Here is a 72,089-nt window from a genome sequence, read left to right as displayed (position 1 = left end):
ATGATCTCAGGTGTATGTACAGGTGAGTGACAGGAGGACTGGAGGATACATAGGGGGCTCTGCATGATCTCAGGTGTATGTACAGGTGAGTGACAGGAGGACTGGGGGATACACAGGTGGCTCTGCATGATCTCAGGAGGTGTATGTACAGGTGAGTGACAGGAGGACTGGAGGATACATAGGGGGCTCTGCATGATCTCAGGTGTATATACAGGTAAGTGACGGGAGGACTGGGGGATACACAGGGGCTCTGCATGATCTCAGGTGTATGTACAGGTGAGTGACAGGAGGACTGGGGGATACACAGGGGGCTCCGCATGATCTCAGGTGTATATACAGGTGAGTGATAGGAGGACTGGGGGATACACAGGGGGCTCCGCATGATCTCAGGTGTATGTACAGGTGAGTGACAGGAGGACTGGAGGATACACAGGGGGCTCTGCATGATCTCAGGTGTATGTACAGGTGAGTGACAGGAGGACTGGGGGATACACAGGGGGCTCTGCATGATCTCAGGTGTATGTACAGGTGAGTGACAGGAGGACTGGGAGATACACAGGGGGCTCTGCATGATCTCAGGTGTATGTACAGGTGAGTGACAGGAGGACTGGGGGATACACAGGGGGCTCTGCATGATCTCAGGTGTATGTACAGGTGAGTGTCAGGAGGACTGGGGGATACACAGGGGGCTCTGCATGATCTCAGGTGTATGTACAGGTGAGTGACAGGAGGACTGGGGGATACACAGGGGCTCTGCATGATCTCAGTTGTATGTACAGGTGAGTGACAGGAGGACTGGGGGATACACAGGGGGCTCTGCATGATCTCAGGTGTATGTACAGGTGAGTGACAGGAGGACTGGGGGATACACAGGGGCTCTGCATGATCTCAGGTGTATGTACAGGTGAGTGACAGGAGGACTGGGGGATACACAGGAGGCTCTACATGATCTCAGGTGTATATACAGGTGAGTGACAGGAGGACTGGGGAATACACAGGGGGCTCTGCATGATCTCAGCTGTATATACAGGTGAGTGACAGGAAGACTGGGGGATACACAGGGGGCTCTGCATGATCTCAGTTGTATGTACAGGTGAGTGACAGGAGGACGGGGGGATACACAGGGGGCTCTGCATGATCTCAGTTGTATGTACAGGTGAGTGACAGGAGGACTGGGGGATACACAGGGGCTCTGCATGATCTCAGGTGTATGTACAGGTGAGTGGCAGGAGAACCGGAGGATACACAGGGGGCTTTGCATGATCTCAGGTGTATATACAGGTGAGTGACAGGAGGACTGGGGGATACACAGGGGGCTCTGCATGATCTCAGGTGTATATACAGGTGAGTGACAGGTGGACTGGGGGATACACAGGGGGCTCTGCATGATCTCAGGTGTATGTACAGGTGAGTGACAGGAGGACTGGAGGATACACAGGGGGCTCTGCATGATCTCAGGTGTATGTACAGGTGAGTGACAGGAGGACTGGGGGATACACAGGGGCTCTGCATGATCTCAGTTGTATGTACAGGTGAGTGACAGGAGGACTGGGGGATACACAGGAGGCTCTACATGATCTCAGGTGTATGTACAGGTGAGTGACAGGAGGACTGGGGGATACACAGGGGGCTCTGCATGATCTCAGGTGTATGTACAGGTGAGTGACAGGAGGACTGGGGGATACACAGGTGGCTCTGCATGATCTCAGGAGGTGTATGTACAGGTGAGTGACAGGAGGACTGGAGGATACATAGGAGGCTCTACATGATCTCAGGTGTATGTACAGGTGAGTGACAGGAGGACTGGGGGATACACAGGGGGCTCTGCATGATCTCAGGTGTATGTACAGGTGAGTGACAGGAGGACTGGGGGATACACAGGTGGCTCTGCATGATCTCAGGAGGTGTATGTACAGGTGAGTGACAGGAGGACTGGAGGATACATAGGGGGCTCTGCATGATCTCAGGTGTATATACAGGTAAGTGACGGGAGGACTGGGGGATACACAGGGGCTCTGCATGATCTCAGGTGTATGTACAGGTGAGTGACAGGAGGACTGGGGGATACACAGGGGGCTCCGCATGATCTCAGGTGTATATACAGGTGAGTGATAGGAGGACTGGGGGATACACAGGGGGCTCCGCATGATCTCAGGTGTATGTACAGGTGAGTGACAGGAGGACTGGAGGATACACAGGGGGCTCTGCATGATCTCAGGTGTATGTACAGGTGAGTGACAGGAGGACTGGGGGATACACAGGGGGCTCTGCATGATCTCAGGTGTATGTACAGGTGAGTGACAGGAGGACTGGGGGATACACAGGGGGCTTTGCATGATCTCAGGTGTATGTACAGGTGAGTGACAGGAGGACTGGGGGATACACAGGGGGCTCTGCATGATCTCAGGTGTATGTACAGGTGAGTGACAGGAGGACTGGGGGATACACAGGGGGCTCTGCATGATCTCAGGTGTATGTACAGGTGAGTGTCAGGAGGACGGGGGGGATACACAGGGGGCTCTGCATGATCTCAGGTGTATGTACAGGTGAGTGACAGGAGGACTGGGGGATACACAGGGGCTCTGCATGATCTCAGTTGTATGTACAGGTGAGTGACAGGAGGACTGGGGGATACACAGGGGGCTCTGCATGATCTCAGGTGTATGTACAGGTGAGTGACAGGAGGACTGGGGGATACACAGGGGGCTCTGCATGATCTCAGGTGTATGTACAGGTGAGTGACAGGAGGACTGGGGGATACACAGGGGGCTCTGCATGATCTCAGGTGTATGTACAGGTGAGTGACAGGAGGACTGGGGGATACACAGGGGGCTCTGCATGATCTCAGGTGTATATACAAGTGAGTGACAGGAGAACTGGGGGATACACAGGGGGCTCTGCATGATCTCAGGTGTATATACAGGTGAGTGACAGGTGGACTGGGGGATACACAGGGGGCTCTGCATGATCTCAGGTGTATGTACAGGTGAGTGACAGGTGGACTGGGGGAGACACAGGGGGCTCTGCATGATCTCAGGTGTATGTACAGGTGAGTGACAGGAGGACTGGGGGATACACAGGGGGCTCTGCATGATCTCAGGTGTATATACAGGTGAGTGACAGGTGGACTGGGGGATACACAGGTGGCTCTGCATGATCTCAGGAGGTGTATGTACAGGTGAGTGACAGGAGGACTGGAGGATACATAGGGGGCTCTGCATGATCTCAGGTGTATATACAGGTAAGTGACGGGAGGACTGGGGGATACACAGGGGGCTCTGCATGATCTCAGGTGTATGTACAGGTGAGTGACAGGAGGACTGGGGGATACACAGGGGCTCTGCATGATCTCAGTTGTATGTACAGGTGAGTGACAGGAGGACTGGGGGATACACAGGGGGCTCTGCATGATCTCAGGTGTATGTACAGGTGAGTGACAGGAGGACTGGGGGATACACAGGGGCTCTGCATGATCTCAGGTGTATGTACAGGTGAGTGACAGGAGGACTGGAGGAGCTCTGCATGATCTCAGGTGTATGTACAGGTGAGTGACAGGAGGACTGGGGGATACACAGGGGCTCTGCATGATCTCAGGTGTATGTACAGGTGAGTGACAGGAGGACTGGGGGATACACAGGAGGCTCTACATGATCTCAGGTGTATATACAGGTGAGTGACAGGAGGACTGGGGAATACACAGGGGGCTCTGCATGATCTCAGCTGTATATACAGGTGAGTGACAGGAAGACTGGGGGATACACAGGGGGCTCTGCATGATCTCAGTTGTATGTACAGGTGAGTGACAGGAGGACGGGGGGATACACAGGGGGCTCTGCATGATCTCAGTTGTATGTACAGGTGAGTGACAGGAGGACTGGGGGATACACAGGGGCTCTGCATGATCTCAGGTGTATGTACAGGTGAGTGGCAGGAGAACCGGAGGATACACAGGGGGCTTTGCATGATCTCAGGTGTATATACAGGTGAGTGACAGGAGGACTGGGGGATACACAGGTGGCTCTGCATGATCTCAGGTGTATATACAGGTGAGTGACAGGTGGACTGGGGGATACACAGGGGGCTCTGCATGATCTCAGGTGTATGTACAGGTGAGTGACAGGAGGACTGGGGGATACACAGGAGGCTCTACATGATCTCAGGTGTATGTACAGGTGAGTGACAGGAGGACTGGGGGATACACAGGGGGCTCTGCATGATCTCAGGTGTATGTACAGGTGAGTGACAGGAGGACTGGGGGATACACAGGTGGCTCTGCATGATCTCAGGAGGTGTATGTACAGGTGAGTGACAGGAGGACTGGAGGATACATAGGAGGCTCTACATGATCTCAGGTGTATGTACAGGTGAGTGACAGGAGGACTGGGGGATACACAGGGGGCTCTGCATGATCTCAGGTGTATGTACAGGTGAGTGACAGGAGGACTGGGGGATACACAGGTGGCTCTGCATGATCTCAGGAGGTGTATGTACAGGTGAGTGACAGGAGGACTGGAGGATACATAGGGGGCTCTGCATGATCTCAGGTGTATATACAGGTAAGTGACGGGAGGACTGGGGGATACACAGGGGCTCTGCATGATCTCAGGTGTATGTACAGGTGAGTGACAGGAGGACTGGGGGATACACAGGGGGCTCCGCATGATCTCAGGTGTATATACAGGTGAGTGATAGGAGGACTGGGGGATACACAGGGGGCTCCGCATGATCTCAGGTGTATGTACAGGTGAGTGACAGGAGGACTGGAGGATACACAGGGGGCTCTGCATGATCTCAGGTGTATGTACAGGTGAGTGACAGGAGGACTGGGGGATACACAGGGGGCTCTGCATGATCTCAGGTGTATGTACAGGTGAGTGACAGGAGGACTGGGGGATACACAGGGGGCTTTGCATGATCTCAGGTGTATGTACAGGTGAGTGACAGGAGGACTGGGGGATACACAGGGGGCTCTGCATGATCTCAGGTGTATGTACAGGTGAGTGACAGGAGGACTGGGGGATACACAGGGGGCTTTGCATGATCTCAGGTGTATGTACAGGTGAGTGACAGGAGGACTGGGGGATACACAGGGGGCTCTGCATGATCTCAGGTGTATGTACAGGTGAGTGACAGGAGGACTGGGGGATACACAGGGGGCTCTGCATGATCTCAGGTGTATGTACAGGTGAGTGTCAGGAGGACGGGGGGGATACACAGGGGGCTCTGCATGATCTCAGGTGTATGTACAGGTGAGTGACAGGAGGACTGGGGGATACACAGGGGCTCTGCATGATCTCAGTTGTATGTACAGGTGAGTGACAGGAGGACTGGGGGATACACAGGAGGCTCTGCATGATCTCAGGTGTATGTACAGGTGAGTGACAGGAGGACTGGGGGATACACAGGGGGCTCTGCATGATCTCAGGTGTATGTACAGGTGAGTGACAGGAGGACTGGGGGATACACAGGGGGCTCTGCATGATCTCAGGTGTATGTACAGGTAAGTGACAGGAGGACTGGGGGATACACAGGGGGCTCTGCATGATCTCAGGTGTATGTACAGGTGAGTGACAGGAGGACTGGGGGATACACAGGGGGCTCTGCATGATCTCAGGTGTATATACAAGTGAGTGACAGGAGAACTGGGGGATACACAGGGGGCTCTGCATGATCTCAGGTGTATATACAGGTGAGTGACAGGTGGACTGGGGGATACACAGGGGGCTCTGCATGATCTCAGGTGTATGTACAGGTGAGTGACAGGTGGACTGGGGGAGACACAGGGGGCTCTGCATGATCTCAGGTGTATGTACAGGTGAGTGACAGGAGGACTGGGGGATACACAGGGGGCTCTGCATGATCTCAGGTGTATATACAGGTGAGTGACAGGTGGACTGGGGGATACACAGGGGGCTCTGCATGATCTCAGGTGTATGTACAGGTGAGTGACAGGAGGACTGGGGGATACACAGGGGGCTCTGCATGATCTCAGGTGTATATACAGGTGAGTGACAGGTGGACTGGGGGATACACAGGGGGCTCTGCATGATCTCAGGTGTATGTACAGGTGAGTGACAGGAGGACTGGAGGATACATAGGGGGCTCTGCATGATCTCAGGTGTATGTACAGGTGAGTGACAGGAGGACTGGGGGATACACAGGTGGCTCTGCATGATCTCAGGAGGTGTATGTACAGGTGAGTGACAGGAGGACTGGAGGATACATAGGGGGCTCTGCATGATCTCAGGTGTATATACAGGTAAGTGACGGGAGGACTGGGGGATACACAGGGGCTCTGCATGATCTCAGGTGTATGTACAGGTGAGTGACAGGAGGACTGGGGGATACACAGGGGGCTCCGCATGATCTCAGGTGTATATACAGGTGAGTGATAGGAGGACTGGGGGATACACAGGGGGCTCCGCATGATCTCAGGTGTATGTACAGGTGAGTGACAGGAGGACTGGAGGATACACAGGGGGCTCTGCATGATCTCAGGTGTATGTACAGGTGAGTGACAGGAGGACTGGGGGATACACAGGGGGCTCTGCATGATCTCAGGTGTATGTACAGGTGAGTGACAGGAGGACTGGGAGATACACAGGGGGCTCTGCATGATCTCAGGTGTATGTACAGGTGAGTGACAGGAGGACTGGGGGATACACAGGGGGCTCTGCATGATCTCAGGTGTATGTACAGGTGAGTGTCAGGACGACTGGGGGATACACAGGGGGCTCTGCATGATCTCAGGTGTATGTACAGGTGAGTGACAGGAGGACTGGGGGATACACAGGGGCTCTGCATGATCTCAGTTGTATGTACAGGTGAGTGACAGGAGGACTGGGGGATACACAGGGGGCTCTGCATGATCTCAGGTGTATGTACAGGTGAGTGACAGGAGGACTGGGGGATACACAGGGGCTCTGCATGATCTCAGGTGTATGTACAGGTGAGTGACAGGAGGACTGGAGGAGCTCTGCATGATCTCAGGTGTATGTACAGGTGAGTGACAGGAGGACTGGGGGATACACAGGGGCTCTGCATGATCTCAGGTGTATGTACAGGTGAGTGACAGGAGGACTGGGGGATACACAGGAGGCTCTACATGATCTCAGGTGTATATACAGGTGAGTGACAGGAGGACTGGGGAATACACAGGGGGCTCTGCATGATCTCAGCTGTATATACAGGTGAGTGACAGGAAGACTGGGGGATACACAGGGGGCTCTGCATGATCTCAGTTGTATGTACAGGTGAGTGACAGGAGGACGGGGGGATACACAGGGGGCTCTGCATGATCTCAGTTGTATGTACAGGTGAGTGACAGGAGGACGGGGGGATACACAGGGGGCTCTGCATGATCTCAGGTGTATGTACAGGTGAGTGACAGGAGGACTGGGGGATACACAGGGGGCTCTGCATGATCTCAGGTGTATATACAGGTGAGTGACAGGAGGACTGGGGGATACACAGGGGGCTCTGCATGATCTCAGGTGTATATACAGGTGAGTGACAGGAGGACTGGGGGATACACAGGGGGCTCTACATGATCTCAGGTGTATATACAGGTGAGTGACAGGAGGACTGGGGGATACACAGGGGGCTCTGCATGATCTCAGGTGTATGTACAGGTGAGTGACAGGAGGACTGGGGGATACACAGGGGGCTCTGCATGATCTCAGTTGTATGTACAGGTGAGTGACAGGAGGACTGGGGGATACACAGGGGGCTCTACATGATGTCAGGTGTATGTACAGGTGAGTGACAGGAGGACTGGGGGATACACAGGGGGCTCTGCATGATCTCAGGTGTATGTACAGGTGAGTGACAGGAGGACTGGGGGATACACAGGGGGCTCTGCATGATCTCAGGTGTATGTACAGGTGAGTGACAGGAGGACTGGGGGATACACAGGGGGCTCTGCATGATCTCAGGTGTATGTACAGGTGAGTGACAGGAGGACTGGGGGATACACAGGGGGCTCTGCATGATCTCAGGTGTATGTACAGGTGAGTGACAGGAGGACTGGGGGATAGACAGGGGGCTCCGCATGATCTCAGGTGTATATACAGGTGAGTGACAGGAGGACTGGGGGATACACAGGGGGCTCTGCATGATCTCAGGTGTATGTACAGGTGAGTGACAGGAGGACTGGAGGATACACAGGAGGCTCTGCATGATCTCAGGTGTATGTACAGGTGAGTGACAGGAGGACTGGGGGATACACAGGGGGCTCTGCATAATCTCAGGTGTATGTACAGGTGAGTGACAGGAGGACTGGGGGATACACAGGGGGCTCTGCATGATCTCAGGTGTATATACAGGTGAGTGACAGGAGGACTGGGGGATACACAGGGGGCTCTACATGATCTCAGGTGTATATACAGGTGAGTGACAGGAGGACTGGGGGATACACAGGGGGCTCTGCATGATCTCAGGTGTATGTACAGGTGAGTGACAGGAGGACTGGGGGATACACAGGAGGCTCTGCATGATCTCAGGTGTATATACAGGTGAGTGACAGGAGGACTGGGGAATACACAGGGGGCTCTGCATGATCTCAGGTGTATGTACAGGTGAGTGACAGGAGGACTGGGGGATACACAGGGGGCTCTGCATGATCTCAGGTGTATGTACAGGTGAGTGACAGGAGGACTGGGGGATACACAGGAGGCTCTGCATGATCTCAGGTGTATATACAGGTGAGTGACAGGAGGACTGGGGAATACACAGGGGGCTCTGCATGATCTCAGGTGTATGTACAGGTGAGTGACAGGAGGACTGGGGGATACACAGGGGGCTCTGCATGATCTCAGGTGTATGTACAGGTGAGTGACAGGAGGACTGGGGGATACACAGGAGGCTCTGCATGATCTCAGGTGTATGTACAGGTGAGTGACAGGAGGACTGGGGGATACACAGGGGGCTCTGCATGATATCAGGTGTATGTACAGGTGAGTGACAGGAGGACTGGGGGATACACAGGAGGGTCTACATGATCTCAGGTGTATATACAGGTGAGTGACAGGAGGACTGGGGAATACACAGGAGGCTCTGCATGATCTCAGGTGTATGTACAGGTGAGTGACAGGAGGACTGGGGGATACACAGGAGGGTCTACATGATCTCAGGTGTATATACAGGTGAGTGACAGGAGGAATGGGGGATACACAGGGGGCTCTACATGATCTCAGGTGTATGTACAGGTGAGTGACAGGAGGACTGGGGGATACACAGGGGGCTCTGCATGATCTCAGGTGTATGTACAGGTGAGTGACAGGAGGACTGGGGGATACACAGGGGGCTCTGCATGATCTCAGGTGTATGTACAGGTGAGTGACAGGAGGACTGGGGGATACACAGGGGGCTCTGCATAATCTCAGGTGTATGTACAGGTGAGTGACAGGAGGACTGGGGGATACACAGGGGGCTCTGCATGATCTCAGGTGTATGTACAGGTGAGTGACAGGAGGACTGGGGGATACACAGGGGGCTCTGCATGATCTCAGGTGTATGTACAGGTGAGTGACAGGAGGACTGGGGGATACACAGGGGGCTCTGCATAATCTCAGGTGTATGTACAGGTGAGTGACAGGAGGACTGGGGGATACACAGGGGGCTCTGCATGATCTCAGGTGTATGTACAGGTGAGTGACAGGAGGACTGGGGGATACACAGGGGGCTCTGCATGATCTCAGGTGTATATACAGGTGAGTGACAGGAGGACGGGGGGATACACAGGGGTCAGTGGGTGCTCTCCTGTGGAGACACGGTGGTCAGTGGGTGCTCTCCTGTGGAGACACGGGGGTCAGTGGGTGCTCTCCTATGGAGACACGGGGGTCAGTGGGTGCTCTCCTGTGGAGACACGGGGGTCAGTGGGTGCTCTCCTGTGGAGACATGGGGGTCAGTGGGTGCTCTCCTGTGGAGACACGGGGGTCAGTGGGTGCTCTCCTGTGGAGACACGGGGCTCAGTGGGTGCTCTCCTGTGGAGACACGGGGGTCAGTGGGTGCTCTCCTGTGGAGACACGGGGGTCAGTGGGTGCTCTCCTGTGGAGACACGGGGGTCAGTGGGTGCTCTCCTGTGGAGACACGGGGGTCAGTGGGTGCTCTCCTGTGGAGACACGGGGGTCAGTGGGTGCTTTCCTGTGGAGACACGGGGGTCAGTGGGTGCTCTCCTGTGGAGACACGGGGGTCAGTGGGTGCTCTCCTGTGGAGACACGGGGGTCAGTGGGTGCTCTCCTGTGGAGACACGGGGGTCAGTGGGTGCTCTCCTGTGGAGACACGGGGGTCAGTGGGTGCTCTCCTGTGGAGACACGGGGGTCAGTGGGTGCTCTCCTGTGGAGACACGGGGGTCAGTGGGTGCTCTCCTGTGGAGACACGGGGGTCAGTGGGTGCTCTCCTGTGGAGACACGGGGGTCAGTGGGTGCTCTCCTGTGGAGACACGGGGGTCAGTGGGTGCTCTCCTGTGGAGACACGGGGGTCAGTGGGTGCTCTCCTGTGGAGACACGGGGGTCAGTGGGTGCTCTCCTGTGGAGACACAGGGGTCAGTAGGTGCTCTCATCCGCTGGCCCGGCCACCTTTAGAAAGACAGCGTGGCCCAGGGCTCATCCCAACTGAACGTCGGCCTCCTTAACCGTGGGCGTAACACTACTCAGACAACACAGGGTGAGGGAACCACAATAATTAGACTTTATTGGATCCCCAAACAATTAACGGCACATAACACATAACCAGCAAAACACACAAATGTAACAGGCAACAGAGTCTCCCCCTTCCGCTGCTCACCAGGGATTAGAAGGTCCGTGTCTCAGAGGTTCCAGGGCCACTTACTCCAATCCAGCAGCACCCCGCTTTTGGCGGGCACCCACCGAGACTGGAATAACGCCAGATTTAGGAATCTGGATGAGGACCGCAAAGTCTGTGGTCAGGTGACCGTATTGTCCCAAGCTGGATTCCTTCCTTATGTAGTCCTTGATGTCTCAGCCGAATCCTTGCATTCGATGCTGAAGTCCATGTAGTGTTAGAATCCAGGTTATGGCTTGCCAATGGGATCCGCAGGTCCTAGATTGTATCATGTAGCCAGACTCTTGTAGAACAATGAGGGCTTAGCCCCCGTCTATAAACAAACTATCTTCATGTCTGGCTGAATTTTAAGAAATGTAACCCCTGCTAGGCACTGACCAGGTGGTCACACTGTGTCCCGTCTCTCTAGGCGTTACTGGCCCTGACTTGGCTGTGCTGCCTCCCTGAGGGCCTGACATCGCTCCCTCGGGGAGCTGCACACCGTGCGTCTGCTCTGTCCTGTGTTCAAGCTGTTCTCCCTGACTAAGGCTATGTGCGCACGTTGCGTTCTGTCAGTGCAGACATTTCTGCAGCGATTTGAACAGCACACGTGCGCTTCAAATCGCTGCAGAAACAAAAGCTGATTTCATGCGCTCTGCATGTAGCCCCTCCCAGCCCCTGCCATAGGCAGAGCAGGGACTTCATGCAGAGCGCACGAAAGAAGTGACATGTCACTTCTTAGAACGCGCGCTTCGGGCAGCAGCCGAAGCACTGCGCTCTAATACGCCACGTGCGCACGTCTCCTGCACAATCTCCATAGATTGTGCAGGGGATGCAGGACGCATGCAATTACACAAAGTGCGCACATAGCCTAAAAGTTGAACTTGGTTTTCTACTCCTCACTGCCCATGCCCCCACCTTTGCAAGTTGCTATGGCAACCACTCTTGTTCTAATTAGTGGAGGCCACCTGGGGTCTGCCAAGAACTGTGTGTAGAAACATGGTTAACCCTTTCCTAGTGACTGCTTCTCCCTGCTGTATGGTGGTGTGTGTAAATGATGATGTATATAATGATATACCCTGTAGCGACCATTCTCAGGGGTGCTACTGCAGCACCATGTCGGACCTGGGTGTTTGTTCTGTTAATAGGTCGGTGAGTGAGGGTCCGTGTCTTGTTTTATTGCTGTGTGTTTGTATCTTTCTGCTTTTTTCAGGTTTCCATTTGTAGAGTATCATGGATTCAGTTTCCTACAGCAGACCTGCAGGTTTTTTCTTTTTTTATGGTAATAGTGACGGGCGAGGGCGAACCCCGACTGCCGCTCAGCCCCGTGGGGTCACTCCCCGCCCCGGCATTCTCCACAATGCAGAGGATAAGTGCTGGTCACATTTCCTCAAGCACAGTTCAGACATGGCGTCCAGTATATCAACAAACACTTCTTTACTTGTAGCATCACGTAATAGCGGCAGAGCCGCTATATTACAGCACACTTCTGTAACGTTACATGGCAGCACAGTGCACATTACTTTTCACTTTGGATATGCTTCCCCGGCGCCGCTGTTCCCTCTGTTACTCCAGCGTTTCTCATCCTCCCACCTAACTTCATGAGACCACACAATTAGGGCTACTGTTAGGAATTTCAGGGCCCCATACTGGCAAAATGTGTGGAGACTCCGCCCAAGCCCCGCTGATCAAACCTTCCAAAGTATTTCCCTCAGAAGATTAATATTATATCCTCTACACCGTCCCTCTCCATAATCCACCGTCTACACTGCCTCTCTCCATAATATCTCTCCCACACTGCCCCTATGTATAATATCCCACACATACTGCCACTCTGTATAATATCCCCCCACACAGACTACCCTTCTGTATATCTCTCCATACACACTGCCCCTTTGTATAATATCCCTCAGATATGCTGCCCCTCTGCATACTACCACCCACACACTCCCCCTCTGTATAATATACCCCCCATACACACACTGTCCCTCTGTATAATATCCCCCCACACACACTGCTCCTGTATATAATATCCCCCCACACGCACACTGTCCCTCTGTATAATATCCCCCAACATACAATGCCCCTCTGTATAATATTCACGCTAACTGCCCCTGTGTATAATATCCCCACACACACTGCCCCTCTATATAATATCCCCCCCACACACTGCCCCTCTATATAATATCCCCCCCCCCCACACACTGCTCCTGTATATAATATCCACACACACTGCTTCTGTATATACAGTTAGGTCCAGAAATATTTGGACAGTGACACAATTTTGGCGAGTTGGGCTCTGCATGCCACCACATTGGATTTGAAATGAAATCTCTACAACAGAATTCAAGTGCAGATTGTAACGTTTAATTTGAAGGTTTGAACAAAAATATCTGATAGAAATTGTAGGAATTGTCACATTTCTTTACAAACACTCCACATTTTAGGAGGTCAAAAGTAATTGGACAAATAAACCAAACCCAAACAAAATATTTTTATTTTCAATATTTTGTTGCGAATCCTTTGGAGGCAATCACTGCCTTAAGTCTGGAACCCATGGACATCACCAAACGCTGGGTTTCAGAAATACAATTATATATATAATATGGGCTGAAAGTGCACACTCCCAGCTGCAATATGAGAGTTTTCACATCCAAATCGGAGAAAGGGTTTAGGAATCATAGCTCTGTAATGCATAGCCTCCTCTTTTTCAAGGGACCAAAAGTAATTGGACAAGGGACTCTAAGGGCTGGAATTAACTCTGAAGGCGTCTCCCTCGTTAACCTGTAATCAATGAAGTAGTTAAAAGGTCTGGGGTTGATTACAGGTGTGTGGTTTTGCATTTGGAAGCTGTTGCTGTGACCAGACAACATGCGGTCTAAGGAACTCTCAATTGAGGTGAAGCAGAACATCCTGAGGCTGAAAAAAAAGAAATAATCCATCAGAGAGATAGCAGACATGCTTGGAGTAGCAAAATCAACAGTCGGGTACATTCTGAGAAAAAAGGAATTGACTGGTGAGCTTGGGAACTCAAAAAGGCCTGGGCGTCCACGGATGACAACAGTGGTGGATGATCGCCGCATACTTTCTTTGGTGAAGAAGAACCCGTTCACAACATCAACTGAAGTCCAGAACACTCTCAGTGAAGTAGGTGTATCTGTCTCTAAGTCACCAGTAAAGAGAAGACTCCATGAAAGTAAATACAAAGGGTTCACATCTAGATGCAAACCATTCATCAATTCCAAAAATAGACAGGCCAGAGTTAAATTTGCTGAAAAACACCTCATGAAGCCAGCTCAGTTCTGGAAAAGTATTCTATGGACAGATGAGACAAAGATCAACCTGTACCAGAATGATGGGAAGAAAAAAGACTGGAGAAGAAAGGGAACGGCCCATGATCCAAGGCACACCACATCCTCTGTAAAACATGGTGGAGGCAACGTGATGGCATGGGCATGCATGGCTTTCAATGGCACTGGGTCACTTGTGTTTATTGATGACATAACAGCAGACAAGAGTAGCCGGATGAATTCTGAAGTGTACCGGGATATACTTTCAGCCCAGATTCAGCCAAATGCCGCAAAGTTGATCGGACGGCGCTTCATAGTACAGATGGACAATGACCCCAAGCATACAGCCAAAGCTACCCAGGAGTTCATGAGTGCAAAAAAGTGGAACATTCTGCAATGGCCAAGTCAATCACCAGATCTTAACCCAATTGAGCATGCATTTCACTTGCTCAAATCCAGACTTAAGACGGAAAGACCCACAAACAAGCAAGACATGAAGGCTGCAGCTGTAAAGGCCTGGCAAAGCATTAAGAGAGAGGAAACCCAGCGTTTGGTGATGTCCATGGGTTCCAGACTTAAGGCAGTGATTGCCTCCAAAGGATTCGCAACAAAATATTGAAAATAAAAATATTTTGTTTGGGTTTGGTTTATTTGTCCAATTACTTTTGACCTCCTAAAATGTGGAGTGTTTGTAAAGAAATGTGACAATTCCTACAATTTCTATCAGATATTTTTGTTCAAACCTTCAAATTAAACGTTACAATCTGCACTTGAATTCTGTTGTAGAGGTTTCATTTCAAATCCAATGTGGTGGCATTCAGAGCCCAACTCGCCAAAACTGTGCCACTGTCCAAAGATTTCTGGACCTAACTGTAGAAACATTATTCATACAAAACATATAAAGCTGACAAAAACAAAGGTGAAAAACACAATTATCAAGAGAAAAGAAGGGATGAAATAAGGGGATGGACATAATAATCCTGTACTTCTCCCCAGTGAAGTATCAGGGCACTGATAAGAGAATGCCCAATAAGTATATAACAAGGCAGTGTCTGCAGATAAATAATATAATCCCAAAACACACAATACCTGGCTGTAGAGCCTCAGCTTAAAGGTAACATGACAGTAAGTTAATAAAGGGTAGGTTTTTAACCTTTGTTTTTATCAACCTTATATGTTTTGTATCAATAAAAAAAAAGTTTATATATATGTCCACCTCTTGGTATGTAACCCCATCCTGGCCTCCTCCTGGTATATATGTTTTCCTCCTGGTGTATATGTCCTCTTTCTGATATATATGTCACCATCCTGGACACTTCCTGATATGTATGTCCCCCTCCTGGGCCCATTCTGGTATATATGTCCCCATCCTTGTTTATTTGTTTCCTTTATAGCATATATGTCCTCCTCCTGGTATGTATGTCCCCTTTCTGGACCCCTCCTGGAATATATGTCCCCACCCTGGTTTATTTGTCCCCATCCTGGTATATATGTCCCATCCTGGGCCCCTACTGGTATATATATCCCCCTCCTGGGCACATTCTTATATATATGTCCCCATGCAGGTTTCTGTCCCCTTCATGGTATATATGTTCCTCTCCTGGTATATATGTCCCCTTCCAGGGCCCCTTCTGGAATATTTGTCTGCCGCAAAAATAAAAATAAACAAAAATATTTTACTTACCCTACCTAGCTCCCTTTGCGGGGCATCCTCTCTGAGAAGCGATGCATTTCAGCTGGATATATGCTCTCCAACACATATCCATCTGAAGCAAGGCAGGGACTGTGGTCAACTGGTCCCCCACCCAATGCAATCGTCCGGCTCCTTTCTTCAGCTCATCGACTGCTTACCTTACCTCGCCGGCTGCCGCATCCTCGTCATCTCAGTGGCTCTTTGTTGCCTGCAGCAGTGTGATGAGGTCGCAGACTGATGACCTTATCACACAGTTGAATGCTGGGCCATGGGATTATGCGCCAGCGCCCTGCTCTGCCACACTGACCTTGCCTCCAGCACATGGCTAATTTGTCAGCAATGCCTCTGAAGGCTTTGCATGCAAATTAGCCAGTGTTATGGCAGAAGCGACAAGGTCTGGTCCCTCTACTGCAGCTGTGAGTGGGGCCCAGGGAAGGGGGGGACCCAGTCAGGCCCGGGGCTTAATAAAGCTAAGTAATTACCCCATGCCCTGGCTTGGCCCCCCTCCTCACCAGACCCCATGCCTTGATGGCGGCCCTGTACACAGTAAAGTCACATAGTCCTCACAGTACTGTCCCGTCCACCCTCAGGGATTTCGATACTGGAAACCATTAGGCCAGCTGCGGGATGGAGCTCCTTCACTATGTGGATTGGGCCCTTTTCGCCCGGCTCTCTGGAAATGGAGATGTCTATAGGGATGCCAGGGAGTGGCAGTTGCTAAGCCGGGCATGGGCTCCATAAAGTGCTGACCTGGTGACATGTGGCCAACGGGCAGCTTTGCCGGATTCTTTCCTGCATCTCCAGGGCCCGGGGTTGACCCACAGGGCCCGGCCGAATTCAATTGGGACCAATAAACTCGCCACACCTCCCACAGATGCAGCTTTTCTACTTTGGCTCTCCTCCGCACTGGCTCTAGGTATGGCTACTGCCTGTTTATAATCCACTGAACTCCACCCCAGAGATGGTGTCTAACTAACCTTTAACCCTGTCCCTACCTACCAGGAACCAGTTATTCAAAACCCGGACATTAGGTGGCCACAGTACACAATGAAACTATAATATGCTGTAACACAAGTATTAATTCACACCGCGCCACAAGCACTCAGAGCAACCGTGGATTCTAGGTGAGGAAGGCCGAGCCATACACCCTTACACGTACACACAGATGGTTAAAGCGCAACGTGCCACTCATGCGGTGTTTGTGCACATGGGTGAAGAGGCCTTACATTAAGTACAGAGTTTCTTGCCTACACAAAATAATTTATGCGCTAGTTTATGCACTTGCTGGTTACACACACTTAGGCCTCATTCACCGATGACACGCGGACCGTACACCGATGGCACGCGGACCGTACACTGATGGCACGCGGACCGTACACCGATGGCACTCGGACCGTACACCGATGGCACGCGGACCGTACACCGATGATACACAGACCGTAGACCGATGACACACGGACTGTACACCGATAACAAACGGACCATACACTGATGACAAGCGAGCCATACACTGATGATACAGGGATCTGGCTTCTCATCCCCCGTCCAGTGATCAGATGATTGGTGTGGACCTGTTTTTTTCCACCCACCCAATAATCAGTTGTTTGGTGAGGATCTGGCTTCTCCCCCCAATGATCACATGATTGGTGAGGATCTGGCTTCTCCCCCAATGATCAGATAATTGGTGAGGATCTGGCTTCTCTCCCCAATGACCAGATGATTGGTGAGGATCTGGCTTCTTCACCTATCCTGCCCAATGATCAGATTATTGGTGAGGATCTGGTCCCCCCTTCCCTGGTGATGATTATATGATTGCTGAGAATTCAGCTTCCCTTAATGTTCAGTGATAAGGGGTCTGGTGCTGAGGTACCACCACATTTGAGTTCACATTTGTAGTGGTTTATACTAGGTTTTGCCATCTGTCTCAATTATTTCCACACTACCAGGGAATCTTCCATCTTTTGGTTGTGTCCTTGTCTCCTGTGTTCCGTCTTTTGGTTGTGTCCTTGTCTCCTGTGTCTCGGAATTTCGTCTTTTGGTTGTATCCTTGTCTTCTGAGTCTCGTCTTTTGGTTGTGTCCTTGTCTCCTGTGTCTCGGAATTTCGTCTTTTGGTTGTATCCTTGTCTTCTGAGTCTCGTCTTTTGGTTGTGTCCTTGTCTCCTGTGTCTCTGAGCCTCGTCTTTTGGTTGTGTCCTTGTCTCCTGTGTTTCGGAGTCTCGTCTTTTGGTTGTGCCCTTGTCTCCTGTGTCTCTGAGCCTCGTCTTTTGGTTGTGTCCTTGTCTCCTGTGTCTCTGAGTCTCGTCTTTTGGTTGTGTCCTTGTCTCCTGTGTCTCTGAGCTTCGTCTTTTGGTTGTGTCCTTGTCTCCTGTGTCTCGGATTCTCATCTTTTGGTTGTGTCCTTGTCACCTGTGTCTCTGAGTCTCGTCTTTTGGTTGTGTCCTTGTCTCCTGTGTCTCTGAGTCTCGTCTTTTGGTTGTGTCCTTGTCTCCTGTGTCTCTGAGTCTCGTCTTTTGGTTGTGCCCTTGTTTCCTGTGTCTCTGAGTCTCGTCTTTTGGTTGTGCCCTTGTTTCCTGTGTCTCTGAGTCTCGTCTTTTGGTTGTGTCCTTGTTGCCTGTGTCTCTGAGTCTCGTCTTTTGGTTGTGTCCTTGTTTCCGGTGTCTTGGAGTCTCGTCTTTTGGTTGTGTCCTTGTCTCCTGTGTCTCTGAGTCTCGTCTTTTGGTTGTGTCCTTGTTTCCGGTGTCTTGGAGTCTCGTCTTTTGGTTGTGTCCTTGTCTCCTGTGTCTCTGAGTCTCGTCTTTTGGTTGAATCCTTGTCTTCTGTGTCTCTGAGTCTCGACTTTTGGTTGTGTCCTTGTTGCCTGTGTCTCTGAGTCTTGTCTTTTGGTTGTGTCCTTGTCTCCTGTGTCTCTGAGTCTCGTCTTTTGGTTGAATCCTTGTCTTCTGTGTCTCTGAGTCTCGACTTTTGGTTGTGTCCTTGTTGACTGTGTCTCTGAGTCTTGTCTTTTGGATGTGTCCTTGTCTCCTGTGTCTCTGAGCCTCGTCTTTTGGTTGTGTCCTTGTCTCCTGTGTCTCGGATTCTCATCTTTTGGTTGTGTCCTTGTCACCTGTGTCTCTGAGTCTCGTCTTTTGGTTGTGTCCTTGTCTCCTGTGTCTCGGAGTCTCGTCTTTTGGCTGTGTCCTTGTCTCCTGTGTCTGAGTCTCGTCTTTTGGTTGTGTCCTTGTCTCCTGTGTCTCTGAGTCTCGTGTTTTGGTTGTGCCCTTGTATCCTGTGTCTCGGAGTCTCGTCTTTTGGTTGTGTCCTTGTCTCCTGTGTCTCGGATTCTCATCTTATGGTTGTGTCCTTGTCACCTGTGTCTCTGAGTCTCGTCTTTTGGTTGTGCCCTTGTATCCTGTGTCTCTGAGTCTCGTCTTTTGGTTGTGCCCTTGTCTCCTGTGTCTCTCAGCCTCGTCTTTTGGTTGTGTCCTTGTCTCCTGTGTCTCTGAGTCTCGTCTTTTGGTTGTGTCCTTGTCTCCTGTGTCTCTGAGCCTCGTCTTATTCTCATGTATATTCTATGACGTCTCTGATGTCTGTTTATACCATGAGTGCTGCTGATAAGTCAATGTCTAATGACTGAAAACTGAAGCACAAAGCTCACACTCCAGGTAATCTAATGCACTCCGCTTGAGGTTGCAGCATGGAGCTGTGCAGAACATCTAATAGTCCCACCATTAACTTCTAAAGTGAATGATTTATACAGACGTTCCTTAGGTGGAATCAAACAGCTACATCTTGTTGCTGTTTAGGGAGGTCGAGTCCAAGCCCATTCTATATGTTGAATTCGGAGGGACTTGTGCACATAATGGTGTAAAAATTATCAGGATACACCATAATGTCCAGATATTTCCTTACAACCCAAAGATAGAGGAGCCCTTCCAGTCAGAAATCATGGAGAAGACCGATCAAACACCATCCAAAACTTTCATACAAGACAGTCGAGACATTTGCTTATGATGATTTTCACATTCCCCAGAAATAAAAAGGAAACCTCAGGTTGATAACTCCACTCCAGATATGATCTCCTTCATGTTCTGGCCTCCAGGTCATTAGTGGGGCACGTTTGTGGGTTTTAGGTGTTATAATTCATAGGGGCTTGACGGGGTTTTCTGGGTGGTCAGAGATTGCAGTTCTCACTGGATTTTCTTCTTTCTGCAGGCTCAGGCTGTTATTCCATTAAGGGAGCTAGAGAGCGCTGAATGGACATGGGCGACTTTAACACTCTACTGGAAAACCTTGCCCAAACTTGCCAAGAACTGGAACAGATTAAAGAGCAACAAGCAAAAGACCATGAGCGCGTGTCCAAGTCATTTGAGAAGACACTACTTTCCATCCTTAAACAGGAGCAGTCCATCTTGAATCAGGTGGAGGAAGACCACCAAAGGCTGAGGGATGAACTCTCCTCAATCCAGAGAGACAACGAGCTCGCCCTACATAATGGGGTCTGTGAGATTAACAGCATGGTCCACCTGATCTGCAATGTGTCATCCCAACTAAAGCAAGCGCTGGTCACCTCCAGAAACAACGAGCTGGTAATGAGGCAAATCCAAGGAACAGTCTCCAACATCTTCTCCAAGAAGAACCTCATCAACGTTAGATTAAAGAAGGTGCACTTCTCCCCTCGGCCTCTGCAGACAACACCTCTAGGGGAGATTCGATATGAAGAGCAAACTCTCGGCTTATCCATCCCTTGTGTGAACATGAGGGCAGAATCCAACTGGAGCAAGAAGGCAACTGAAAAACTGGTCCTGTTAAGTGATGAAACTCCACCTTGGGAGGACAAGTTGGCTGAACATGAGGGATGTGTGGAGGGAAAGATGGACGATGACAGTGACAAGGAGTCTATGTCTACCACCACATACCAATCATCTGTGGATATGAGAAAGAAGCATGAAGACCAGAGGCTGGACCTTTCTCTGAGAGATCTGGCTGTCATGGAAGCTGACTGTGCAGCTCTGAGTCCTCAGGTGGCCACAAAAATCTGGATCACAGGTAATAAAAATACACCACAGAAGATTAACAACAAGTTGCAAGGATCAAGAGCCATGGTGGCAAATGAAGACTTGTCTAAAAAACCCTCCACCCAGCACCTAACCAGCAAAAGAACTACAGCAAGCCCTAGGAAAGAAGCACTTCAGCAGCTCAAGTCGTCCTCCAAATGTATTCAAGCATCTGTTATGAAAAAAGAGAAAATGACGAGGCTGGAGTCAGAAATCCTGGGCAACGTCCAAGAAATCAATGATCAAAACGAGAGCAAATCAATGTGGGAGGAGGAAGCACAAGATGGCATCGTCAACCCAGAGCAAAATACGTTATTTAGAGCAACTGCGGCCTACGTTTGTGAAGACGAGTCTGGGAGCTCAGAAGACATCGTGGAAGATATGGAGACAGATGATGTCAGGGATCCCAAGGCTTGTAGACAACTGGCCATCAAAGACAGCCGGGTCCCATCAGCCAAGAAACAGAGCGATGGAGAACAGGTAACTAGATGGAACTCAATGGACTTTAGTAGTCAATACAGTGAATCCAGGGAAAACTCACAGGAGAGAGACACAACTCAAGTGACACATCCCAGTCCGGCCTCAGGCATTGACTACATGCGGATGTCTGATGACACCTCAGATTCGCTCCCTGGAGACTTCCTCAATGTTCCTCCGAGGTCATGTTCTCCTAGTGATAGTGTGAAGTCCTCATACACCTTCATAATTGAGACTCCCAAGAAGAAGCAGCGTGAGGTCAAGTCTGGCATAATTCCCCATTCATTGAATCCCATTAGCCGAGAATCTAGAAAAAGACCACCAGTGATCACACCAGAAAGATCTGAAATAAAGTCGAAGCAGCGAACTACAGCTGTTCCAGATGGGACGCAGAGACCTGGGACTAAAACCAGAAATCACAGGCAGCAAGGCACCTGGAGGCCCGTACCGCGCTCATCGTCTTTACCGTACATTGAGAGGTTTTCTCGACCACATACCGCTCCTGCCAGATCGACCAGACCAATGTCTGCCAAGGAAAGACGAGATTCAGTGTCTAGTTCATCAAGCACATGGTCCAACCCCAGGAGTGTGGCCACCTCCACACCATCAGGTACTCTCCGTGAGATTCGGGTTCGGGTCAAGTCTGCTCAGTATTCTAGAAAGCCTCTGAAGACTTCTCTTCAGCGTCCCAGAAGTCTGAGCCGAAGTGAGTCGAGCCTCGCTGACAACGCCCTGGACACTGGTGGAGATGGCATCAGCAAGCTTGTAAGACAGTTTGGTAAGTTTGGATCTGGACGGGCAGAGTTAAACCTGCCCCATGGCATTTCTGCCACCAGCTCCGGGTCCATCTATATCGTGGATTATGGAAACAGACGTCTGCAGGTGATGGACACCAGGGGGAAACTTCTTCAACAATTTGCATTGAGAACAAAGAATTACTTTGATGTGGCCGTGAGTAACCGTGGCCTGGTGGCTGTGACCAACACCAGCGACCGCTCTGTGGAAGTGTATAGCAAACACGGGCGCCTCCTGCAGGTCCTGTCCAGAAACTGGGGCGCCCCGAGAGGCATCACTGCCACCTACAGAGATGAGTTCTTAGTGGCGGACATGAAACTTGGCACCATCTGTGCCCTGAGCCTGGACACCAGCTCTGGACGTCAGAAGGAGATCACAGTGGTACCAGGGTTTAACAAGCCTTACCTCCTGGCCACCAATAGTCAGGGGCTCGTGGCCGTGTCTGAGAGGGGCTTGGATGGCGGCTGTTGTGTAAAGGTCCTTAGAGAGGACTGGCAGCTCCTCAAGGTTCTGGGCCTGAAGTCCAGCCCAGGCCCCACCCTGTGCAATCCCTGGGGGGTCTGTATGGACAGTGAGGGAGGGGTACTGGTGGCAGACTGGGCACAGACGCATCGGATGATCTACTATCCCAGCAGGAGAGCGGCCCGGGTGCTAGTGTCGGAGGGTCTCAGCAGCCCCCGAGGACTGGCCGTGTGGCAGGACAGCCTGGTGCTGGTGGCTGATAGCATGCACAACTGTGTGAAGGCATTTCAGTATCAGGACCCCGAGGACTGACCGCACATCCCGGGGGTCCGCTTCTGCGGGGAGGGGCCCCGAAGGACATAATAAAATAACCCAACCATTGGTGGATGGAGATGCCGTGTCTGGTGGTTATTTACTGAAAACACAGAGCACTGGCTGAAGCCAGAAGGTGCTGGTGTGAATTACTCTATTGCTCTCTGTTATCAACCATTTCTACAGTGTTCCGACATTATATAAATAACAGTAAGTGTGACCCCCTCCCCCCCCAATCTCCACTTTATATCGGCCGCTCCTCATGTAACGCTCCAGGGCTGGAATAACCTGAGCACATTGTGTAGTGACTCGATCCCTCTATAGTAACAGGATCCGCTGACGCACAGGATCATGTCCGTGATCACATTACAGCATGGGCTGGAATTACCTGCGCAGACAATGGAGGCCCTGCTGTAATCTGCAGCCTGACCACAAGGTGGAGACAGAGTCCAGCCCGGTGTGTGAGTGGAAATAATATACGGGCTGCTCCCATAACAGAGCGTCCTCCACAGATCCCCCATAACAGAGCGTCCTCCACAGATCCCCCATAACAGAGCGTCCTCCACAGATCCCCCATAACAGAGCGTCCTCCACAGATCCCCCATAACAGAGCGACCTCCACAGATCCCCCATAACTGAGCGTCCTCCACAGATCCCCCACAACAGAGCGTCCTCCACAGATCCCCCATAACTGAGCGTCCTCCACAGATCCCCCATAACAGAGCGTCCTCCACAGATCCCCCATAACAGAGCGTCCTCCACAGATCCCCCATAACAGAGCGTCCTCCACAGATCCCCCATAACAGAGCGACCTCCACAGATCCCCCATAACAGAGCGTCCTCCACAGATCCCCCATAACAGAGCCTCCTCCACAGATCCCCCATAACTGAGCGTCCTCCACAGATCCCCCATAACAGAGCGTCCTCCACAGATCCCCCATAACACAGCGTCCTCCACAGATCCCCCACAACAGAGCGTCCTCCACAGATCCCCCATAACTGAGCGTCCTCCACAGATCCCCCATAACAGAGCGTCCTCCACAGATCCCCCATAACAGAGCCTCCTCCACAGATCCCCCATAACTGAGCGTCCTCCACAGATCCCCCATAACAGAGCGTCCTCCACAGATCCCCCATAACACAGCGTCCTCCACAGATCCCCCACAACAGAGCGTCCTCCACAGATCCCCCATAACTGAGCGTCCTCCACAGATCCCCCATAACAGAGCGTCCTCCACAGATCCCCCCCAACAGATCATCCTCCACAGATCCCCACAACAGAGCGTCCTCCACAGATCCCCCCCATAACAGAGCGTCCTCCACAGATCCCCCACAACAGAGCGTCCTCCACAGATCCCCCATAACAGAGCGTCCTCCACAGATCCCCCATAACAGAGCGTCCTCCACAGATCCCCCATAACAGAGCGTCCTCCACAGATCCCCCATAACAGAGCGACCTCCACAGATCCCCCATAACAGAGCGTCCTCCACAGATCCCCCATAACAGAGCCTCCTCCACAGATCCCCCATAACTGAGCGTCCTCCACAGATCCCCCATAACAGAGCGTCCTCCACAGATCCCCCATAACACAGCGTCCTCCACAGATCCCCCACAACAGAGCGTCCTCCACAGATCCCCCATAACTGAGCGTCCTCCACAGATCCCCCATAACAGAGCGTCCTCCACAGATCCCCCCCAACAGATCATCCTCCACAGATCCCCACAACAGAGCGTCCTCCACAGATCCCCCCCATAACAGAGCGTCCTCCACAGATCCCCCACAACAGAGCGTCCTCCACAGATCCCCCATAACTGAGCGTCCTCCACAGATCCCCCCCAACAGAGCATCCTCCACAGATCCCCCCCATAACAGAGCGTCCTCCACAGATCCCCCACAACAGAGCGTCCTCCACAGATCCCCCATAACACAGCGTCCTCCACAGATCCCCCATAACAGAGCAACCTCCACAGATCCCCCATAACAGAGCGACCTCCACAGATCCCCCATAACTGAGCGTCCTCCACAGATCCCCCATAACAGAGCGTCCTCCACAGATCCCCCATAACAGAGCGACCTCCACAGATCCCCCATAACTGAGCGTCCTCCACAGATCCCCCATAACAGAGCGTCCTCCACAGATCCCCCATAACAGAGCGTCCTCCACAGATCCCCCATAACAGAGCGTCCTCCACAGATCCCCCATAACAGAGCGACCTCCACAGATCCCCCATAACTGAGCGTCCTCCACAGATCCCCCATAACAGAGCAACCTCCACAGATCCCCCATAACAGAGCGACCTCCACAGATCCCCCATAACTGAGCGTCCTCCACAGATCCCCCATAACAGCGTCCTCCACAGATCCTCCATAACAGAGCGTCCTCCACAGATCCCCCACAACAGAGCGTCCTCCACAGATCCCCCATAACACAGCGTCCTCCACAGATCCCCCATAACAGAGCGTCCTCCACAGATCCCCCATAACAGAGCGACCTCCACAGATCCCCCACAACAGAGCGACCTCCACAGATCCCCCATAACTGAGCGTCCTCCACAGATCCCCCATAACAGAGCGTCCTCCACAGATCCCCCATAACAGAGCGACCTCCACAGATCCCCCATAACAGAGCGTCCTCCACAGATCCCCCATAACACAGCGTCCTCCACAGATCCCCCATAACAGAGCGTCCTCCACAGATCCCCCATAACAGAGCGACCTCCACAGATCCCCCACAACAGAGCGACCTCCACAGATCCCCCATAACTGAGCGTCCTCCACAGATCCCCCATAACACAGCATCCTCCACAGATCCCCCATAACAGAGCGTCCTCCACAGATCCCCCCCAACAGATCATCCTCCACAGATCCCCACAACAGAGCGTCCTCCACAGATCCCCCCCAACAGAGCATCCTCCACAGATCCCCCATAACAGAGCGTCCTCCACAAATCCCCCACAACAGAGCGTCCTCCACAGATCCCCCACAACAGAGCGTCCTCCACAGATCCCCCACAACAGAGCGTCCTCCACAGATCCCCCACAACAGAGCGTCCTCCACAGATCCCCCACAACAGAGCGTCCTCCACAGATCCCCCATAACAGAGCGTCCTCCACAAATCCCCCATAACAGAGCGTCCTCCACAGATCCCCCATAACACAGCGTCCTCCACAAATCCCCCATAACACAGCGTCCTCCACAGATCCCCCATAACAGAGCGTCCTCCACAGATCCCCCATAACAGAGCGCCTCCACAGATCCCCCATAACACAGCGTCCTCCACAGATCCCCCATAACACAGCGTCCTCCACAGATCCCCCACAACAGAGCGACCTCCACAGATCCCCCATAACAGAGCATCCTCCACAGATCCCCCATAACAGAGCGACCTCCACAGATCCCCCATAACAGAGCGACCTCCACAGATCCCCCATAACTGAGCGTCCTCCACAGATCCCCCATAACAGAGCGTCCTCCACAGATCCCCCATAACAGAGCGACCTCCACAGATCCCCCACAACAGAGCGACCTCCACAGATCCCCCATAACAGAGCATCCTCCACAGATCCCCCATAACTGAGCGTCCTCCACAGATCCCCCATAACAGAGCGTCCTCCACAGATCCCCCATAACAGAACGTCCTCCACAGATCCCCCCATAACAGAGCATCATCCACAGATCCCCCATAACACAGCGTCATCCACAGATCCCCCACAACAGAGCGACCTCCACAGATCCCCCATAATAGAGCATCCTCCACAGATCCCCCATAACAGAGCAACCTCCACAGATCCCCCACAACAGAGCGACCTCCACAGATCCCCCATAACTGAGCGTCCTCCACAGATCCCCCATAACAGAGCATCCTCCACAGATCCCCCACAACAGAGCATCCTCCGCAGATCCCCCACAACAGAGCGTCCTCCACAGATCCCCCATAACAGAGCGTCCTCCACAGATCCCTCATAACAGAGCGTCATCCGCAGATCCCCCATAACAGAGCGTCCTCCACAGATCCCCCATAACTGAGCGTCCTCCACAGATCCCCCATAACAGAGCATCCTCCACAGATCCCCCATAACTGAGCGTCCTCCACAGATCCCCCATAACAGAGCATCTTCCACAGATCCCCCACAACAGAGCATCCTCCGCAGATCCCCCACAACAGAGCGTCCTCCACAGATCCCCCATAACAGAGCGTCCTCCACAGATCCCTCATAACAGAGCGTCATCCGCAGATCCCCCATAACAGAGCGTCCTCCACAGATCCCCCATAACTGAGCGTCCTCCACAGATTCCCCATAACAGAGCGTCCTCCACAGATCCCCCATAACAGAGCGACCTCCACAGATCCCCCATAAGAGCGTCATCCACAGATCCCCCATAACAGAGCGTCCTCCACAGATCCCCCATAACTGAGCGTCCTCCACAGATCCCCCATAACAGAGCGTCATCCACAGATTCCCCATAACAGAGCGTCATCCACAGATCCCCCATAACAGAGCGTCATCCACAGATCCCCTATAACAGAGCGTTATCCACAGATCCCTCATAACAGAGCGTCCTCCACAGATCCCCCATAACAGAGCGTCCTCCACAGATCCCCCATAACAGAGCGTCCTCCACAGATCCCCCATAACAGAGCGCCTCCACAGATCCCCCATAACAGTGTGTCATCCACAGATCCCCCATAACAGAGCATCCTCCACAGATCCCCCATAACAGAGCGTCTTCCGCAGATCCCCCACAACAGAGCTTCCTCCACAGATCCCCCATAACAGAGCGTCCTCCACAGATCCCTCATAACAGAGCGTCATCCGCAGATCCCCCATAACAGAGCGTCCTCCACAGATCCCCCATAACTGAGCGTCCTCCACAGATCCCCCATAACAGAGCGTCCTCCACAGATCCCCCATAACAGAGCGACCTCCACAGATCCCCCATAAGAGCGTCATCCACAGATCCCCCATAACAGAGCGTCCTCCACAGATCCCCCATAACTGAGCGTCCTCCACAGATCCCCCATAACAGAGCGTCATCCACAGATTCCCCATAACAGAGCGTCATCCACAGATCCCCCATAACAGAGCGTCATCCACAGATCCCCCATAACAGAGCGTTATCCACAGATCCCTCATAACAGAGCGTCCTCCACAGATCCCCCATAACAGAGCGTCCTCCACAGATCCCCCATAACAGCGCGCCTCCACAGATCCCCCATAACAGTGTGTCATCCACAGATCCCCCATAACAGAGCGTCCTCTACAGATCCCCCATAACAGAGCGTCCTCCGCAGATCCCCCATAACAGAGCGTCCTCCACAGATCCCCATAACAGAGCGTCCTCCACAGATCCCCCATAACAGAGCGCCTCCACAGATCCCCCATAACAGTGTGTTATCTACAGATCCCCCATAACAGAGCGTCCTCCAGAGATCCCCCTATAATACTGTTTCCTTGTGACAGATGAGACCATACTCTTTGATTTCTGAAAGTGGTTAAACTGACAAAAATGTGAAAGACGGAGATAATTGGTTCTGAGGGGGCGACACCGAAATAACAAATCATAGTGTCAGTGCTGCAGCTGACCCCGCCCCTGAGGAGCACAAGCAATCAGTCTCCTCCACACAATGAATGGCACACAGGAAGAGGAAAATATTTTATTATAGAAATGTAAACAGTGACACTGACAGGTCCGTCCTCCACCCTCCGCCTCCATCCTCCACCCTCGTCCTCCGCCCTCCGTCTCCGTCCTCCACCCTCCGTCTCCGTCCTCCGCCCAGTGGTTTCAGCCCGATGTGCACACATTGCAGGGACCCGCACTATAAGTCTTCAAATCAACAGAAGATCCATGAAAATATTCTTGGTACGAGACACACTTCTCACTCAATTTGGAGGTGACGACAGAAACGGCACTGACATTCAGAAGAATCGGGAGCCCGACATATCCGAAGACAATACCTGGAGGAAATCAGAAAGTGAAGCGCTTAGAGAAAGCCCTGCAACAAGCATAGTAAAGCTCTGAAATACTCCCCCTAGTGGTGACTGCAGACAGGATCTTATCAAGTATCTGTATACAGGGAGCTCCCCCTAGTGGAGGCTGCAGACAGGATCTTATCATGTATCTCTGTATACAGGGGGCTCCCCCTAGTGGTGACTGCAGACAGGATCTTATCATGTATCTCTGTATACAGGGAGCTCCCCCTAGTGGTGGCTGCAGACAGGATCTTATCATGTATCTCTGTATACAGGGAGCTCCCCCTAGTGGTGACTGCAGACAGGATCTTATCATGTATCTCTGTATACAGGGAGCTCTCCCTAGTGGTGGCTGCAGACAGGATCTTATCATGTATCTCTGTATACAGGGAGCTCCCCCTAGTGGTGGCTGCAGACAGGATCTTATCATGTATCTCTGTATACAGGGAGCTCCCCCTAGTGGTGGCTGCAGACAGACTCTTATCATGTATCTCTGTATACAGGGAGCTCCCTCTAGTGGTGGCTGCAGACAGAATCTTATCATGTATCTGTATACAGGGAGCTCCCCCTAGTGGTGGCTGCAGACAGGATCTTATCATGTATCTCTGTATACAGGGAGCTCCCCCTAGTGGTGGCTGCAGACAGGATCTTATCATGTATCTCTGTATACAGGGAGCTCCCCCTAGTGGTGGCTGCAGACAGGATCTTATCATGTATCTCTGTATACAGGGAGCTTCCCCTAGTGGTGACTGCAGACAGGATCTTATCCTGTATCTCTGTATACAGGGAGCTCCCCCTAGTGGTGACTGCAGACAGGATATTATCATGTATCTCTGTATACAGGGGGCTCCCCCTAGTGGTGGCTGCAGACAGGATCTTATCATGTATCTCTGTATACAGGGAGCTCCCCCTAGTGGTGGCTGCAGACAGGATCTTATCATGTATCTCTGTATACAGGGAGCTCCCCCTAGTGGTGGCTGCAGACAGGATCTTATCATGTATCTCTGTATACAGGGAGCTCCCCCTAGTGGTGGCTGCAGACAGGATCTTATCATGTATCTCTGTATACAGGGAGCTCCCCCTAGTGGTGGCTGCAGACAGGATCTTATCATGTATCTCTGTATACAGAGAGCTCCCCCTAGTGGTGGCTGCAGATAGAATGTTATCATGTATCTCTGTATACAGGGAGCTCCCCCTAGTGGTGGCTGCAGACAGGATCTTATCATGTATCTCTGTATACAGGGAGCTCCCCCTAGTGGTGGCTGCAGACAGGATCTTATCATGTATCTCTGTATACAGGGAGCTCCCCCTAGTGGTGGCTACAGACAGGATCTTATCATGTATCTCTGTATACAGGGAGCTCCCCCTAATGGTGGCTGCAGACAGGATCTTATCATGTATCTCTGTATACAGGGAGCTCCCCCTAGTGGTGGCTGCAGACAGGATCTTATCATGTATCTCTGTATATAGGGAGCTCCCCCTAGTGGTGGCTGCAGACAGGATCTTATCATGTATCTCTGTATACAGGAAGCTCCCCCTAGTGGTGGCTGCAGACAGGATCTTATCATGTATCTCTGTATACAGGGAGCTCCCCCTAGTGCTGGCTGCAGACAGGATCTTATCATGTATCTCTGTATACAGGGAGCTCCCCCTAGTGGTGGCTGCAGACAGGATCTTATCATGTATCTCTCTATACAGGGAGCTCCTCCTAGTGGTGGCTGCAGACAGGATCTTATCATGTATCTCTGTATACAGGGAGCTCCCCCTAGTGGTGGCTGCAGACAGGATCTTATCATGTATCTCTGTATACAGGGAGCTCCCCCTAGTGGTGGCTGCAGACAGGATCTTATCATGTATCTCTGTATACAGAGAGCTCCCCCTAGTGGTGGCTGCAGATAGAATGTTATCATGTATCTCTGTATACAGGGAGCTCCCCCTAGTGGTGGCTGCAGACAGGATCTTATCATGTATCTCTGTATACAGAGAGCTCCCCCTAGTGGTGGCTGCAGACAGGATCTTATCATGTATCTCTGTATACAGGGAGCTCCCCCTAGTGGTGACTGCAGAAAGAATGTTATCATGTATCTCTGTATACAGAGAGCTCCCCCTAGTGGTGGCTACAGACAGGATCTTATCATGTATCTCTGTATACAGGGAGCTCCCCCTAGTGGTGGCTGCAGACAGGATCTTATCATGTATCTCTGTATACAGGAAGCTCCTCCTAGTGGTGACTGCAGACAGGATCTTATCATGTATCTTTGTATACAGGGAGCTCCCCCTAGTGGTGGCTGCAGACAGGATCTTATCATGTATCTCTGTATACAAGGAGCTCCCCCTAGTGGTGGCTGCAGACAGGATCTTATGTATCTCTGTATACAGGGAGCTCCCCCTAGTGGTGACTGCAGACAGGATCTTATCGTGTATCTCTGTATACAGGGAGCTCCCCCTAGTGGTGGCTGCAGACAGGATCTTATCATGTATCTCTGTATACAGGGAGCTCCCCCTAGTGGTGGCTGCAGACAGGATCTTATCATGTATCTCTGTATACAGGGAGCTCCCCCTAGTGGTGGCTGTAGACAGGATCTTATCATGTATCTCTGTATACAGGGAGCTGCTCCTAGTGGTGACTGCAGACAGGATCTTATAATGTATCTCTGTATACAGGGAGCTCCCCCTAGTGGTGGCTGCAGACAGGATCTTATCATGTATCTCTGTATACAGGGAGCTCCCCCTAGTGGTGGCTGCAGAGAGGATCTTATCATGTATCTCTGTATACAGGGAGCTCCCCCTAGTGGTGGCTGCAGACAGGATCTTATCATGTACCTCTGTATACAGGGAGCTCCCCCTAGTGGTGGCTGCAGACAGGATCTTATCATGTATCTCTGTATACAGGGAGCTCCCCCTAGTGGTGGCTGCAGAGAGGATCTTATCATGTATCTCTGTATACAGGGAGCTCCCCCTAGTGGTGGCTGCAGACAGGATCTTATCATGTATCTCTGTATACAGGGAGCTCCCCCTAGTGGTGGCTGCAGACAGGATCTTATCATGTACCTCTGTATACAGGGAGCTCCCCCTAGTGGTGGCTGCAGACAGGATCTTATCATGTATCTCTGTATACAGGGAGCTCCCCCTAGTGGTGGCTGCAGAGAGGATCTTATCATGTATCTCTGTATACAGGGAGCTCCCTCTAGTGGTGACTGCAGACAGGATCTTATCATGTATCTCTGTATACAGGGAGCTCCCCCTAGTAGTGGCTGCAGACAGCATCTTATCATGTATCTCTGTATACAGGGAGCTCTCCCTAGTGGTGACTGCAGACAGGATCTTATCATGTATCTCTGTATACAGGGAGCTCCCCCTAGTGGTGGCTGCAGACAGGATCTTATCATGTATCTCTGTATACAGGGAGCTTCCCCTAGTGGAGGCTGCAGACAGGATCTTATCATGTATCTCTGTATACAGGGAGCTCCCCCTAGTGGAGGCTGCAGACAGGATCTTATCATGTATCTCTGTATACAGGGAGCTCCCCCTAGTGGTGGCTGCAGACAGGAGCTTATGTATCTCTGTATACAGGGAGCTCCCCCTAGTGGTGGCTGCAGACATGATCTTATCATGTATCTCTGTATACAGGGAGCTCCCTCTAGTGGTGGCTGCAGACAGGACCTTATCAAGTATCTCTGTATACAGGGAGCTCCTCCTAGTGGTGGCTGCAGACAGGATCTTATCATGTATCTCTGTATACAGGGAGCTCCCCCTAGTGGTGGCTGCAGACAGGATCTTATCATGTATCTCTGTATACAGGGAGCTCCCCCTAGTGGTGGCTGCAGACAGGATCTTATCATGTATCTCTGTATACAGGGAGCTCCCCCTAGTGGTGGCTGCAGACAGGATCTTATTATGTATCTCTGTATACAGGAAGCTCCCCCTAGTGGTGACTGCAGACAGAATGTTATCATGTATCTCTGTATACAGGGAGCTCCCCCTAGTGGTGGCTGCAGACAGGATCTTATCATGTATCTCTGTATACAGGGAGCTCCCCCTAGTGGTGGCTGCAGACAGGATCTTATCATGTATCTCTGTATACAGGGAGCTCCCCCTAGTGGTGGCTGCAGACAGGATCTTATCATGTATCTCTGTATACAGGGAGCTCCCCCTAGTGGTGGCTGCAGACAGGATCTTATCATGTATCTCTGTATACAGGAAGCTCCCCCTAGTGGTGACTGCAGACAGAATGTTATCATGTATCTCTGTATACAGGGAGCTCCCCCTAGTGGTGGCTGCAGACAGGATCTTATCATGTATCTCTGTATACAGGGAGCTCCCCCTAGTGGCGGCTGCAGACAGGATCTTATCATGTATCTCTGTATACAGGGAGCTCCCCCTAGTGGTGGCTGCAGACAGGATCTTATCATGTATCTCTGTATACAGGGAGCTCCCCCTAGTGGTGGCTGCAGACAGGATCTTATCATGTATCTCTGTATACAGGGAGTTCCCTCTAGTGGTGGCTGCAGACAGGATCTTATCATGCATCTCTGTATACAGGGAGCTCCCCCTAGTGGTGGCTGCAGACAGGATCTTATCATGTATCTCTGTATACAGGGAGCTCCCCCTAGTGGTGGCAGCAGACAGGATCTTATCATGTATCTCTGTATACAGGGAGCTCCCCCTAGTGGTGGCTGCAGACAAGATCTTATCATGTATCTCTGTATACAGGGAGCTCCCCCTAGTGGTGGCTGCAGACAGGATCTCATCATGCATCTCTGTATACATGGAGCTCCCCCTAGTGGTGGCAGCAGACAGGATCTTATCATGTATCTCTGTATACAGGGGGCTCCCCCTAGTGGTGGATGCAGACAGGATCTTATCATGTATCTCTGTATATAGGGAGCTCCCCCTAGTGGTGGCTGCAGACAGGATCTTATCATGTATCTCTGTATACAGGGAGCTCCCCCTAGTGGTGACTGCAGACAGGATCTTACCATGTATCTCGTATACAGGGAGCTCCCCCTAGTGGAGGCTGAAGACATCATCTTATCATGTATCTCAGTATACAGGGAGCTCCTCCTAGTGGTGGCTGCAGACAGGATCTTATCATGTATCTCTGTATACAGGGAGCTCCCCCTAGTGGTGACTGCAGACAGAATCTTATCATGTATCTCTGTATACAGGGAGCTCCCCCTAGTGGTGGCTGCAGACAGGATCTTATCATGTATCTCAGTATACAGGGAGCTCCTCCTAGTGGTGACTGCAGACAGGATCTTATCATGTATCTCTGTATACAGGGAGCTCCCCCTAGTGGTGACTGCAGACAGCATCTTATCATGTATCTCAGTATACAGGGAGCTCCTCCTAGTGGTGACTGCAGACAGGATCTTATCATGTATCTCTGTATACAGGGAGCTCCCCCTAGTGGTGGCTGCAGACAGGATCTTATCATGTATCTCTGTATACAGGGAGCTCCCCCTAGTGGTGGCTGCAGACAGGATCTTATCATGTATCTCTGTATACAGGGAGCTCGCCCTAGTGGTGGCTGCAGACAGGATCTTATCATGTATCTCTGTATACAGGGAGCTCCCCCTAGTGGTGACTGCAGACAGGATCTTATCATGTATCTCTGTATACAGGGAGCTCCCCCTAGTGGTGACTGCAGACAGGATCTTATCATGTATCTCTGTATACAGGGAGCTCCCCCTAGTGGTGACTGCAGACAGGATCTTATCATATATCTCTGTATACAGGGAGCTCCCCCTAGTGGTGGCTGCAGACAGGATCTTATCATGTATCTCTGTATACAGGGAGCTCCCCCTAGTGGAGGCTGCAGACAGGATCTTATCATGTATCTCTGTATACAGGGAGCTCCCTCTAGTGGTGGCTGCAGACAGTATCTTATCATGTATCTCTGTATACAGGGAGCTCCCCCTAGTGATGTCTGCAGACAGGATCTTATCATGTATCTCTGTATACAGGGAGCTCCCCCTAGTGGTGGCTGCAGACAGTATCTTATCATGTATCTCTGTATACAGGGAGCTCCCCCCTAGTGGTGTCGGCAACCTGAATATTTGTGGTAGTATACTGTTTGATGGGGTCTAATTATTGTGCAATGGGGTCTCATTATTTCTATGGACTAATCTGTCTCTATACGCTTAAACACAGCCTGTGTAACCCCATCCCCCTGTAGAGAGTCTGCTATGGACGCTCCTCTATACACAGCCTGTACGATTCCTTCCTCCCCTTGCAGGTTGCCTTATGTGCTCTCCTCTTCCTCTCTCATTATACTGTGTGGTCTGCCCTCTCTGATCCTGTGGATGCTTTCTTTCTTCTACCCATTCTTCCCTATACAGTCTTTTCCCCCTTCTTGCTGTTTTTCCTGGTGGGAGAGGTGCTGGTGCAGCACGCTGTAGAATAGAGGAGTGTTTTCTGTCAGAGGACGGGTTCGGGGTGTAATATCAAAGAACAGGTGCGGGGTGTAATATCAGAGGACGGGGAGTGGGGTGTAATATCATGGGACGGGTTCAGGGTGTAATATCAGGAGCTGGGTGTAATATCAGGGGACGGAAGTGGGGTGTAATATCAGGGGACAAAAGTGGGGTGTAATATCAGGGGACGGAAGTGGGGTGTAATATCAGGGGACGGGAGCGGGGGTGTAACATCAGGGGACGGAAGTGGGGTGTAATATCAGGGGACGGAAGTGGGGTGTAGTATCAGAGGATGGGTTTGGAGTGTAATATTAGAGGATGGGTTCGGGGTGTAATATCAGAGGACGGGAGCAGGGTGTAATATCAGAGGACGGGAGCAGGGTGTAATATTAGAGGACGGGAGCTGTGTGTAATATCGGGAGCAGGATGTAATATCAGGGGACGGGTTCGGGGTGTAATATCAGAGGACGAGAGCGGGGTGTAATATCAGGGGATGGGAGCTGTGTGTAATATCAGGGGACGGGTTCAGGGTGTAATATCAGAGGACGAGAGCGGGGTGTAATAACAGGGGATGGGAGCTGTGTGTAATATCAGAGGACGGGAGCAGGGTGTAATATTGGGAGCGGGGTGTAATATCAGAGGACGGGAGCGGGGTGTAATATCAGGAGCAGAGTATAATATCAGAGGACAGGAGTGGGGTGTAATATCGGGGGCAAGGTGTAATATCGTGGGCGGGTTGTAATGTCGGGGGCAGGGTGTAATATCGGGGGCGGGATGTAATATCGGGAGCGGGGTGTAATATTGGGGACAGGGTGTAATATCAGAGGACAGGAGCGGGATGTAATATCGGGGGCAGAGTGTAATATCGGGGAAGAGTGTAATATCGGGGGCAGGGTGTAATATCGGGGGCAGGGTGTAATATCAGAGGACAGGAGCGGGGTGTAATATCGGGAGCGGGGTGTAATATCGGGGGCAGGGTGTAATATCGGGGGCGGGGTGTAATATCGGGGGCAGGGTGTAATATCGGGGGCAGGGTGTAATATCGGGGGCAGGGTGTAAGTTTGTGCTGCTCTTACCTCACAGTGGGGTCTCCTTCCTGTAGTTGAATCCACATGTGCGACCCTCGAACTGCAGCTTGATGGCCTGCTTGAGGTGAAGCTGTGGGTCCATGGTGGTGATGGAGATTATGGAGGAGTCTTGTCTCCTCGGGGATTGGTCCTCTCCCTCGTTGGTTGGAGATCTCAGTGGATCCTTTTTATTAGGGGATCGCACAATGTCTCCGGATCTACTGGCACAGCACGTAAAGTCCACAGTATTACCAGCAGTGGGCACTGGATTCTTCATGTGTGTAGGTGAGGTCACTACATTCGACGCTTTGTTCTCGAGATCTAGTGGATCTACAGTCCTGGTCCTGGAGATGCGCTCAGGCTGATGACTGTTTTGTGAGGAGTGGACGGTGCCGGGGCTCACTCGAGCCCGCCAGGGCTGATCCGGGGAGTCTTTTATTTTCTTTGGTGAGGTGACGGTCTTCTTGCGGTGGACTTCACCGGCGGCATGACTGGAGGAGTACCCCGAGCTGCTGCTCTTACTTTGGGCATAATCCTTGGAGTTGCTCTGAGGAGCGGCTCTTGTGTTATCTGTTGGGTGCACGCCATCACCGGACTTAAAGTGAGCATACATCGGACTGCCGTAATTCGGGTTGGTGAGAATCCCGTTCCTCTTTAGTTCCCCGTCTGGAGAACTGGGATTCTGTTGACAGCTGGTCCTCGCCTCCCCATGCAGTAGTCCCGGACTGGAGGATGCAGGGAGGGCAGGGAAACTAACCATGCCAGTCAGGGCAACAGCTTGTCGAGAGCGGCTGCGTGGAAGAGAGTGCTGCTGAACCTGCTGGGTAAAGGTGAGGCTGTCCATGGCCACGGTGGCCTGGGAATGGTAAGTGGAGGACGTAAGCACAGATCCCATAGAGCTCTTCAGGGAGTTGTCCAGTGAGCGGCTGCCTGTCGACACAGGTGAAAGTGTGGACCAGCTGTCACCTCCACCATGTGGTCGCTCACTTGCAGGGGCGTCCTTTACCGGAGCCTTTACCATTGGTCCTTGGTAGGATGGCACACCATGAGCCTCCAGGAGATGAACGATGGCTGTGTGCCCTCCTTTGGCTGCTACTTTTATAGGAGTGCGTCCACAGTGATCAGCATGGAAGGGGCTGGCATTCCCTTCCTCCAGGAGGACTTTGGCCAGTGCATGGTGCCCCTCCTGAGCAGATATACAGAGAGGGGTGGCTCCCTGAGAACATTGGGCATCAGTATACCCTCCATGCTGTATCAGAAGGTGGGCGATATTGGCATGGCCTTTCCATGCGGCACAGTGTAACGGAGTTCTCTTTTCTTTGTCGAAAGCATTGCAATTTGCCTTGCCGACCTCCAGAAGAAGATGAGCCATGTCTGAGTCCCCTTGCCAGCAGGAGGCATGCAAAGCCGTGCGTTCATCTGGGTCTCTCCCCTCAGCATCAGCACCATGATCCAACAGAAGTTTTGCTATGTCTGTAAGTCCTTGTAGGGCTAAGAGGTGCAGGAGTGGCTTTCCTTGGGTGGTCTTCACATCAGGGTCTGCTCCTTTTCTCAGTAGTAACTCCACGGTGGCCTTGTGGCCAGCAAGAGAAGCAAAGCACAAAGCTGTCATGCCATCACTGCCCCGCTGGTTGATGGTGGACCCCCGGTTTACCAGCAGTTCTGCACAGCCCGTGTGCCCTTCTTCAGCTGCCAAGAGGAGAGGTGTGTACCCTTCCCTATCCCTCAGTGTTAATTTGGCTCCACCATCTACCAGGGCACGGCAAACACTTCTCCGACCCTCACAGGCCGCCCAGTGCAAAGCAGTCCATCCCAGATGGTCCTGGTGATTTTCATTCAGGCCCCTATGTAGTAAGGCCCTCACTGCCTCCTCTCCTCGAGCCGACGCTGCTGCTAGGAGGAGTGCTGACCTCCCTTCTTTGTCTGGGACATCGGCGGAGGCGCCCCAGAGTAGTAGCACCCCTCACAGTTTCAGCATGTCCTCCAGAGGCAGCTGCCAAAAGTGGTGTCATCTGGTCCTTGCCTGGCTTGTCCGGGTTGGCCCCAGCTTCAAGGAGAAGTTCTGCCACCTCTTCTTGCCCCCTCATAAGCAGCGACCAACAGTGGTGTTAACCCTTCCTTATCCTGCAGCTCTGGATCTGCTCCATGTTCCAACAACACAGAGACCAGTTGTGGATGCCTCTGCCCAGTTGGAGCACAGAGACATGCAACGGCCAGGGCAGAACGTCCTTCTACATCACATTTATTCACATTAGCCCCCGAGTGCAGTAATAATTGAGCTACTGCACAATGGCCCATGTATGCCGCTGCCATGAGTGGAGTACGGCCCTCCACATCAGCATGGTCTATCTCTGCTCCAGCCTTCAGAAGAGCCATGACCGGACCCTCATGTCCACCCCATGCTGCTGCCCTCAGTGCTGTGCGTCCATTGGGACCAGTTGTGTCCGGCTGAGCCCCAAACGTAAGTAATGACTTTACTACCTCAGTGTGGCCCCCCCCAAGCAGAAGCACGTAAAGGACTCCAACCACGACTGTCACCATGATCATGACAAGCGCCGTGTTCAAGAAGAAACTCCACCACCGGCAAGTGCCCCTGATGTGCAGCCAGCCCTAGAGGAGTCTGCCCATCTTCATCTGTAGCTTCCAAACTGGCTCCCCTGGAAAACATAAGCTTCACAGCATCCAGGTTCCCAGCATGGGCCGCAGCCGCGAGCAGAGTTCTTCCAGATCTGTCCCTTTTATTTAGGCTACCCCCGGTGTCTAAGAGAAATTCCAGAGAGACACCTCGCACCAGGGTTCTCTTCAGAGCACTCGTTTCCTCCACCATGGAGGCTCCATCTACTTTAGGCCTGGCTAACAAGAGCAACTGCAAGACCTCCAACTCTAGAGAGACATTAGAGGCCAAACAGACAGACACTGGGACGTCCATCCACAGAAGCCACAGAGCTAAGTGACAGGGCTCTAGCCCCCGAATGTCAGACAGGAGGAGATGCTTGGCCAGCTGGGCGACCTCGGCGGGCATCAGGTTTGGTGCCCGTGTTGATAAGCTCATGGCGAGCATGCAGTGGCCCTCCGTGACATTACACAAGTATTTCTGGGTACAGTATTTCACATCCAGGAGCCACTCCGAGAAGCTGTGATGGAAGAGCACCACCTCGGCACTGTCCTGAGAGTGGAGCAGCATGGCGATGGATGCCAGGGTCTTGCTGAACTCCTCCGCTCTCCAGCCTTTCATTTGTTTCGTCCATACAGCATTGTGGAGCTGGGGTCGGGACAGAGGAGCGGGAGAGGCCAAGATGACGTTCAGCAGCATCCGCACTGGGCAGAACTGGCGTCCCGAGAACAGCCGCTGGCACAGCCACAGGTAGAGTCCGTTCAGCGTGCCGGGAATATGGCGGATTTCTCGCAGGAGGATAGACCCTTCGGAGACGCCATCCAGCACGCGCTCCAGGAAGAGGAAGCAGCCCGTTGCTCTTTATGTGCAGCTGGTTCAGCATCTCGGCGGTGTCCAGGGTCAGGTGCTGCCGCAGAGCCGTCTCGCTGTCCAGTCGGCACAGGATGTACTGTTGGACATCGCGCACAATGTGAGCTTTACGGAGGTCGTCCAGGCACAGTCTGCGGAAACCTGCGGACAGAAGGAACACATCAAACATGGCACACACAGGCAGCTTTCTACTAATGAAAACTACAACTCCACGCATGTCCTGACAACTGACAACAAATAGAGCGCTGTGGAAGAGGCTGCCTAAATCTGGCGGCAGAGGACACAAGGACCCGGATGGCTATTACTATCTGACACATTGCTCTAAGGACAAGGGGCAGCTGACAGTAGGAAAGCCATCAACACTGATGTGACAGCCAGAGACGATGATAAGGTGAGAGAGAGCCAAATAAACAGGAGATGAGTTATCAGACAACCCTAATCTACAGGAGATGGACCATTATTAGACAACCCTGATCTACAGGAGGTGGACCATTATCAGACAACCCTGATCTACAGGAGATGGACCATTATCAGACAACCCTGACCTACAGGAGGTGGACCATTATCAGACAACCCTGATCTACAGGAGATGGACAATTATTAGACAACCCTAATCTACAGGAGATGGACCATTATTAGACAACCCTGATCTACAGGAGGTGGACCATTATCAGACAACCCTGATCTACAGGAGATGGACCATTATTAGACAACCCTGATCTACAGGAGATGGACCATTATTAGACAACCCTGATCTACAGGAGATGGACCATTATCAGACAACCCTGACCTACAGGAGGTGGACCATTATCAGACAACCCTGATCTACAGGAGATGGACCATTATTAGACAACCCTAATCTACAGGAGATGGACCATTATTAGACAACCTTGATCTACAGGAGATGGACCATTATTAGACAACCCTAATCTACAGGAGATGGACCATTATTAGACAACCCTAATCTACAGGAGATGGACCATTATTAGACAACCCTAATCTACAGGAGATGGACCATTATTAGACAACCCTGATCTACAGGAGATGGACGATTATTAGACAACTCTGATCTACAGGAGGTGGACCATTATCAGACAACCCTGATCTACAGGAGATGGACCATTATCAGACAACCCTGATCTACAGGAGGTGGACCATTATCAGACAACCCTGATCTACAGGAGGTGGACCATTATCAGACAATCCTGATCTACAGGAGGTGGGCCATTATTAGACAACCCTGATCTACAGGAGGTGGACCATTATCAGACAACCCTGATCTACAGGAGATGGACCATTATCAGACAACCCTGATCTACAGGAGGTGGACCATTATTAGACAACTCTGATCTACAGCAGGTGGACCATTATCAGACAACTCTGATCTACAGGAGGTGGACCGTTATCAGACAACTCTGATCTACAGCAGGTGGACCGTTATCAGACAACCCTGATCTACAGGAGGTGGACCATTATCAGACAACCCTGATCTAGAGGAGGTGGACCATTATCAGACAACCCTGATCTAGAGGAGGTGGACCATTATCAGACAACCCTGATCTGCAGGAGGTGGACCATTATCAGACAACCCTGATCTATAGGAGGTGGACCATTATCAGACAACCCTGATCTGCAGGAGGTGGACCATTATCAGACAACCCTGATCTGCAGGAGGTGGACCATTATCAGACAACCCTGATCTACAGGACACAAGATATTACTTGACAACCCTGATCTAGAGGAGGCAAATTATTATCTAATAACTGTGATCCAAAGGAGGTGGTGACATGTGCAATATCTTTCAATATTGAATTGCATGCAGTTAAACATGGCAGTTGGGCAGGAGACAGGGAAGTGATTCAAGATACTCACACAAACATGCTTCTGGAAACATTCTGCTGCATGTTGTAATTTCCATATCTCTATGCCTCATCTATATCCTTGCTGCTGCGTTTTTCCACATCATGTGCACTCTCTCCTATCAGTCCTATCTCTTGTCCTGTCTCCATTGTTCAGCTCTCAGGCTCTACTCACATTTCGGAAACGCTCTGAGCTATTCGTTACCACCATACAGCGCCCAATAAGCTCACACAAATCACAGACCCAGCTACTCCTTGTCTTTATTCTCCTTCTCCCAGTGGCTGGTGACATCTCTCCTAACCTTGGCCCCCCTTCCACAGTATGTATAACCCTCTTCCTGCTGCACATAGAATCCCTGATAATCTTATTTACATTCAGTGCTCGCCTTCTTTTGTTGCTTTTACTTCTGACCTCTGGAACTTAGCTTGTAAGAAACTCCTCGACAGCCACAACTTCTTCCTTTCTCTTAAAGGCATTTTTTTTTCATTGCACCTCTGGAGTGGCGCTCCCTGCCCCCTGTACTATAATCACCTTCTGACGGCTTCATTTTCTATCACTGCAGCTCCAGTCTCCGGGGATTTGTGACCTGCCGACAGCTTCAGGGTTTCATGGAGCAACTGGAGATCACAACTCAATACAAGTCTATGAGAACCTCATTCTGACCTCATTGAGCTACATTGGGAGCTTGTGATGTAACTTTTGACTTCCAGCTAGTCAGAAGTTACCATATGGCTTTGCAGGACCGTAGTGGCATTAGTCAAAGGTGAAGCCATCAGAAAGTGAGTACATGATCTTTCCTCTTTGTTGCTTAGCTGGGAAGCTCCTTGCAGCTATGTTTGGAGTATTGCTCCTATAAGTCCATGTGTTTGTTTCTTTTTGAATTTGTAATTGTTCCTGTTTTCTCTTCATTGGTTTGACAAGAGCGCCTGATATAGGATGGAGTGCAGATCGTGCGATCTGAGGACCTTTTTGTACTATCAGGTATCTGTTTTTTTGTAGGATTTTTCTCTGGCCACCATCAGCCCCTTTCCTATTTAGTTAGTGGGGCCTCACCTTTGCTAATCCTATACTCCATCTGTGTATTGTATTTTCCTATATCACCGTAGTCTTTGAATGTGGGGGGCTTGCTATACCTTTGGGGGTCTACTCTGAGGCAGAGAGTTATTCATCCTTCCTTCCTTTAGGATAGCTAGTAGAGTTGAGCAGATTGGCTATAAAGAGAGAGAGAGAGAGAGAAAAAAAAAAAAAAACGGATCCGGATCGTGCACCCCACATCCCGGGTACTGGTCGGACTCGGATCGGAACCTCGAACCGTGCGGATCCGGATTTTTCAGATCCGGGTCCGCTCAACACTAATAGCTAGTGTCTCCGGCTGGGTTCGCACAGCATAGGATGTTAGTTCACTCCTCAGCTACTTCTAGTGTTGGTGGTTAGTAAGGGGATGGCGGCCAGATTAGTTGCCAATGCTCTTATCCCTTTTTTTGCCAGTGATGCATTGTGATTTTCCATGGTTCTGGATCATAACAGCCGAGCCCAGGCCGGGATTGATCTGGATCCGGCACTCAGGTAATAATAAAAAAGCGTGGCTGGGCTGTGCTGCTCTGCCTTCTACTTCCGGGGCAGCTCATTAAGTGCATGCATTTTCACTGCTTTCCCCGCCCATCAGCGTCTGTGATTGGTTGCAGTCAGACACGCCCCCACACTGAGTGACAGCATGTCTGATGCTTCCAATTTCAGATGCTATGTGTCTGATCGTGGTATAAATGAATGAATTGTCATGGTTCCACCTCCCCGTCCACAAGGCTAGGGGGCGGAGCCTTCTCTCGGGCTTCACTTCCGAAGCTTGGATGCTTTAAATTCTGTCATCTCTGGTGAACCAGCACCGGCTATAAGCTTAGCACTGCTTTGCCTGTGATTGCTGGTCCCTGTAAGTGTTTTCTGATCAGTCCTTCCCCTGTGCTCTGTCTGTGTTCCTTCCCACAATAACCCCAGTCGTTCCCCCTTCTCCTACCTCCCCACTCGGTTGCTTCCTCTGGTAGTGACCGCGGCCCGATCTTGACACCGCTTTTGCTCATTCCTCCAGTCTTCTTTGTCACCGTACTGTGTATGACCTGGCCTGCCTGACCATCCCCCCATGGCCTCTGTATTCTGGCTGACTCTGCAGGGCGGCGCTCCAGCACACACTGTGTGTCCACCTCCATGCTGATTCAGCTCTATGTAGTGTCTTTTCCTGCAGAGCTCCAGCTCCCCCTAGTGGTAGCCTGACATGAATATTGGAGTGGGGGGGATTCCCCATATTATGATATCCAGCACAGATAAAGCATATGGCTACAGTCTGCACCCCCAGCCATGCACTTATCGCGGCTGTGAATCAAAATAAAAGGAACCGCATGCGGCTTTTGTTTATTATTTAACTAATTGAAAAAAACAAAACAAAACAAAATAACAGCATGCGCTCCCCCCCCCCCCCCAGTTTGATACCCAGCCAGCCAATTTATTTACCCAGGTGTTTTGGGGTTAATAAATTGGTGAAAGAGTGTGGAAGGTTTTGTATTTTATTTCAAATATAGGATTTTTTCGGTGCTTGTTTACTTTCACTTACAGATTAGTAATTGTATCTGAGACCACCCCATTACTAATCTAGGGCTTATTGGCAGCTGTGAGCTGCCCCTTATTACCCCGATTGTCACCACACCAGGGCACTCAGGAAGAGTCAGGTAAAGCACCAGAACCGTCACATCTAATGGATGCGGAAATTCTGGGCAGCTGAAGGCTCCTATTTTTAGGCAGGGGGGAGCCCATTAGGTATGGTTTTCCCCAGCCTGAGAATACCAGCTTCCAGCTGTCATGCTTTATTTTGGCTAGGTATCTAAATTGGGGGGCTAGGGGGGAAATGGCAAGCCGGGTTTCAAAATTACTTACTTAAATATATATATATATTTTTTTTTAAATCCGCATGGGGTTCATCTTATTTTGAGACACAGCCAAGATAAATGAACTGCTGGGGGTGCAGCCTGCAGTCATAAGCTTTATCTGTGCTGGGTATCATAATATGGGGGGACCCTACGCTAATTTTTTTTTTATTTATTTTTATACCACAATTAGACGCGCAAAAGCCCGCTACACACGCTTCAATATATCTCACAATCCGTCGTTGGGGTCAAGTTGTAAGTGACGCACATCCGGCATCGTTTGTGAGGTATCTGCGTGTGACATCTACGTGCGATCAGGATTGAACGCAAAACCGTTGATGGCAAACACATCGTATCATTCTCTAGAATTGAGCGTTTTGTTGCACGAACCTAGTCAATTGTAACGTGTGACATCCCTCATACGATTTCGGTGTCTGATGCTATGTGTGCAGGTGTGCGCTCTGCACCGCAGCTTAAAAAAGGTCCGCTTCAGAGCGCAGCTGAAAAGCTGCGTTCTGAAGCGCTTCACAATGTCTGTCATTCACTAATCTCTGTCAGTCCGTCACTATCTCTGTCCCTCACTCTCTGTCCATGTCAGTCTATCCCCCTCTCTCATATACTCACCAATCCCCGATCCCCGGCACTGCACGGCGTTCACACTGCTCCGGCGGCTTTTACTGTTTTGAAAAAGCCGGCCGCCCATTAAACAATTTCGTATTCCCTGCTTTCCCCGCCCACCGGCGCCTATGATTGGTTACAGTGAGACACGCCCCCACGCTGAGTGACAGCTGTCACACTGCACCCAATCACAGCAGCCGGTGGGCGTGTCTATACTGTGTATTGAAATAAATAATTAAATAATTTAAAAAAACGGCGTGCGGTCCCCCCCAATTTTAAAACCAGCCAGATAAAGCCATACGGCTGAAGGCTGGTATTCTCAGGATGGGGAGCCCCACGTTATGGGGAGCCCCCCAGCCTAACAATATCAGCCAACAGCCGCCCAGAATTGCCGCATACATTATATGCGACAGTTCTGGGGCTGTACCCAGCTCTTCCCGATTTGCCCTGGTGCGTTGGCAAATCGGGGTAATAAGGAGTTATTGACAGCCCATAGCTGCCAATAAGTCCTAGATTAATCATGTCAGGCGTCTATGAGACGCCCTCCATGATTAATCTGTAAGTGACAGTAAAAAAACACACACACATGAAAAAATCCTTTATTAGAAATAAAAAACACAAACACATTCCCTCATTACCAATTTATTAACCCCCGACAAACCCTCCATGTCCGGCGTACTCCACAGTCCTCCAGCGTCGCGTCCAGCTCTGCTGCATGGAGGTGACAGGAGCAGCAGAAGACACAGCCGCTCCGGTCACCTCCACGCAGGTAATGAAGACAGCCGTGCGATCAGCTGATCTGTCACTGAGGTTACCCGCGGCCACCGCTGGATCCAGTGACAGCGGGTAACCTCAGTGACAGATCAGCTGATCGCGCGGCTGTCTTCATTACCTGCGTGGAGGTGACCGGAGCGGTGGTGTCTTCTGCTGCTCCTGTCACCTCCATGCAGCAGAGCTGGACGCGACGCTGGAGGACTGTGGAGTACGCCGGACATGGAGGGTTTGTCGGGGGTTAATAAATTGGTAATGAGGGAATGTGTTTGTGTTTTTTATTTCTAATAAAGGATTTTTTCATGTGTGTGTGTTTTTTTACTGTCACTTACAGATTAATCATGGAGGGTGTCTCATAGACGCCTGACATGATTAATCTAGGACTTATTGGCAGCTATGGGCTGCCAATAACTCCTTATTACCCCGATTTGCCAACGCACCAGGGCAAATCGGGAAGAGCCGGGTACAGTCCCAGAACTGTCGCATATAATGTATGCGGCAATTCTGGGCGGCTGTTGGCTGATATTGTTAGGCTGGGGGGCTCCCCATAACGAGGAGCTCCCCATCCTGAGAATACCAGCCTTCAGCCGTATGGCTTTATCTGGCTGGTTTTAAAATTGGGGGGGACCGCACGCCGTTTTTTTAAATTATTTAATTATTTATTTCAATACACAGTATAGACACGCCCACCGGCTGCTGTGATTGGGTGCAGTGTGACAGCTGTCACTCAGCGTGGGGGCGTGCCTCACTGTAACCAATCATAGGCGCCGGTGGGCGGGGAAAGCAGGGAATACGAGATTGTTTAATGGGCGGCCGGCTTTTTCAAAATAGTAAAAGCCGCCGGAGCAGTGTGAACGCCGTGCAGTGCCGGGGATCGGGGATCGGTGAGTATGAGAGAGGGCTGCTAACTTCAGTCACTTAGGAGATTAGCGGTCACCGGTGAGTCCTTCACGGGTGACCGCTAATCAGGGCGCGACACAGACAGAGCCGCAGCATGACCGTGAAGTCGGGTGAAGTTCACCCGAGTTCATTCTGACAGTGCGGCTCTGTCTGTGTCTGCTGTCATCTGCCATTCACCGCTGCTACATGGCTGTCTGTGTCTGCTGTCATCTGCCATTCAGCTCTGCTACATGGCTGTCTGTGTCTGCTGTCATCTGCCATTCAGCTCTGCTACATGGCTGTCTGTGTCTGCTGTCATCTGCCATTCACCGCTGCTACATGGCTCTGTCTGTGTCTGCTGTCATCTGCCATTCAGCTCTGCTACATGGCTGTCTGTGTCTGCTGTTAGCGGCCATGTAGCAGAGCTGAATGGCAGATGACATAGTAAAAACGCATCCCTACACATTACACACGCTTGGCAAGTCAATAAATAAAAAAAAAAAAAAAGGTGCCCAATGCATACGTCACGGAGCACATGATCTAAAGGATCGCACACAAAATTGACCAATTTAACATAGGCTACTAACGCACGTGTGACAGCAAATGAACGACCTACGTGAAATCTCATAGATCCCGTATGCAACCTGGGCGTGTCACATCGCAAATGCGATTGTACAACTAATTGCAACGTGTAAAGTAGGCTAAAGGGTCTGTGATTGTAAACGTCAGACAGTGTCACTCAGTCTGGGGGCGTGTCAGACTGCAACCAATCACAGATGCCAGTTGGTGATAAAATCAGAGAATATGTCTGAGGCTAATGAGTGGCCCCAGAAGTAGAAGATGCCAGGAGTACAGATGCACCAGTAATTCGGTAAGTATAGCGCGCCTCCCCAATCCAACTATCCTTTCCACCACTATTTCTAAGTGCCGGATTATGGTCCCCAATGTGACGATATGCCACTAGAAGCTACTAGAGACAGGAAGTCAAACACGCCTGTGGTCAGAAGCGAGAACGTCAGATAAGGTACACAGGGACTAAGCGAAGCTGAGCTCAGGGTACAAGCCGGAGGTCAGAAGCCAGGAAGTCAGATATGGTAAACAGGGAGCGAGCAGAGCTGAGGTCAGGGTACGAGCCGGAGGTCAGAAACCAGGAAGTCAGATAAGGTACACTCTGCATGGGCAGAGAATGGTAACAAAGGCCCGGGGTAGGGAAACAAGATCAGAACAACAAAACTCACGGGGCGCAGAGAACTCACAGTAGAACAGGCACTACGACTGGCAGCGTTCCAGGTGAAGTTGCTCTCTAAGGAAGCCGAGCCCTCACACAGAACGAGGCGCCTGAACACAGGCTCCTCCCCGCACCAGCGCAGTACCTGAAGGCTGATCAGCAACCTGTGACCTGGAGCATAATACAGACCACTGGCTCTGCTGGAGAGCACCGCAGATCATGACACCCATATTATATGGGGACCAGCGTCCGGCCAGACATTGGTCCAGGTGAGAATCAGGTTTTTTTATTATCCCAGTTAGACCTGTGGATCCAGGTCACTAGGGTGAAAAATCAAGGCCAAGAACCGCAGAAAAGCATGGACATGCCCATTCAGGTAATAACAAACAACCACCAGGGCGGGTCACAAGACGGTCAGGAAAACAGCGCCGGGGTCTGTGTGCGGGATTTCTGTAATCTCAGGCTTTGCTGGGACTGTGAACACAGCGTTTTATTAGCATGGATCTGCATAAAACCAAGGCAAAATCCATGCTGAAAAAACACCCAGTGTGAACCTAGCCTGAGGACCATTAGTGCACTCCTGCAGAACAGCTGAGGGTTATAGTCACAGAAGCCTTCACTTATACACAAAGATTATTGACTATTGGTCGTTTCTTCCACTTGTGTCTGACGTTCCCCGTCCTCCCGGATCCGCCATGTAACCTGCGGGTCACTCCAGAGCGCGGCGGCTCCAGGCTGGAGGGGTGCGATCATACACAGCTGCCATCACTGCTCCTCGCACTATTCTGCCATCTGGTGGCCACGCTTGGTATTGTGATATTATGGTCATTATTTTGTGCCCCTCGTCGGCCGCTCTTTACTGTCATTGTCCCTGGATGTTACTATTCCACATTTCAGCATCACTTGTGCAATGCGTCTCTGCCATCTGCTCTTATCTATAAAGGAATCACTTCCACATATTAGGGATCGTCTGTTCGCTGTCTCCCATCTGACACGGAATCTCTACAGAACTGAACGCCTTGTGTTCCTCCTTCTACTAACCCACAGCATATTAGAAAAGTGAGTACACCCCTAAATTACACCGGGAAGGGGCCGAGGAGTGGGGACATTACACCGGGAAGGGGCCGAGGAGTGGGGACATTACACTGGGAAGGGGCCAAGGAGTGGGGACATTACACCAGGAAGGGGCCGAGGAGTGGGGACATTACACCAGGAAGGGGTCGAGGAGTGGGGACATTACACCAGGAAGGGGCCGAGGAGTGGGGACATTACACCGGGAAGGGGCCAAGGAGTGGGGACATTAAACCAAGAAGGGGCCGAGGAGTGGGGACATTACACCGGGAAGGGGCCGAGGAGTGGGGACATTACACCAGGAAGGGGCCGAGGAGTGGGGACATTACACCAGGAAGGGGCCAAGGAGTGGGAACATTACACCAGGAAGGGGCTGAGGAGTGGGGACAATACACCAGGAAAGGGCCAAGGATTGGGGACATTACACCAGGAAGGGGCCGAGGAGTGGGGACATTACACCGGGAAGGGGCCGAGGAGTGGGGACATTACACCAAGAAGGGGCCGAGGAGTGGGGACAATACACCAGGAAGGGGCCGAGGAGTGGGGACATTACACCAGGAAGGGGCCGAGGAGTGGGACATTACACCAGGAAGGGGCCGAGGAGTGGGGACATTACACCAAGAAGGGGCCGAGGAGTGGGGACATTACACCGAGGAGAGGAGACATTACACCAAGAAGAGGCCGAGGAGTGGGGACAATACACCAGGAAGGGGCCAAGGAGTGGGAACATTACACCAGGAAGGGGCTGAGGAGTGGGGACAATACACCAGGAAAGGGCCAAGGATTGGGGACATTACACCAGGAAGGGGCCGAGGAGTGGGGACATTACACCGGGAAGGGGCCGAGAAGTGGGGACATTACACCGAGGAGAGGAGACATTACACCGGGAAGGGGCCGAGAAGTGGGGACATTACACCGGGAAGGGGCCGAGGAGTGGGCATATTACACCGGGAAGGGGCCGAGGAGTGTGGACATTACACCAGGAAGGGGCCGAGGAGTGTGGACATTACACCAGGAAGGGGGCGAGAAGTGGGGACAATACACCAAGAAATGGTCGAGGAGTGGGGACAATACACCAAGAAAGGGCCGAGGAGTTGAGACATCACTCCTCGGCCCCTTCCCAGTGTAATGTCCCCACTTCTCGGCCCCTTCCTAGTGTAATGTCCCCACTCCTCGGCCCCTTCCCGGTGTAGGGACATTACACCGGGAAGGGCCGAGGAGTGGGGACATTACACCAGGAATGGGCCGAGGAGTGGGGATATTACACCAGGAAAGGGCCGAGGAGTGGGGACATTACACCAGGAAAGGGCCGAGGAGTGGGGACATTACAACCAAGAAAGGGTCGAGGAGTGGGGACAATACACCAGGAAGGGGCCGAGGAGTGGGGACATTACACCAGGAAGGGGCCGAGGAGTGGGGACATTACACCGAGGAGAGGAGACATTACACCAAGAAGGAGCCGAGGAGTGGGGACAATACACCAGGAAGGGGCCAAGGAGTGGGAACATTACACCAGGAAGGGGCTGAGGAGTGGGGACAATACACCAGGAAAGGGCCAAGGAGTGGGGACATTACACTAGGAAGGGGCCGAGGAGTGGGGACATTACACCAAGAAAGGGCCGAGGAGTGGGGACATTACACTAGGAAGGGGCCGAGGAGTTGGGACATTACACCAAGAAGGGGCCGAGGAGTGGGGACATTACACTAGGAAGGGGCCGAGGAGTGGAGACATTACACTAGGAAGGGGCCGAGGAGTGGAGACATTACACCAAGAAAGGGCCGAGGAGTGGGGACATTACACCAGGAAAGGGCCGAGGAGTGGGGACATTACACCAAGAAAGGGCCGAGGAGTGGGGACATTACACCAAGAAAGGGCCGAGGAGTGGGGACATTACACCAAGAAAGGGCCGAGGAATGGGGACATTACACCAAGAAAGGGCCGAGGAATGGGGACATTACACCAAGAAAGGGCCGAGGAGTGGGGACATTACACTAGGAAGCGGCTGAGGAGTTGGGACATTACACCAAGAAGGGGCCGAGGAGTGGGGACATTACACTAGGAAGGGGCCGAGGAGTGGAGACATTACACTAGGAAGGGGCCGAGGAGTGGAGACATTACACCAAGAAAGGGCCGAGGAGTGGGGACATTACACCAAGAAAGGGCCGAGGAGTGGGGACATTACACTAGGAAGGGGCCGAGGAGTAGGGACATTACACTAGGAAGGGGCCGAGGAGTGGGGACATTATTGCATTATGAGGGAAGGGCAATGTGTACGTATTTATAGGGTTGAGAACGCTACAAGGGGCCATACATCTGCCTAACATGCCAGTGGTGGCCCGGGTCCATATTTTGCACTGGGGTCAATAAGACTCTAGTTACGCCACTGGTGGTTGAACCAATATCCCCCAGCAGCACTCGTCTTTCCTGAGGCCATATATTAAACAGAACTTTCCTTTATTCCTATATCCAATCACTCGCTTCTGTCACCTACATCTTAAATATATCTCCAGAATCCGACACTTTCTCACCTTTGAAACTGCAGAAAGTCTGACTGTCATTCCTGTATATGATCGGCTTTACTCATGCAGCGCTCTACTGATCAGTCTCACTATTAAAAGAACATTCCTCTCTCCAATCCACAATGAAGGAGTCAGCCAAGATCGTATTTCTGTCCAGTCAGTACACGGATGCCTCTGCCCTGTGCCAGTGATTGCACTGGTTACCCAGCCTCTACAGAACACTATATAAACTTCACTCTCACCCACAAAGCTCTACACAGATCTGCCCTTCCCTACATCTCCTCCTCATCTCTGTCTATCACCTACCCGTCCTCTCCACAGATCTGCACTGCTCTACATCTCCTCCTCATCTCTGTCTATCACCTACCCGTCCTCTCCACAGTACTGCACCTCCCTACATCTCCTCCTCATCTCTGTCTATCACCTACCCGTCCTCTCCACAGTTCTGCACCTCCCTACATCTCCTCCTCATCTCTGTCTATCACCTACCCATCCTCTCCACAGTTCTGCACCTCCCTACATCTCCTCCTCATCTCTGTCTATCACCTACCCGTCCTCTCCACAGATCTGCACTGCCCTACATCTCCTCCTCATCTCTGTCTACCATCCTGCACATCCTCTCCACAGTCCTGCACTGCCCTACATCTCCTCCTCATCTCTGTCTATCACCTACCCGTCCTCTCCACAGTCCTGCACTGCCCTACATCTCCTCCTCATCTCTGTCTATCACCTACCCGTCCTCTCCACAGCTCTGTACCCCCATATATCTCATCCCTCATCTCTGTCTATCACCTACCTGTCCTCTCCACAGCTCTGTACCCCCATATATCTCATCCCTCATCTCTGTCTATCACCTACCTGTCCTCTCCACAGCTCTGCACCTCCATATATCTCATCCCTCATCTCTGTCTATCACCTACCTGTCCTCTCCACAGCTCTGCACCTCCATATACCTCATCCCTCATCTCTGTCTATCACCTACCTGTCCTCTCCACAGCTCTGCACCCCCATATATCTCATCCCTCATCTCTGTCTATCACCTACCTGTCCTCTCCACATTTCCGCACCCCTCTACATCTCCTCCTCATCGCTATCACTTACCCATCCTCTCCACATTTCCGCACCCCTCTACATCTCCTCCTCATCGCTATCACTTACCCATCCTCTCCACAGTTCTGCACCTTCCTACATCTCCTCCTCATCTCTGTCTATCACCCTCCCCGTCCTCTCCACAGTTCTGCACCGCCCTACATGTCCTCTGGCTGCGGAGTATGTTGGTACTATATAAATAACTATTACTATTATTATCTACAGGGGGTTTCTTATAGACTAGTCGATGAGATCCATTAGCTCATGTGAGAAACAGGGTGTCAGAGCCTCCTCACCTGTGAACATCCTGGTAATGGCCTTGTTCTGCCTCCGCGCAGAGCACACCATTAGTAGCCACGGAGGGAGAAGCTCGTGGTGAGAAGCCAGCAGCTCCGCGATGGTGCACCCAGAATCTCCAGAAAAGCCATCGGATCGACAACAGCAGCACATCTCATCCAGCGAGTCCACCAGGAGCAGGAGGTTCTGCGAGGGCGGTGGCAGCTCCGCCAGCGGGGTCAGGACCGCCCTACAAAATACAGACTGTCAGTGAGCCCATCCCCTGCAGAGCATCTCCACTAACAATGGAATGCGCTACAGAGCTTCTCCACCTACCAGTGATGACACACCCTGCAGAGGGGCTCCACCTACCGGTGATGACACACCCTGCAGAGCGGCTCCACCTACCGGTGATGAGACACCCTGCAGAGCGGCTCCACCTACCGGTGATGACACACCCTGCAGAGGGGCTCCACCTACCGGTGATGACACACCCTGCAGAGGGTCTCCACCTACCGGTGATGAGACACCCTGCAGAGGGGCTCCACCTACCGGTGATGAGACACCCTGCAGAGGGGCTCCACCTACCAGTGATGAGACACCCTGCAGAGGGGCTCCACCTACCGGTGATGACACACCCTGCAGAGGGGCTCCACCTACCGGTGATGAGACACCCTGCAGAGGGGCTCCACCTACCGGTGATGAGACACCCTGCAGAGGGGCTCCACCTACCGGTGATGAGACACCCTGCAGAGGGGCTCCACCTACCGGTGATGAGACACCCTGCAGAGGGGCTCCACCTACCGGTGATGAGACACCCTGCAGAGGGGCTCCACCTACCAGTGATGACACACCCTGCAGAGGGGCTCCACCTACCGGTGATGAGACACCCTGCAGAGGGGCTCCACCTACCGGTGATGATCCACCTACCGGTGATGAGACACCCTGCAGAGCGGCTCCACCTACCGGTGATGAGACACCCTGCAGAGGGGCTCCACCTACCGGTGATGACACACCCTGCAGAGGGGCTCCACCTACCGGTGAGGACACACCCTGCAGAGGGTCTCCACCTACCGGTGATGAGACACCCTGCAGAGGGGCTCCACCTAATGGTGATGACACACCCTGCAGAGGGGCTCCACCTACCGGTGATGACACACCCTGCAGAGCGGCTCCACCTACCGGTGATGAGACACCCTGCAGAGGGGCTCCACCTACCGGTGATGAGACACCCTGCAGAGGGGCTCCACCTACCAGTGATGAGACACCCTGCAGAGGGGCTCCACCTACCGGTGATGACACACCCTGCAGAGGGGCTCCACCTACCGGTGATGACACACCCTGCAGAGGGGCTCCACCTACCGGTGATGACACACCCTGCAGAGGGGCTCCACCTACCGGTGATGACACACCCTGCAGAGGGGCTCCACCTACCAGTGATGAGACACCCTGCAGAGGGGCTCCACCTACCGGTGATGAGACACCCTGCAGAGGGGCTCCACCTACCAGTGATGACACACCCTGCAGAGCGGCTCCACCTACCGGTGATGAGACACCCTGCACAGGGGCTCCACCTACCGGTGATGACACACCCTGCAGAGCGGCTCCACCTACCGGTGATGACACACACTGCAGAGGGGCTCCACCTACCGGTGATGAGATACCCTGCAGAGGGGCTCCACCTACCGGTGATGACACACCCTGCAGAGGGGCTCCACCTACCGGTGATGACACACCCTGCAGAGGGACTCCACCTGCCAGTGATGACACACCCTGCAGAGGGGCTCCACCTACCGGTGATGACACACCCTGCAGAGCGGCTCCACCTACCGGTGATGACACACCCTGCAGAGCGGCTCCACCTACCGGTGATGAGACACCCTGCAGAGCGGCTCCACCTACCGGTGATGACACACCCTGCAGAGGGGCTCCACCTACCGGTGATGACACACCCTGCAGAGGGGCTCCATCTACCGGTGATGACACACCCTGCAGAGCGGCTCCACCTACCGGTGATGACACACCCTGCAGAGCGGCTCCACCTACCGGTGATGACACACCCTGCAGAGGGGCTCCACCTACCGGTGATGACACACCCTGCAGAGGGGCTCCACTTACCGGTGATGACACACCCTGCAGAGGGGCTCCACCTACCGGTGATGACACACCCTGCAGAGGGGCTCCACCTACCGGTGATGATCCACCTACCGGTGATGACACACCCTGCAGAGCGGCTCCACCTACCGGTGATGAGATGGTAGGTGGAGCCCCTCTGCAGGGGGTCTCATCACCGGTAGGTGGAGCTGCTCTGCAGGGTGAGATACCCTGCAGAGCGGCTCCACCTATTAGTGATGATGAGGCATCCTGCAGACAGACCGTAACTGGCAAGATGGCGGCTATACCAGCGTTGCCATCTAATAATTGCCTACAGTGAGGGGCTTGTGTTATTATGGGATGTTTTGTGATTAGTGCGCATGGTCCTCACCTTTTGAAGATTTCATGCAGATCTCCCCCACAGGTGGCGCTGTCGGGTGCCCCCTTGTAGCCGCTGATCAGGGGGCTCCTCTGCAGCTGCAGGGCCAGGCTCTGGATGAAGTGATGCGGGTCCAGGCTAGTGTGAGTGTGCGCCTGGCAGAAGTGGTGCGCCAGAACCCTGGAGCTGAGCCTTGCGTTCTTCCCGGCCTCCGAGGTAGGCCACAGGATCTCTGCACACAGGGCGGTCTTCCCTGCACCCGAGGCCCCTGTAATGAGGATGCCGGGGGCCCGAGCTCCACCCAGGCCCTCCAGACTGTGCTGAAGCCTCTGAAGGGCCCATTCCCGACAATAGAACGGCCGACCCCGCAGATAACTGGATGTCATCGCACAGGAAGGGCAGCCAACATGATGGAGGCAGCAAGTGGATGAGGCAGTGAGGTTCTGCACTGCGGAGAAAAAAAAGAGACCGTACATTACAATAACAGCGAGGAGAGCGCACTGCGGGAAAAGAGACCGTACATTACAATAACAGCGAGGAGAGCGCACTGCGGAGAAAAGAGACCGGACATTACAATTACAGCGAAGAGCCCGCAATGCGGAGAAAAGAGACCGGACATTACAATTACAGCGAAGAGCCCGCACTGCCGAGAAAAGAGACCGGACATTACAATTACAGCGAAGAGCCCGCAATGCGGAGAAAAGAGACCGGACATTGCATGAACAGCGAAGAGCCCGCACTGCCGAGAAAAGAGACTGGACATTACAATAACAGCGAGGAGAGCGCACTGCGGAAAAAAGAGACCGGACATTACAATTACAGCGAGGAGAGCGCACTGTGGAAAAAAAGAGACCGGACATTACAATAACAGTGGAGACCGCACTGTGGAGAGAAGAGACCGGACATTACAATAACAGTGAGGAGACCGCACTGCGGAGAAAAAAAGAGACCGTACATTACAATAACAGCAAGGAGAGCGCACTGTGGAGAAAAGAGACCGGACATTACAATAAGAGTGAGGGGACCGCACTGTAGAGAGAAGAGACCGGACATTACAATAAGAGTGAGGAGACCACACTGTGGAGAGAAGAGACCGGTCATTACAATAACAGTGAGGAGACCACACTGTGGAGAGAAGAGACCGGTCATTACAATAACAGTGAGGAGACCGCACTGTGGAGAAAAGAGACCGGACATTACAATAACAGTGAGGAGACCGCACTGTGGAGAGAAGAGACCGGTCATTACAATAACAGTGAGGAGACCGCACTGTGGAGAGAAGAGACCGGTCATTACAATAACAGTGAGGAGACCGCACTGTGGAGAGAAGAGACCGGTCATTACAATAACAGTGAGGAGACCGCACTGTGGAGAGAAGAGACCGGTCATTACAATAACAGTGAGGGGACCGCTCTGCGGAGAAAAGAGACCGGACATTACAATAACAGTGAGGGGACCGCACTGTGGAGAAAAGAGACCAGACATTACAATAACAGTGAGGAGACCGCACTGTGGAGAGAAGAGACCGGTCATTACAATAACAGTGAGGAGACCGCACTGCGGAGAAAAGAGACCGGACATTACAATAAGAGTGAGGAGACCACACTGTGGAGAAAAGAGACCGGACATTACAATAACAGTGAGGAGACCGCACTGCGGAGAAAAGAGACCGGACATTACAATAAGAGTGAGGAGACCGAACTGTGGAGAAAAGAGACCGGACATTACAATAACAGTGAGGAGACCGCACTGTGGAGAAAAGAGACCGGACATTACAATAAGAGTGAGGAGACCGAACTGTGGAGAAAAGAGACCGGACATTACAATAACAGTGAGGAGACCGCACTGTGGAGAAAAGAGACCAGACATTACAATAAGAGTGAGGAGACCGCACTGTGGAGAAAAGAGACCAGACATTACAATAAGAGTGAGGAGACCGCACTGTGGAGAAAAAGAGACCGGACATTACAATAACAGTGAGGAGACCGCACTGTGGAGAAAAGAGACCGGACATTACAATAAGAGTGAGGAGACCGAACTGTGGAGAAAAGAGACCGGACATTACAATAACAGTGAGGGGACCGCACTGTGGAGAGAAGAGACCGGTCATTACAATAAGAGTGAGGAGACCGCACTGCGGAGAAAAGAGACCGGACATTACAATAAGAGTGAGGAGACCGCACTGTGGAGAAAAGAGACCGGTCATTACAATAAGAGTGAGGAGACCGCACTGCGGAGAGAAGAGACCGGTCATTACAATAAGAGTGAGGAGACCGAACTGTGGAGAAAAGAGACCGGACATTACAATAACAGTGAGGGGACCGCTCTGCGGAGAAAAGAGACCGGACATTACAATAACAGTGAGGGGACCGCACTGTGGAGAAAAGAGACCAGACATTACAATAACAGTGAGGAGACCGCACTGTGGAGAGAAGAGACCGGTCATTACAATAACAGTGAGGAGACCGCACTGCGGAGAAAAGAGACCGGACATTACAATAAGAGTGAGGAGACCACACTGCGGAGAAAAGAGACCGGACATTACAATAACAGTGAGGAGACCGCACTGCGGAGAAAAGAGACCGGACATTACAATAAGAGTGAGGAGACCGAACTGTGGAGAAAAGAGACCGGACATTACAAGAACAGTGAGGAGACCGAACTGTGGAGAAAAGAGACCAGACATTACAATAAGAGTGAGGAGACCGCACTGTGGAGAAAAGAGACCAGACATTACAATAAGAGTGAGGAGACCGCACTGTGGAGAAAAAGAGACCGGACATTACAATAACAGTGAGGAGACCGCACTGTGGAGAAAAGAGACCGGACATTACAATAAGAGTGAGGAGACCGAACTGTGGAGAAAAGAGACCGGACATTACAATAACAGTGAGGGGACCGCACTGTGGAGAAAAGAGACCGGACATTACAATAACAGTGAGGAGACCGCACTGTGGAGAGAAGAGACCGGTCATTACAATAAGAGTGAGGAGACCGCACTGCGGAGAAAAGAGACCGGACATTACAATAAGAGTGAGGAGACCGCACTGTGGAGAAAAGAGACCGGTCATTACAATAAGAGTGAGGAGACCGCACTGCGGAGAGAAGAGACCGGTCATTACAATAAGAGTGAGGAGACCGAACTGTGGAGAAAAGAGACCGGACATTACAATAACAGTGAGGGGACCGCACTGCAGAGAAAAGAGACCGGACATTACAATAAGAGTGAGGGGACCGAACTGTGGAGAAAAGAGACCGGACATTACAATAAGAGTGAGGAGACCGCACTGTGGAGAAAAGAGACCGGACATTACAATAACAGTGAGGAGACCGCACTGTGGAGAGAAGAGACCGGTCATTACAATAACAGTGAGGAGACCGCACTGTGGAGAGAAGAGACCGGTCATTACAATAACAGTGAGGAGACCGCACTGCGGAGAAAAGAGACCGGACATTACAATAAGAGTGAGGAGACCACACTGCGGAGAAAAGAGACCGGACATTACAATAACAGTGAGGGGACCGCACTGCAGAGAAAAGAGACCGGACATTACAATAAGAGTGAGGGGACCGAACTGTGGAGAAAAGAGACCGGACATTACAATAAGAGTGAGGAGACCGCACTGTGGAGAAAAGAGACCGGACATTACAATAAGAGTGAGGAGACCGAACTGTGGAGAAAAGAGACCGGACATTACAATAAGAGTGAGGAGACCGCACTGTGGAGAAAAGAGACCGGACATTACAATAAAAGTGAGGAGACCGCACTGTGGAGAAAAGAGACCGGACATTACAATAAGAGTGAGGGGACCGCACTGTAGAGAGAAGAGACCGGACATTACAATAAGAGTGAGGAGACCACACTGTGGAGAGAAGAGACCGGTCATTACAATAACAGTGAGGAGACCACACTGTGGAGAGAAGAGACCGGTCATTACAATAACAGTGAGGAGACCGCACTGTGGAGAAAAGAGACCGGACATTACAATAACAGTGAGGAGACCGCACTGCGGAGAAAAGAGACCGGACATTACAATAAGAGTGAGGAGACCGCACTGTGGAGAAAAGAGACCGGACATTACAATAACAGTGAGGAGACCGCACTGTGGAGAAAAGAGACCGGACATTACAATAAGAGTGAGGAGACCGAACTGTGGAGAGAAGAGACCGGTCATTACAATAAGAGTGAGGGGACCGAACTGTGGAGAAAAGAGACCGGACATTACAAGAACAGTGAGGAGACCGAACTGTGGAGAAAAGAGACCAGACATTACAATAAGAGTGAGGAGACCGCACTGTGGAGAAAAGAGACCAGACATTACAATAAGAGTGAGGAGACCGCACTGTGGAGAAAAAGAGACCGGACATTACAATAACAGTGAGGAGACCGCACTGTGGAGAAAAGAGACCGGACATTACAATAAGAGTGAGGAGACCGAACTGTGGAGAAAAGAGACCGGACATTACAATAACAGTGAGGGGACCGCACTGTGGAGAAAAGAGACCGGACATTACAATAACAGTGAGGAGACCGCACTGTGGAGAGAAGAGACCGGTCATTACAATAAGAGTGAGGAGACCGCACTGCGGAGAAAAGAGACCGGACATTACAATAAGAGTGAGGAGACCGCACTGTGGAGAAAAGAGACCGGTCATTACAATAAGAGTGAGGAGACCGCACTGCGGAGAGAAGAGACCGGTCATTACAATAAGAGTGAGGAGACCGAACTGTGGAGAAAAGAGACCGGACATTACAATAACAGTGAGGGGACCGCACTGCAGAGAAAAGAGACCGGACATTACAATAAGAGTGAGGGGACCGAACTGTGGAGAAAAGAGACCGGACATTACAATAAGAGTGAGGAGACCGCACTGTGGAGAAAAGAGACCGGACATTACAATAACAGTGAGGAGACCGCACTGTGGAGAGAAGAGACCGGTCATTACAATAACAGTGAGGAGACCGCACTGTGGAGAGAAGAGACCGGTCATTACAATAACAGTGAGGAGACCGCACTGCGGAGAAAAGAGACCGGACATTACAATAAGAGTGAGGAGACCACACTGCGGAGAAAAGAGACCGGACATTACAATAACAGTGAGGGGACCGCACTGCAGAGAAAAGAGACCGGACATTACAATAAGAGTGAGGGGACCGAACTGTGGAGAAAAGAGACCGGACATTACAATAAGAGTGAGGAGACCGCACTGTGGAGAAAAGAGACCGGACATTACAATAAGAGTGAGGAGACCGAACTGTGGAGAAAAGAGACCGGACATTACAATAAGAGTGAGGAGACCGCACTGTGGAGAAAAGAGACCGGACATTACAATAAAAGTGAGGAGACCGCACTGTGGAGAAAAGAGACCGGACATTACAATAAGAGTGAGGGGACCGCACTGTAGAGAGAAGAGACCGGACATTACAATAAGAGTGAGGAGACCACACTGTGGAGAGAAGAGACCGGTCATTACAATAACAGTGAGGAGACCACACTGTGGAGAGAAGAGACCGGTCATTACAATAACAGTGAGGAGACCGCACTGTGGAGAAAAGAGACCGGACATTACAATAACAGTGAGGAGACCGCACTGCGGAGAAAAGAGACCGGACATTACAATAAGAGTGAGGAGACCGCACTGTGGAGAAAAGAGACCGGACATTACAATAACAGTGAGGAGACCGCACTGTGGAGAAAAGAGACCGGACATTACAATAAGAGTGAGGGGACCGAACTGTGGAGAAAAGAGACCGGACATTACAATAAGAGTGAGGAGACCGCACTGTGGAGAGAAGAGACCGGTCATTACAATAAGAGTGAGGAGACCGCACTGTGGAGAGAAGAGACCGGTCATTACAATAAGAGTGAGGAGACCGCACTGTGGAGAAAAGACTCCGGACATTACAATAACAGCAAGGTGAACCACACCTGAGAGAGTGAAAGAGAGCAGTCCAGCGAGAGGGAGACAGGAAGAGAGGGCAGCCATGACGGAGAATAATCCAGAGAGCGTGCAGCAGAGAGAGAGAGAGACAGGAAGAGAACGCAGCCGTGATAGAGAGTGGTCTGGAGAGCGAGCGGCCCAGAGACAGGAAGAGAGCGAGTGGCCCAAAGAGAAACATGAATAGAGCGCGGCCATGACAGACAGTGGTCCACAGCACAAGCAGCCTAGAGAGAGACAGGAAGAGAGTGTGACCTGGAAAGAGACTACAGCCTGGAGAGAAATAGGAAAGATAGCGCGACCATGACAGACAGTGGTCTAGAGCGCGAGCAGCCCAAAGAGAGAGACAGGAAAAGAGCGAGGCCCGAAGAGAGACAGGAAAAGAGCGAGGCCCGAAGAGAGAGACAGGAAAAGAGCGAGGCCCGAAGAGAGAGACAGGAAAAGAGCGAGGCCCGAAGAGAGAGACAGGAAAAGAGCGAGGCCCGAAGAGAGAGACAGGAAAAGAGCGAGGCCCGAAGAGAGACAGGAAAAGAGCGAGGCCCGAAGAGAGACAGGAAAAGAGCGCAGCCTGAAGAGAGACAGGAAAAGAGCGCAGCCTGAAGAGAGACAGGAAAAGAGCGCAGCCTGAAGAGAGACAGGAAAAGAGCGAGGACACAAGAGAAACAGGAAAAGAGCGAGGCCACAAGAGAAACAGGAAAAGAGTGAGGCCTGAAGAGAGAAACAGGAAAAGAGCGAGGCCACAAGAGAAACAGGAAAAGAGTGAGGCCTGAAGAGAGAGACAGGAAAAGAGCGAGGCCACAAGAGAAACAGGAAAAGAGCGAGGCCCGAAGAGAGAGACAGGAAAAGAGTGAGGCCCGAAGAGAGAGACAGGAAAAGAGCGAGGCCCGAAGAGAGAGACAGGAAAAGAGCGAGGCCCGAAGAGAGAGACAGGAAAAGAGCGAGGCCCGAAGAGAGAGACAGGAAATGAGCGAGGCCCGAAGAGAGAGACAGGAAAAGAGCGAGGCCCGAAGAGAGAGACAGGAAAAGAGCGAGGCCCGAAGAGAGAGACAGGAAAAGAGCGAGGCCCGAAGAGAGACAGGAAATGAGCGAGGCCCGAAGAGAGAGACAGGAAAAGAGCGAGGCCCGAAGAGAGACAGGAAAAGAGCGAGGCCCGAAGAGAGACAGGAAAAGAGCGAGGCCTGAAGAGAGAGACAGGAAAAGAGCGAGGCCAGAAGAGAGACAGGAAAAGAGCGAGGCCCGAAGAGAGACAGGAAAAGAGCGTGGCCTGAAGAGAGACAGGAAAAGAGCTTGGCCTGAAGAGAGAGACAGGAAAAGAGCGAGGCCAGAAGAGAAACAGGAAAAGAGCGAGGCCCGAAGAGAGACAGGAAAAGAGCGCGGCCTGAAGAGAGACAGGAAAAGAGCGAGGCCCGAAGAGAGACAGGAAAAGAGCGCAGCCTAAAGAGAGAAAAGAAGAGAGCGAGGCCCGAAGAGAGACAGGAAAAGAGCGAGGCCTGAAGAGAGACAGGAAAAGAGCGAGGCCTGAAGAGAGACATGAATAGAGCACGGCCATGACAGACAGTGGTCCACAGCACAAGCAGCCTAGAGAGAAACAGGAAGAGAGCGTGACCTGGAAAGAGACTACAGCTTGGAGAGAAATAGGAAAGATAGCGCGACCATGACAGACAGTGGTCTAGAGCGCGAGCGGCCCAAAGAGAGACAGGAAGAGAGCTCGGCCAAGACAGATAGTGGTCAGGAGAATAAGCAGCCAAGACAGGAATAGAGTGCGGGCTGGAGAGAGATAGGAAGAGCGCCTCTGTGACAGTCAGGAAAAGAGCGCGGCCTGAAGAGAGACAGGAAAAGAGCGCGGCCTGAAGAGAGACAGGAAAAGAGCGCGGCCTGAAGAATGACAGGAAAAGAGCGCGGCCTGAAGAAAGACAGGAAAAGAGCGAGGCCTGAAGAGAGAGACAGGAAAAGAGCGCGGCCTGAAGAGAGACAGGAAAAGAGCGCGGCCTGAAGAGAGAAAAGAGAGCGTGGCCGTGACAGAGCATAGTGGTGTCACTGTCATCTCTCTGTATTTAGAGACTTTTGACAGGTTCAGGTCCGGAGCCTCGCTATGCTCTGAGACTCATATGTGTTTTCCTTTGCTTTGGTGTATGAAGGGTTAATGTCAGCTTTATTTCCAGCAGCTTTCTAGCAGTCCAGGTCAGGTGCAGCCGCTCTGTGACCATGCCCACCACCTTCAAATAGTGGAAATGCCTATCAACCTTTGCTGTTGATAGAATCCATTCTGTCCTGGCCACCTAGATGGAAGGAGCTGCTGGGGTTCTGACCTGAGCCCATCCATCTGGCTGCAGCTGTGGAGTTTGTGTTGCATCCTTTTCCCCAGTTTGTCTTTCTACCCCCTGTGTTATATTAGTGCAGCAGTGGGACTAGTGTTTCTCACCTGCCAGCTCACTAGCGATGGTCAGCTCACAGCTTTGAGAGGACACTAAGTATCCTGCTCAATGACAGGTTGAAAGACCCCATATAGGGCTGGCTAGGAGTGTAGGGTACAGTTGCAGGTGAGCACAGGAGGTGTCCCATCTTCCCCCTGCCTAACGCCAGGGCCCACCATTGTTAAAGTGTCCCCCTTTGTATGTGGTGTTTTTGTAGTGCACCAGACAACCGCAGGTGTGAGTGCAACTGTCACGCTGTGTAAGCGAACCTCTCCAACTCCATGCGTAACAAGTGGCCCAGAGAGCAAGCAGCCCAGAGAGACAGGCAAATAGCACGACCTGGAGAACCAGGAAGAGAGTCCAGCCGTGATAAAAAGAGGTCCAGAGAGCGATCGGCCCAAAAACAGACAATAAGACAGCGCGACTGACAGAGTGGTCCAGAGAGACAGGAAGAGAGCGAGCGGCCATGGGAGAGACAGGAAAAGAGTGAGCGGCCCAGAGAGAGAGAGAGAGAGAGAGACAGGAAGAGAGCGAGCGGCCCCAGAGAGAGAGAGACAGGAAGAGAGCGAGCGGCCGCAGAGAGAGACAGGAAGAGAGCGAGCGGTCCCAGAGAGAGAGAGAGACAGGAAGAGAGCGAGCGGTCCCAGAGAGAGAGAGAGAGACAGGAAGAGAGCGAGCGGCCCCAGAGAGAGAGAGAGAGAGACAGGAAGAGAGCGAGCGGCCCAGAGAGAGAGACAGGAAGAGAGCGAGCGGCCCCGAGAGAGAGAGACAGGAAGAGAGCGAGCGGCCCAGAGAGAGAGACACAGGAAGAGAGCGAGCGGCCCCAGAGAGAGAGAGACAGGAAGAGAGCGAGCGGCCGCAGAGAGAGACAGGAAGAGAGCGAGCGGTCCCAGAGAGAGAGAGACAGGAAGAGAGCGAGCGGTCCCAGAGAGAGAGAGAGAGACAGGAAGAGAGCGAGCGGCCCCAGAGAGAGAGAGAGAGACAGGAAGAGAGCGAGCGGCCCAGAGAGAGAGACAGGAAGAGAGCGAGCGGCCCCGAGAGAGAGAGAGAGACAGGAAGAGAGCGAGCGGCCCCAGAGAGAGAGAGACAGGAAGAGAGCGAGCGGCCCCAAAGAGAGAGAGAGACAGGAAAAGAGTGAGCTGCCCCAGAGAGAGAGACAGGAAGAGAGCGAGCGGTCCCAGAGAGAGAGACAGGAAGAGAGCGAGCGGCCCCAGAGAGAGAGAGAGAGACAGGAAGAGAGCGAGCGGCCCCAGAGAGAGAGAGAGAGACAGGAAGAGAGCGAGCGGCCCCAGAGAGAGAGAGAGAGAGACAGGAAGAGAGCGAGCGGCCCCAGAGAGAGAGAGAGACAGGAAGAGAGCGAGCGGCCCCAGAGAGAGAGAGAGACAGGAAGAGAGCGAGCGGCCCCAGAGAGAGAGAGAGAGACAGGAAGAGAGCGAGCGGCCCCAGAGAGAGAGAGACAGGAAGAGAGCGAGCGGCCCCAGAGAGAGAGAGACAGGAAGAGAGCGAGCGGCCCCAGAGAGAGAGAGACAGGAAGAGAGCGAGCGGCCCAGAGAGAGAGAGAGAAAGGAAGAGAGCTAGCGGTCCAGAGAGAGAGACAGGAAGAGAGCTAGCGGTCCAGAGAGAGATACAGGAAGAGAGCTAGCGGCCCAGAGAGAGAGAGAGAGAGACAGGAAGAGAGCGAGCGGCCCAGAGAGAGAGACAGGAAGAGAGCGAGTGGCCCAGAGAGAGAGACAGGAAGAGAGCGAGTGGCCCAGAGAGAGACACAGGAAGAGAGCGAGCGGCCCAGAGAGAGAGACACAGGAAGAGAGCGAGCGGCCCAGAGAGAGACAGGAAGAGAGCAGCCATGACAGAGACAAGTCAAAGAGGGGCCATGAGACTGACAGGAAGAGGGAGCGACTATGAGACAGCGGCCCAGAAAGAGAGTGTGAGAGAAAGAGTGAGAGTGTGAAAGTGAGAAAGACCCAAAAGTGGGGAAAAAAAAAAGCATAGCCCAGAAAGATAGGAAGAGATGGTCAAGATAGGGAGACATGAAGCAAGTGTCCCAGAGACAAAAAGGAAGAGCGGCAGAGACAGACGGGAAGAGAGCGGCCTCGAGAAAGCGACAGGAAAGCCCAGAGAGAGATAGGAAGAGAGAGTGGCCCATAGAGAAGGATAGGAAGGGAGCCAAATTAAGAGAAACCAGCGCGGAGAAAGACAGGAGAGCGGCCCAGAGAGAGAGAGCGCGGCTCAGAGAAACACGAGAAGAGCAGCCAAGAGAGAGTGAAAGGTCTAGCGTGACCAGAGGAAGACACGGGAACAGAAAGCGGCCCAGAGAGGCCCACGGGAAAAGAAAGCTGCCAAGAGAGGCCCACGGGACAGAGGCCCACGGAAGAAGAAAGCGGCCCAGAGAGGCCCACGGGACAGAGGCCCACGGAAGAAGAAAGCGGCCCAGAGAGGCCCACGGGAAAAGAAAGCAGCCCAGAGAGGCCCACGGGAAAAGAAAGCAGCCCAGAGAGGCCCACGGGAAAAGAAAGCGGCCCAGAGAGGCCCACGGGAAAAGAAAGCAGCCCAGAGAGGCCCACGGGAAAAGAAAGCTGCCAAGAGAGGCCCACGGGAAAAGAAAGTGGCCCAGAGAGGCCCACGAGAAAAGAAAGCGGCCCAGAGAGGCCCACGGGAAAAGAAAGCGGCCCAGAGAGGCCCACGGGAAAAGAAAGCGGCCCTGAGAGGCCCACGAGAAAAGAAAGCGGCCCAGAGAGGCCCACGGGAAAAGAAAGCGGCCCAGAGAGGCCCACGGGAAAAGAAAGCGGCCCAGAGAGGCCCACGAGAAAAGAAAGCGGCCCAGAGAGGCCCACGGGAAAAGAAAGCGGCCCAGAGAGGCCCACGAGAAAAGAAAGCGGCCCAGAGAGGCCCACGGGAAAAGAAAGCGGCCCAGAGAGGCCCACGGGAAAAGAAAGCAGCCCAGAGAGGCCCACGGGAAAAGAAAGCGGCCCAGAAAGGCCCACGGGCAAAGAAAGCGGCCCAGAAAGTCCCACGGGAAAAGAAAAAGGCCCAAAAGGTATCGGGGTGCAGGCTCTTGACCTCTGGGGTGTAACGGGTATGTGGGTGTCATGTCAGTATACCTGGGTAGCAGGAGAGGACAGGGCAGTATGGGGGCCGTCACCTGTGGACAGGGCAGTATGGGGGCCGTCACCTGTGGACAGGGCAGTATGGGGGCAGTCACCTGTGGACAGGGCAGTATAGGGGCAGTCACCTGTGGACAGGGCAGTGGACAGGGCAGTATGGGGGCTGTCACCTGTGGACAGGGCAGTATGGGGGCAGTCACCTGTGGACAGGGCAGTATGGGGGCAGTCACCTGTGGACAGGGCAGTGGACAGGGCAGTATGGGGGCTGTCACCTGTGGACAGGGCAGTATGGGGGCTGTCACCTGTGGACAGGGCAGTATGGGGGCAGTCACCTGTGGACAGGGCAGTATGGGGGCTGTCACCTGTGGACAGGGCAGTATGGGGGCTGTCACCTGTGGACAGGGCAGTATGGGGGCTGTCACCTGTGGACAGGGCAGTATGGGGGCTGTCACCTGTGGACAGGGCAGTGGACAGGGCAGTATGGGGGCTGTCACCTGTGGACAGGGCAGTATGGGGGCAGTCACCTGTGGACAGGGCAGTATGGGGGCAGTCACCTGTGGACAGGGCAGTGGACAGGGCAGTATGGGGGCTGTCACCTGTGGACAGGGCAGTATGGGGGCTGTCACCTGTGGATAGGGCAGTATGGGGGCAGTCACCTGTGGACAGGGCAGTATGAGGGCAGTCACCTGTGGGCCGCAGTCACTCTGTGCCCATCCTCCGCCGTCTTCTGTCCTCGGGTCACACTGTATTTGCTGCAGTCTCTTCTGATCTCAGTGGCTGGCGGTCCATGGTTCGGTCTCTTGTTATGTTGTGGTCCAGATGAAGTGGTCTCTTCACAAAACTGACTGTACTCTCGGCTCTCACACTAGGCTGTCTCTCCACCTTCTTTTATACACGGAGTCTCAGGAACACTCTTCTGAAAGTTTTCTCATACTTCGTCTCAGAAGCTAACTTCTTTCTCCTGCACTCTCTTCTCCCCTGCACTCTCTTCTCCCCTGCACTCTCTTCTCCCCTGCACTCTCTTCTCCCCTGCACTCTCTTCTCCCCTGCACTCTCTTCTCCCCTGCTGACTTCCTCCTGGACACTCGTTTCCCCTGCACTCTCTTCTCCCCTGCACTCTCTTCTCCCCTGCACTCTCTTCTCCCCTGCACTCTCTTCTCCCCTGCACTCTCTTCTCCCCTGCACTCTCTTCTCCCCTGCACTCTCTTCTCCCCTGCTGACTTCCTCTTGGACACTCGTTTCCCCTGCTGTTTCTTCACTTCTGCTGTCTCGTCTGTCCTGCTCTCTCTTTTTTTTCTCTTGCACTCCCTACTGCACTTTCCCTGCACTCTGCCCAGCTGTCTTCTGTACTCTTTTCTCCCTCTGCTGTCTCTTCTCCTGTGCAGTCTCTCTCTTCTCCCCTGCACTCTGCTGTCTCTTCTCCTGTGCAGTCTCTCTCTTCTCCCCTGCACTCTGCTGTCTCTTCTCCCCTCTGCTGACTTCCTCCGCTGTCTGTCCCGGGGGTGGCCGCAGGTTCCGCCTCTCCCCTCTCCCGCACACCCGGCTCTGCCCCGTCAGGTTCCGGCCATTCCCAGCATTCCAGGAGAGATACATTGTATCTACTGAGCGTAAACACTGAGATACACTGTACACAGGTGAGAAGAGATATAGTATCGCACAGGAGAGGATTAGATACACAGCTCAGCAGACAGTATCACATAGGATAGGATTAGATACATGGCTCAGCAGACAGTATCACACAGGAGAGGATTAGATACACAGCTCAGCAGACAGTATCACACAGGAGAGGATTAGATACACGGCTGAGCAGACAGTATCACACAGGAGATGATTAGATACACAGCTCAGCAGACAGTATCACACAGGAGAGGATTAGATACACAGCTCAGCAGACAGTATCACACAGGACAGGATTAGATACACGGCTCAGCAGACAGTATCACACAGAAGATGATTAGATACACAGCTCAGCAGACAGTATCACACAGGAGAGGATTAGATACACGGCTGAGCAGACAGTATCACACAGGAGATGATTAGATACACAGCTCAGCAGACAGTATCACACAGGAGAGGATTAGATACACAGCTCAGCAGACAGTATCACACAGGAGAGGATTAGATACACGGCTCAGCACACAGTATCACACAGGATAGGATTAGATACATGGCTCAGCAGACAGTATCACACAGGAGAGTATTAGATACACGGCTCAGACAGTATCACACAGGAGAGGATTAGATACACAGCTCAGCAGACAGTATCACACAGGAGAGGATTAGATACACAGCTCAGCAGACAGTATCACACAGGAGATTAGATACACAGCTCAGCAGACAGTATCACACAGGAGAGGATAAGATACACAGCTCAGCAGACAGTATCACACAGGATAGGATTAGATACACGGCTCAGCAGACTATCACACAGGATAGGATTAGATACACGGCTCAGCAGACAGTATCACACAGGAGAGTATTAGATACACGGCTCAAACAGTATCACACAGGAGAAGATTAGATACACAGCTCAGCAGACAGTATCACACAGGAGAGGATTAGATACACAGCTCAGCAGACAGTATCACACAGGAGAGGATTAGATACATGGCTCAGCAGACAGTATCACACAGAAGATGATTAGATACACAGCTCAGCAGACAGTATCACACAGGAGAGGATTAGATACACGGCTGAGCAGACAGTATCACACAGGAGATGATTAGATACACAGCTCAGCAGACAGTATCACACAGGAGAGGATTAGATACACAGCTCAGCAGACAGTATCACACAGGAGAGGATTAGATACACGGCTCAGCAGACAGTATCACACAGGAGAGGATTAGATACACGGCTCAGCACACAGTATCACACAGGATAGGATTAGATACACGGCTCAGCAGACTATCACACAGGATAGGATTAGATACATGGCTCAGCAGACAGTATCACACAGGAGAGTATTAGATACACGGCTCAGACAGTATCACACAGGAGAGGATTAGATACACAGCTCAGCAGACAGTATCACACAGGAGAGGATTAGATACACAGCTCAGCAGACAGTATCACACAGGAGAAGATTAGATACACAGCTCAGCAGACAGTATCACACAGGATAGGATTAGATACACAACTCAGCAGACAGTATCACACAGGAGAGGATAAGATACACAGCTCAGCAGACAGTATCACACAGGATAGGATTAGATACACGGCTCAGCAGACCATCACACAGGATAGGATTAGATACACGGCTCAGAAGACAGTATCACACAGGAGAGGATTAGATACACGGCTCAAACAGTATCACACAGGAGAAGATTAGATACACAGCTCAGCAGACAGTATCACACAGGATAGGATTAGATACACAGCTCAGCAGACAGTATCACACAGGAGAGGATTAGATACACAGCTCAGCAGACAGTATCACACAGGAGAGGATTAGATACACAGCTGAGCAGACAGTATCACACAGGAGAGGATTAGATACACAGCTCAGTAGACAGTATCACACAGGACAGGATTAGATACATGGCTCAGCAGACAGTATCACACAGGAGAGGATTAGATACACAGCTCAGCAGACAGTATCACACAGGACAGGATCAGATACACAGCTCAGCAGACAGCATCACACAGGATAGGATTAGATACACAGCTCAGCAGACAGTATCACATAGGATAGGATTAGATACACGGCTCAGCAGACAGTATCACACAGGAGAGGATTAGATACACGGCTCAGCACACAGTATCACACAGGATAGGATTAGATACACGGCTCAGACAGTATCACACAGGAGAGGATTAGATACACAGCTCAGCAGACAGTATCACACAGGAGAGGATTAGATACACAGCTCAGCAGACAGTATCACACAGGAGAGGAATAGATACACAGCTCAGCAGACAGTATCACACAGGATAGGATTAGATACACAGCTCAGCAGACAGTATCACACAGGATAGGATTAGATACACGGCTCAGACAGTATCACACAGGAGAGGATTACATACACAGCTCAGCAGACAGTATCACACAGGAGAGGATTAGATACACAGCTCAGCAGACAGTATCACACAGGAGAGGATTAGATACACAGCTCAGCAGACAGTATCACTATGCAGGGTGTATTTGCTGTGCTCATCCTGAGCCTCCCCTTTCCTGTATTCTGGGGCTCCATGACATTTACATTGTCTGTAGATATTGGGGTCTCCGCTGTCATATCACACAGACAGCAGCGCCCCCCAATATATAGCAGGAGCTGCCGCCCCGGGTGCTGAGCTGCCGGCAGGAGGTGGAGCGGCCGATATCTAGGGCGCAGCCGGAGCTGTGAGCGTCCGCACCGCAGGGCAGGTTCAGTCACCGCCGCTCATTCCTCCGCAGGCGAGTCCGGACATGTCACACTGTCCCCAGCCCGAGGCTCCGCACACCGGAGATTATAACAGTGCCGGAGCGATATAAGACGAACGGAGATATCACCTCTTATTACAGCACAGGGGAGATATCACCTCTTATTACAGCACAGAGGAGATATCACCTCTTATTACAGCACAGGGGAGATATCACCTCTTATTACAGCACAGGGGAGATATCACCTCTTATTACAGCACAGGGGAGATATCACCTCTTATTACAGCACAGGGGAGATATCGCCTCTTATTACAGCACAGGGGAGATATCACCTCTTATTACAGCACAGGGGAGATATCACCTCTTATTACAGCACAGAGGAGATATCACCTCTTATTACAGCACAGGGGAGATATCGCCTCTTATTACAGCACAGGAGAGATATCACCTCTTATTACAGCACAGGGGAGATATCACCTCTTATTACAGCACAGAGGAGATATCACCTCTTATTACAGCACAGGGGAGATATCGCCTCTTATTACAGCACAGGGGAGATATCACCTCTTATTACAGCACAGGGGAGATATCCCCTCTTATTACAGCACAGGGGAGATATCACCTCTTATTACAGCACAGGGGAGATATCACCTCTTATTACAGCACAGGGGAGATATCACCTCTTATTACAGCACAGAGGAGATATCACCTCTTATTACAGCACAGGGGAGATATCGCCTCTTATTACAGCACAGGGGAGATATCACCTCTTATTACAGCACAGGGGA

At 52.0% G+C, this 72,089-nt stretch overlaps 1 protein-coding gene across 1 annotated transcript; it reads right to left on the bottom strand.

Moving 5' to 3' along the window:
* Positions 1–28,573: 28,573 nt before the first annotated feature.
* On the bottom strand, positions 28,574–68,445 carry LOC142292380 (uncharacterized). Its single transcript, XM_075337710.1, is given in 9 exon segments — positions 28,574–28,804; positions 36,312–38,262; positions 38,264–38,383; positions 38,385–38,798; positions 38,800–39,768; positions 39,770–39,927; positions 53,031–53,260; positions 55,496–55,931; positions 67,625–68,445. Coding segments are annotated over 7 exon segments (4,215 nt in total). The 5' UTR covers positions 55,870–55,931; positions 67,625–68,445; the 3' UTR covers positions 28,574–28,804; position 36,312.
* Between the last annotated feature and the right edge of the window lie 3,644 nt (positions 68,446–72,089).

The sequence above is a fragment of the Anomaloglossus baeobatrachus genome, chromosome 2 (assembly GCF_048569485.1).
Source record: "Anomaloglossus baeobatrachus isolate aAnoBae1 chromosome 2, aAnoBae1.hap1, whole genome shotgun sequence".
NCBI classification, from domain to species: Eukaryota; Metazoa; Chordata; class Amphibia; order Anura; family Aromobatidae; genus Anomaloglossus; species Anomaloglossus baeobatrachus.
Note: the sequence above shows the minus strand (reverse complement) of the source record. Positions and strands in the feature narration are given on the sequence as shown.